Source organism: Ranitomeya variabilis, chromosome 2, assembly GCF_051348905.1.
Source record: "Ranitomeya variabilis isolate aRanVar5 chromosome 2, aRanVar5.hap1, whole genome shotgun sequence".
In the NCBI taxonomy this organism is placed as follows: domain Eukaryota; kingdom Metazoa; phylum Chordata; class Amphibia; order Anura; family Dendrobatidae; genus Ranitomeya; species Ranitomeya variabilis.
In genome coordinates this window covers 625,610,491-625,682,579 of record NC_135233.1, presented here as the reverse complement: position 1 = coordinate 625,682,579, position 72,089 = coordinate 625,610,491, and the positions used below count along the sequence as shown (strand labels likewise).

Here is a 72,089-nt window from a genome sequence, read left to right as displayed (position 1 = left end):
AAAAAAATAAAAAAGGTATAGTCCTGAGAATAAAGCGATGCAAAAATAATTATTTTTTCCATAAAATAGTTTTTATCGTATAAAAGCGCCAAAACATAAAAAAATGATATAAATGAGGTATCGCTGCAATCGTACTGACCCGAAGAATATAACTGCTTTATCAATTTTACTAAACGCGGAACGGTATAAACGCCTCCCCCAAAAGAAATTCATGAATAGCTGGTTTTTGGTCATTCTGCCTCACAAAAATCGGAATAAAAAGCGATCAAAAAATGTGACATGCCCAAAAATGTTACCAATAAAAACGTCAACTCGTCCCGCAAAAAACAAGACCTCACATGACTCTGTGGACCAAAATATGGAAAATTTATAGCTCTCAAAATGTGGTAACGCAAAAAATATTTTTTGCAATAAAAAGCGTCTTTCAGTGTGTGACGGCTGCCAATCATAAAAATCCGCTAAATAACACGCTATAAAAGTAAATCAAACCCCCCTTCATCACCCCCTTAGTTAGGGAAAAATAAAAAAAATGTATTTATTTCCATTTTCCCATTAGGGCTAGGGTTAGGGTTAGGGTTGGGGCTAGGGTTAAGGCTACAGTTAGGGTTGGGGCTAAAGTTAGGGTTAGGGTTGGGGCTAAAGTTAGGGTTAGGGTTTAGATTACATTTACGGTTGGGAATAGGGTTGGGATGAGGGTTAGGGGTGTGTCAGGGTTAGAGGTGTGGTTAGGGTTACTGTTGGGATTAGGGTTAGGGGTGTGTTTGGATTAGGGTTTCAGTTAGAATTGGGGGGTTTCCACTGTTTCGGCACATCAGGGGCTCTCCAAACGCGACATGGCGTCCGATCTCAATTCCAGCCAATTCTGCGTTGAAAAAGTAAAACAGTGCTCCTTCCTTTCCGAGCTCTCCCGTGTGCCCAAACAAGGGTTTACCCCAACATATGGGGTATCAGCGTACTCAGGACAAATAGGACAACAACCTTTGGGGTCCAATTTCTCCTGTTACCCCTGGGAAAATACAAAACGGGGGGCTAAAAAATAATTTTTGTGGGAAAAACAAAGATTTTTTATTTTCACAGCTCTGCGTTATAAACTGTAGTGAAACACTTGGGGGTTCAAAGTTCTTACAACACATCTAGATAAGTTCCTTGGGGGGTCTAGTTTCCAAAATGGGGTCACTTGTGCGGGGCTTCTACTGTTTAGGTACATTAGGGGCTCTGCAAACGCAATGTGACACCTGCAGACCATTTCATCTAAGTCTGCATTCCAAATGGCGCTCCTTCCCTTCCGAGCCCTCCCATGCATCCAAACGGTGGTTCCCCCCACATATGGGGTATCAGCGCACTCAGGACAAATTGGACAACAACTTTTGGGGTCCAATTTCTCCTGTTACCCTCGGGAAAATACAAAACTGGGGGCTGAAAAATAATTTTTGTGGGAAAAAATTTTTGTTTTATTTTTACGGCTCTGCATTATAAACTTCTGTGAAGCCCTTGGTGGGTCAAAGTGCTCATCACACATCTAGATAAGTTCCTTAGGGGGGTCTACTTTCCAACATGTTGTCACTTGTGGGGGGTTTCTACTGTTTAGGTACATTAGGGGCTCTGCAAACGCAATGTGACGCCTGCAGACCATTCCATCTAAGTCTGCATTCCAAATGGCGCTCCTTCCCTTCCGAGCCCTTCCATGCGTCCAAACGGTGGTTCCCCCCACATATGGGGTATCAGCGCACTCAGGACAAATTGGACAACAAATTTTGGGGTCCAATTTCTCCTGCTACCCTCGGGAAAATACAAAACTGGGGGCTAAAAAAATAATTTTTGTGGGAAAAAATTTTTGTTTTATTTTTACGGCTCTGCATTATAAACTTCTGTGAAGCCCTTGGTGGGTCAAAGCGCTCAAAACACATCTAGATAAGTTCCTTAGGGGGTCTACTTTCCAAAATGGTGTCACTTGTGGGGGGTTTCAATGTTTATGCACATCAGGGGCTCCCCAAACGCAACATGGCGTCCCATCTCAATTCCAGTCAATTTTGCATTGAAAAGTCAAATGGCGCTCCTTCGCTTCCGAGCTCTGTCATGCGCCCAAACAGTGGTTTACCCCCACATATGGGGTATCGGCGTACTCAGGACAAATTGTACAACAACTTTTGGGGTCCATTTTCTCCTGTTACCCTTGGTAAAATAAAACAAATTGGAGCTGAAGTAAATTTTTTGTGAAAAAAAGTTAAATGTTCATTTTTATTTAAACATTCCAAAAATTCCTGTGAAGCACCAGAAGGGTTAATAAACTTCTTGAATATGGTTTTGAGCACCTTGAGGGGTGTAGTTTTTAGAATGGTGTCACACTTGGGTATTTTCTATCATATAGACCCCTCAAAATGACTTCAAATGAGATGTGGTCCCTAAAAAAAAATGGTGTTGTAAAAATGAGAGATTGCTGGTCAACTTTTAACCCTTATAACTCCCTAACAAAAAAAAATTTTGGTTCCAAAATTGTGCTGATGTAAAGTAGACATGTGGAAAATGTTACTTATTAAGTATTTTGTGTGACATATCTCTGTGATTTAATTGCATAAAAATTCAAAGTTGGAAAATTGCGAAATTTTCAAAATTTTCGCCAAATTTCCGTTTTTTTCACAAATAAACGCAGGTACTATCACAGAATTTTTACCACTATCATGAAGTACAATATGTCACGAGAAAACATTGTCAGAATCACTGGGATCCGTTGAAGCGTTCCAGAGTTATAACCTCATAAAGGGACAGTGGTCAGAATTGTAAAAATTGGCCCGGTCATTAACGTGCAAACCACCCTTGGGGGTGAAGGGGTTAAAGACTAGAGATATTTCAGATACAGCCCTGGTGTACTGTGTCTTATCTCTCCGGTGCCGTGACATCATCTCTACAGTGGACTCATCAGAGAGTAGGTCGAGACCTGCGACAACAATTCTGGCTGCCCGAAGAGGGACCTGTGTGCTTCATCTGGGACCCGACCGACTCCAGTAATGGACCAGGGGAATTCCCGGGACTAGTGGCATCACACAGCGCTGGGGTGAGAATACTGATTATATTCTGCCTACGTCATTCCACTTGTGGATGGGTTTTCCCCTGCTTCTAGTCGACCGGGACCAGGTAAGATCACGGGCTTTGCCCGGCTCAGGTACCCTTGAACCCAGATGTTAACCCTCATTGTGTGGTTACTGATGACTCCACTGTTAGACTAAAATTATTGACTCTTTGTATGTTGTGCTTGTGGAGTGTTTGTTGTTTGTCTGTTCATATACCTGTGTTATCAATCTTGGAAGCAAGCTAATGCAGTAACCTTCAAGCACAGTAAACCTATAGTTTAAGACTAAGGCAGGAGGACATAGACTACTCTAGGTGAGGAGGAAAGGTCCGTCTGATAAGTTTTCAGCCTGCATGTATAGGACTAACGCAGGATGACATAGCCTACTCTAGGTGAGGAGGAAAGGTCCGTCTGATAAGTTTTCAGCCTGCATGTATAGGACTAACGCAGGATGACATAGCCTACTCTAGGTGAGGAGAAAAGGTCTGTCTGATAAGTTTTCAGCCTGCATGTATCGTAGGAGGACATAGCCTACTCTAGGTGAGGAGGAAAGGTCCGTCTGATAAGTTTTCAGCCTGCACGTATACTAGCAATAGAATTGGGAACTAAGTACAGGGTTCCATAGTGCTAGAGAATTAGTCCAGAGTCCAGTATACTAGCAATAGAATTGGGAACTAAGTACAGGGTTCCATAGTGCTAGAGAATTAGTCCAGAGAATAGTCCAGAAGGGAAGGAATCCCAGAAGCAGGTTAGTGTGCTCTTGAAGGCAGGAGGCTTCCACCCCTCAGGGGAATTAGATTCAGGTAAATGGCATGACTTCATGAAAACCCACACGGTGCAACTGACAGTGGACCTCCGACTTACTATGTTACTAGTAGGTATCAGCCATGGTCTCCCACAGAACAGATGTCTTTGACTGCCTAACTGCCAGACATTAACCAACGACCTATGACTTTTGCCAGACAGTGTGGGGTGATACAGCACACTTACCAGGCAACCAGACAGGACATGCAACAGTTAGTGCATTCAGCCCTGGGGGAAGCACCTTCCACCCGACTGACAGCTGAGACATTTAAAATGTACCCAGGGGGAAATGGTCCCCAAGACGGAGAACCTAACAATGCCAGGTCAGGGTCTGACTTTGTTGAGGCACTAGAAAAAGCCTGTAAGATTAGACAGGAGGAAGTACGGTGCATTTAGAAGACTGTATACAGGACCCGAAGGAGCTCCCCATTGATTATTTCTACAGGTTGCAACAACGGTGGTCTGATATGGGTTATGGTGAAGATGATAGAACTGTGACACGTTTGTTAAGTCATGCATATATGCAAGGGATTGATAAGTATGTGAGAGAGAAGGTGATGGCAAGTAGACCAGATTGGAGATCCTGCCCCCCAGGCGATCTTGCTAAGATTGCGCATGGAGTCAGTTTGGACTCACAGAAGCAAAAGACTAAGGTTCACTTTCAGAGGAGTGGACCCTCACAGAGAGGTGGAGGACGTGGACGACCCACTATGGGTCCTAGATTGTGTTACGGATGTAAGAAACCAGGACATTTTAGGAAAGATTGTCGCACAAACCCATACCCAGATAAGGTTCCCACCCCTGCTACCCCCCAGACCGACGAATAGATAACTGGCAGCCTGCAACTGTGTCCTCTAGTCACTCTACCTCCCACCCCCGACTGTACAGTACAGGTGAGCCTGCCAGGAGGAACTACAGCAGACTTTCAGGTTGACACAGGAGCTGACAACTCAGTTATCACGCTTTCAGACTGTCCATTACCCTTCCGTGACACCACCGACTTTGTCATGGCCACACCTTTCAATGCGCCGACCCAAACCTTGGGACTGACAGAACCCATTCCCCTCTCCATTTGTGGGAAGACCATTCTGACTCAGTTAATGGTAGCCCCCAGGGGACAATGCAATTTGCTAGGTGCTGACGTTTTACGGAAACTACAGGCGGTTATTACTTACCATGATGACGGAACAGTGACTATGACCCCTCAACTTAAACCCAGTACCCTCTGCAAGACTATGGCCCTGGATGCAGCTGCAAGTACTGCAGAAAGTGATCCGTTCACTGCACCTGCCTTGGATCAACTCCCCACTGATCTGTGGGCAAAAGGAAAAACTGATGTGGGAAAACTAAAAGTTCCTCCCATAATAGTCAAATTGAAACCAGGGGCAGCACCACCGCTATTGCGTCAATACCCCTTGAGTGCTGCTCAGGACGCTGCAATAGACGCACAGTTACAAAAATTGCTGGAATCAGGGGTTGTTGTGCCTACACAGTCTGTTTGCAACACTCCCCTGTATCCAGTAAAGAAGAAGGTTAGGCCTGGGGAGCCGGTGAATTATAGAATGGTCCATGACCTCAGAGCAGTCAATGCCGCAACAGAACTGCTTGCTCCTTTGGTTCCTAACCCACACACCTTGTTAGCACATATTCCTGTTAACAGTATTTGTTTTTCAGTGATTGACTTAGCAAATGCCTTTTTCAGTGTTCCATTGCACCCAGATTGTCAGTATCTTTTTGCTTTTACTTTCCGCAACAAGCAGTATACTTGGACTGTCCTACCACAAGGAGCCCAGAATTCCCCTACTATCTTCTCACAGTGCATGGCACAAGTCCTACAAGGCTGGGATGTTAAAGGAGTAGTTCTCATTCAGTATGTTGATGACCTATTGCTGTGTGCTCCTTCTCGTTCTCTGTGTAAAATGGCCAAGATCTCTTTACTCTTTTTTCTCCATGAACAGGGGTGCAAGGTATCCAAACAAAAATTACAGTTTTGCTTAAGTACTGTTAGTTGTGTTTCTAGGACATTGTCTCTCTCCAGGGAAAAAGCACCTCACCCCTGAGCGAAAACAGGCTATCATGGACATGCAGCCCCCGCAGAATGTGCAGGGCCTCCGTGTGTTTCTAGGACTAACTTCCTATTGTCGTCCATGGATTCGTTCTGCCTCCATCTTAATGCAGCCTCTATATGACCGTATGCAACCTGTCCCCTTCTGTCTTACACCAGAGGCACTTGACTGTTTTTACTCTCTGAAATTATGCATTGTTTCTTCTCCAGCTTTGGGCATCCCCAATTATGCCCTTCCTTTTAACCTTTTTCTTCATGAAAATGCAGGACATGCTACGGGTGTGCTGACTCAGCTTCATGGAGATAAACAGAGACCTGTTGCTTATTACAGCGGCCACTTGGGTACAGTGGCAAGAGGAAGTCCCTCTTGTGTTCGGGCCGTGTTGTCTGTCCAGCTGTTGCTATACAAGTCTTCAGAGATTGTTTTGGATCACCCACTGACGGTCCATACCCCACATGATGTACATAGTATCCTTAACCAAGTACAACCTAGCCACCTGTCCATGGCCAGACAGCTGCGACTTCAGTGTGCTATTCTCATGCCTACTAATGTGACTTTGAAAAGGTGCACTGTCCTAAACCCCGCTACTCCTCTCCCAGTTCCTATGGATCCAAATGGGGGAGGGGGAGGTGACATGGAAAAGGACACTCTTTTTCTTTCTAGAATGGATCCACGCAAAGGGTAGCGCACTGGCAGACCAGGCTGCCAAGAAAGCAGCAAGCACTCCTGTAGCCTCTAAAGTACATCACCTGGACACCCCACCATCTCCACTTGTGTCAAAAGACATCTTAGCCCGGTTACAAGAACAGGCAAGGAGGAGAAAGATAGGTGGCAAAAGATAGGGGCTTGCTCTGATACCGTCACTGGGTTATGGGGGAGGGGTGAAAAGGTCTGCCTACCACAGGTACTGTACCCAATGATGGCACAGGTTCTGCACGGGAATGTGCACCACTCGAAGACGGCCATGTGTGACACCCTACAGAAACAATGGATTGCCCCCGGGTTTTCCACCTGCGCAGAAAGGCAGGTACAGAGCTGCATGATATGTGCCACACATAATCAGGGTAGGACAGTGAAAACTCCATCCAAACACACTCCCCGGCCCCTTTACCCATTCCAGAGACTGCAGATTGATTATATTCAGTTGCCTAGGGTAGGGACGTATGAGTATGTGTTGGTCTGCATTGATTTATTTTCAGGTTGGCCAGAAGCCTACCCAGTTGCCAAAGCTACGGCTAAGACAACGGCGAAGAAACTGATGGCTGAGATCATATGCAGGTATGGAGTTCCTGAAGTCATTTAAAGCGATCGGGGTTCCCATTTTACTGGAGAGATCATGTCAGAGGTAATGGCAGCACTGGGGGTAAGTCAAGCATTGCATACTCCATACCATCCACAGAGCAGTGGAAAAGTGGAGAGACTAAATGGAACTCTTAAGCTTAAAATCCAGAAGGCAATGGCAGAGACTGGTAAACCATGGACAGAATGCCTTCCTCTAGCTTTGTTTTCAGTAAGATATACCCCAAACAGGAAGACAGGACTGTCACCGTATGAGATTCTGTTTGGCAGGGGCCTCAATCTTGGATGTTTCTTTCCATAACAGTTGCAGCTCAAGTACCAGGATTTGACTAGCTATGTGCAGGCCTAACATGGACACCTTGCCAAAGTGCATTTAACTGTCTTCAGTTCTCTTCCAGACCCAGACAAGGATCCTGGACACCATCCCTTGGAGCCAGGAGACTGGGTAGTGATAAAGCGGCACGTCCGGAAGAGCCTGGAACCAAGATTTGACGGACCATATCAAGTGCTCCTGACCACAGCTACAGCTGTCAAAATCGAAGGAAAACCTAGTTGGATCCACGCATCACACTGCAAGCGAGTTAAAGAACCTGACAGCCGATAAAGGAAACATAATGTTTTGGTTAGTTTCGATTTCCATGATATTATGCGTAATCGCATGGGACAGTCTGAATTCTCCAACATCCTTGAATAATAAGTTTGTGCAACATCACCGAAAACTGATAGATGACTTGTTGAAAAATTCCCAGCCCTTATCAGACTGTTGGATCTGTACGCACTCACCAACGTCAGCCACAAGTATCCCCTTCCTAGCTATCCCTGTGTCACCTGAGGAACTGTTTGCCTGGACTGATTGTTCTGACACACTCGCCAACAATGCCACAAACAATGTTAAGTTATGGAACACTACAGTGGGTATACCGATTGTAGGATGGGTGGGATACCTGTGGTGGCAAGGTAATCTCTCAGGAAGTAGTACACATCTACAATATTTGGCCTATAAGGGTGGGGCCTAGGTACCTAGGAATAAGACTGGACTAACTGATTTAGGGCAAGTTCCAACTTATGATTTGCAAATTAGTTTTGATGTGACTTCATACTCTACTGATGCTTTCAAACCAATACTGTTAGAAAGAATGATACATAACACGTCATGGAAATTTTCTAGTCTGTTTTACAAGGTTCTAAAGATATTTGCGCTAGTGTTTCAGGTAATATACCTTGTAATGAGTCCTCTGGATATGCGCCAGGAACCCCCACTTGTGGGAATCCTGATGTGGGTTATTGTAGTCCTCTAGGACAGTCTCCACCTTGGTGCATGTTTCAGAATGTGTCTGCATTTATAGACTTAGTTCATAAATTAGTACTGCAACATTCAGCCTTATGGGATTTGCCTGATGGTATGTTCTGGGTTTGTGGAAACAATGCATATAAATGGCTACTAGGGTTGAGCGAAACGGGTCGGCCATTTTCAGAAGTCGCCGACTTTTGGCAAAGTCGGGTTTCATGAAACCCGACCCGACCCCTGTGTGGGGTCGGCCATGAGGTCGGCGATCTTCTGAATCTGGTATCGGAATTCCGATACCGAGTTCCGATATGTTTGCGATATCGGAAATCGGTATCGGAATCCACATTTAAGTGTAAAATAAAGAATTAAAATAAAAAATATTGATATACTCACCTCTCCGTAGGCCCCTGGACATCGCCGCTGGTAACCGGCAGCCTTCTTTGCTTAAAATGAGCGCGTTTACGGCCTTCCATGACGTCACGGCTTCTGATTGGTCGCGTGCCGCTCATGTGACCGCCACGCGACCAATCACAAGCCGTGACGTAATTCTCAGGTCCTAAATTCCTCATTCTAGTACCTGAGAATTACATCACAGCTTGTGATTGGTCGCGTGAGCGGTCACATGGGCGGCCGCGACCAATCAAAGCCGTGACGTCATCTAAGGCCCTTCACGCGCTCATTCTTAAGAAGGAAGGCTGCCGGAAAGAAGCAGGGCGCGTCCGAGGGTGAGTATATACCTAATAGGAATACACTCACCCTCGGCTTCTTTCCGGCAGCCTTCCTTGCTTAAAATGAGCGCGTTTACGGCCTTCCATGACGTCACGGCTTCTGATTGGTCGCGTGCCGCTCATGTGACCGCCACGCGACCAATCACAAGCCGTGACGTAATTCTCAGGTCCTAAATTCCTCATTCTAGGACCTGAGAATTACATCACAGCTTGTGATTGGTCGCGTGAGCGGTCACATGGGCGGCCGGCCGCGACCAATCACAAGCCTTCCTTCTTAAGAATGAGCGCGTGAAGGGCCTTAGATGACGTCACGGCTTGTGATTGGTCGCGGCCGCCCATGTGACCGCTCACGTGACCAATCACAAGCCGTGACGTAATTCTCAGGTCCTAAATTCCTAGAATGAGGAATTTAGGACCTGAGAATTACGTCACGGCTTGTGATTGGTCGCGTGGCGGTCACATGAGCGGCACGCGACCAATCAGAAGCCGTGACGTCATGGAAGGCCCTGAACGCGCTCATTTTAAGCAAAGAAGGCTGCCGGTTACCAGCGGTAAGGTCCAGGCTGCGTCGGAGAGGTGAGTATATCAATATTTTTTATTTTAATTCTTTATTTTACACATTAATATGGATCCCAGGGCCTGAAGGAGAGTTTCCTCTCCTTCAGACCCTGGGAACCATAGTATCCCATTGCACTGCATTGGGTTTCGTGTTTCGGCCGACCCCGACTTTTTTATAGGATCGGCCGATTTCACTCGACCCGACTTTTGAGAAAGTCGGGTTTCGTGAAACCCGACCCGATCCTATAAAAATAAAAGTCGCTCAACCCTAATGGCTACCAGTAGGGGTAACGGGCACCTGCACTCTGAGTCGCTTGACTCCGGCCACCTTTGTAATTCCAAACAAGCAATTAGATACACAGGCAATACCTAAACATACGTTATATAAAAGAGCTGCGGATAATACGCCCCGCCCTTCAGGGAGACCACATACAGTGCAAATGGGTATAGCCAATAAAATTGTCAGTTCTATTTTTATTTACCCTATGATAACACAAATGTGGGATAAATTGGTTAGGGCCACAGACTATCTAGATGACCAAATTTGGGATATATTGGATATACTAAATACCACCATTGCTATCCAAAATCAACTCATTATAGTAACCAATCAGCATACTATAGTACTAGACTATCTAACAGCAGCACAAGGTGGTATGTGTCAGGTTATTGGACCTGCTTGCTGCCATTATATAGATCCAAATAGTACTCTAAAGATGAAGCTAAAGTTAGAAGATGTTCAAAGACTCAGAGACCAATATGACAAAGATAATGACCGCACTAAGGACAGCTGGTGGTCAGATACTTTCTCTTTCCTAAACCCAGCCAATTGGTTTAAGGGGATCGGGGGCTGGGTAGCTGGGGTTTTGCAAAGCCTATTGCATATAGTTGCGATTGTCCTTATTGCATATATAGTGTTCAAAATAGTTTTTAAGTGTATCTCTGTATGTACTGGGAAATTCTGCACTCACACAGCTGATAATGATGATATATACTAACAAATCCTACAGCCATACAAAAAAAAAAAAAAAAAAAAAAAAGGGGTACAGCTTATTCAGAATAGTGAATAAAATGGGGGAATTTGTTAGAGCAGATCCATTTTATCTTGTTTGCCTCCATTTTGTATAAGTGTTATTAGAGGTCAGAAAAACAAGACATAATTCACTATTCTTCATTGTGCTGTTATCGCCGATTCCTAAGAACTAATTGTAGCAGGGAATGTCCTTGGTAAAATAACGAATAATGTACTGTGTAAAAATGTGTTTGCGAAACCGTAGGGAGGCAAGGGAGTAAAACACTCCGACGCTTAGCCAATACATGGAGAATCCGCCTCCAACACAAGAATGCATAAAAAGTGTGTGTAAGCTTATTAAAGACTAGAGATATTTCAGATACAGCCCTGGTGTACTGTGTCTTATCTCTCCGGTGCCATGACGTCATCTCTACAGTGGACTCATCAGAGAGTAGGTCGAGACCTGCGACAACACTTGCACAGTATGCGTCGGTACGTTGGGCCGACGCAGCGCGACGGCCCCGTACCGACGCTAGTGTGAAAGTAGCCTTACCAGCACAGGAGAGCTAGGAGTGACTATAAATCATGGAAGGGAGGTCAGCATAGTAAACCTGTAACCGGCACAGGAGAATAGAGCCATATGGAATCTCAGCAGGACAAAAATGTAGATAAATCACACGTTACATTATTTATGAATGAGTTTATTTTAACATAGAGCAAAAAATATAAATATAGATATAAATATATATAGCACCATGCACAGCCACCCGGGGACATGGGGCAAGCTCTCCGCTCTCTAAGCTGATCATACGGTCCGCGCACCATTCATTAGAGGCGGCTGTTTATAGTAGGAAGATTAAGGTTGGCTTTTATTTCACAAACTAGTTTATGGTCCATTATAGATCCAGTATATACCTGCTGGTCAGCAATAATCCATTATAGATCCAGTATATACCTGCTGGTCAGCTATAATCCATTATAGATCTAGTATATACCTGCTGGTCAGCTATAATCCATTATAGATCTAGTATATACCTGCTGGTCACCAATAATCTATTATAGATCCAGTATATACCTTCTGGTCAGCTATTGTCCATTATAGATCCAGTATATACCTGCTGGTCACCTACAGTCCATTATAGATCCAGCATATACCTGCTGGTCAGCTATAATCCATTATAGATCTAGTATATACCTGCTGGTCACCTATAATCTATTATAGATCCAGTATATACCTGCTGGTCAGCTATAATCCATTATAGATCCAGTATATACCTGCTAGTCAGCTATTGTCCATTATAGATCCAGTATATACCTGCTGGTCACCTACAGTCCATTATAGATCTAGTATATACCCGCTGATCAGCTATAGTCCATTACAGATCCAGTATATACTAGCTGGTCAGCTATAGTCCATTATAGATCTAGTATATACCTGTTGGTCATCTACAGTCCATTATAGATCCAGTATATACCTGCTGGTGACCTACAGTCCATTATAGATCTAGTATATACCTGCTGGTCAGCTATAGTCCATTATACATCTAGTATACAGGTCCTTCTCAAAAAATTAGCATATAGTGTTAAATTTCATTATTTACCATAATGTAATGATTACAATTAAACTTTCATATATTATAGATTCATTATCCACCAACTGAAATTTGTCAGGTCTTTTATTGTTTTAATACTGATGATTTTGGCATACAACTCCTGATAACCCAAAAAACCTGTCTCAATAAATTAGCATATCAAGAAAAGGTTCTCTAAACGACCTATTACCCTAATCTTCTGAATCAACTAATTAACTCTAAACACATGCAAAAGATACCTGAGGCTTTTAAAAACTCCCTGCCTGGTTCATTACTCAAAACCCCCATCATGGGTAAGACTAGCGACCTGACAGATGTCAAGAAGGCCATCATTGACACCCTCAAGCAAGAAGGTAAGACCCAGAAAGAAATTTCTCAACAAATAGGCTGTTCCCAGAGTGCTGTATCAAGGCACCTCAATGGTAAGTCTGTTGGAAGGAAACAATGTGGCAGAAAACGCTGTACAACGAGAAGAGGTGACCGGACCCTGAGGAAGATTGTGGAGAAGGACCGATTCCAGACCTTGGGGAACCTGAGGAAGCAGTGGACTGAGTCTGGTGTGGAAACATCCAGAGCCACCGTGCACAGGCGTGTGCAGGAAATGGGCTACAGGTGCCGCATTCCCCAGGTAAAGCCACTTTTGAACCAGAAACAGCGGCAGAAGCGCCTGACCTGGGCTACAGAGAAGCAGCACTGGACTGTTGCTAAGTGGTCCCAAGTACTTTTTTCTGATGAAAGCAAATTTTGCATGTCATTCGGAAATCAAGGTGCCAGAGTCTGGAGGAAGACTGGGGAGAAGGAAATGCCAAAATGCCTGAAGTCCAGTGTCAAGTACCCACAGTCAGTGATGGTGTGGGGTGCCATGTCAGCTGCTGGTGTTGGTCCACTGTGTTTCATCAAGGGCAGGGTCAATGCAGCTAGCTATCAGGAGATTTTGGAGCACTTCATGCTTCCATCGGCTGAAATGCTTTATGGAGATGAAGATTTCATTTTTCAGCACGACCTGGCACCTGCTCACAGTGCCAAAACCACTGGTAAATGGTTTACTGACCATGGTATTACTGTGCTCAATTGGCCTGCCAACTCTCCTGACCTGAACCCCATAGAGAATCTGTGGGATATTGTGAAGAGAAAGTTGAGAGACGCAAGACCCAACACTCTGGATGAGCTTAAGGCCGCTATTGAAGCATCCTGGGCCTCCATAACATCTCAGCAGTGTCACAGGCTGATTGCCTCCATGCCACGCCGCATTGAAGCAGTCATTTCTGCCAAAGGATTCCCGACCAAGTATTGAGTGCATAACTGAACATTATTATTTGATGGTTTTTTTGTTTGTTATTAAAAAACACTTTTATTTGATTGGACGGGTGAAATATGCTAATTTATTGAGACAGGTTTTTTGGGTTATCAGGAGTTGTAGGCCAAAATCATCAGTATTAAAACAATAAAAGACCTGACAAATTTCAGTTGGTGGATAATGAATCTATAATATATGAAAGTTTAATTGTAATCATTACATTATGGTAAATAATGAAATTTAACACTATATGCTAATTTTTTGAGAAGGACCTGTATACCCGCTGATCAGCTATAGTCCATTACAGATCCAGTATATACCTGCTGGTCAGCTATAGTCCATTATAGATCTAGTATATACCGGTTGGTCACCTACAGTCCATTATAGATCCAGTATATACCTGCTGGTGACCTACAGTCCATTATAGATCTAGTATATACCTGCTGGTCAGCTATGGTCCATTATAGATCTAGTATATACCTGCTGGTCAGCTATAGTCCATTATACATCTAGTATATACCCGCTGATCAGCTATAGTCCATTACAGATCCAGTATATACCTGCTGGTCAGCTATAGTCCATTATAGATCTAGTATATACCTGTTGGTCACCTACAGTCCATTATAGATCGAGTATATACCTGCTGGTGACTTACAGTCCGTTATAGATCTAGTATATACCTGCTAGTCAGCTATGGTCCATTATAGATCTAGTATATACCTGCTGGTCAGCTATAATCCATTATAGATCCAGTATATACCTGTTGCTCAGCTATTGTCCATTACAGATCCAGTATATACCTGCTGCTCAGCTATTGTCCATTACAGATCCAGTATATACCTGCTGCTCAGCTATAATCCATTATAGATCCAGTATATACCTGTTGCTCAGCTATTGTCCATTACAGATCCAGTATATACCTGCTGCTCAGCTATTGTCCATTACAGATCCAGTATATACCTGCTGCTCAGCTATTGTCCATTACAGATCCAGTATATACCCGCTGGTGGGCTACAGACCATTATAGAGCCAGTATATACCCTCTGGTGGGCTACAGACCATTATAGAGCCAGTATATAATGCAGATACTACACCATACCTTATATTCTCTAGTTGGGAGTAGTGGAGCATCATGTACCCGTCAGGGTACTACATTCATTACAGTTTTGTGTATTTCTGCTGTGAGTATATAGTCTATTAATAGCTTTTAAATACATATAGTCCAATGTATTGCGGTCACAAGGTCGGTTCCAGCTGGATGGATTTATAATAAGGTGGATATTAAGGGATCTTGGTGAATCAATGCGGTGAAGAGCCAGGTCCAGCTACTGCTGACGGTGCAGGTGTGCTGTGTACCGGCTATGGACATCTGTATAGACAGTGGTCATTTTGCGCCTGAATGTGCAAAGCTTGGAGGCTGCCCAGGACTGTGATTCACATTGTGCATCATAGGAAGGTAATTAATTGGGGCATGATAGGAGCCCACTCCAAAGGCAGGCCACCCGCTTATCACGGACATTAAAGAAGGTGCAGGTGGAGGATACTGTGGTCAAACACTGGCGGCACAGCTGCTCCTCAGCCCCTATGAACACGTTCATGGATCGGACCTCAGTCCTCTCAGACATGGGGCAGCCAATGCTACGGCACTTGGATCAGAAGATCATCCTCATCAGGGTCGCTTCCTGTCTCCCCGGGGTCATCATTGCCAAACCGAGAGGTGCATAGCTTCCCAAATAAGGGAGGAGGGTTCTGCTGGCGCCGCAACCTGTGGATGACAGTTATTAAATAGCCCCAGGGCCACTACGGAAAAACAGGACAGTGACCATACAGAATATGACACCCTCAATGGATGGATGAAGTCTATATATGTATGGGGATATAGGAGGGGTCTATATATGAGGACACAGGAGGGGTCTATATATGAGGACACAGGAGGGGTCTATATGAGGATATAGGAGGGGTCTATATATATGAGGATATAGGAGGGGTCTATATATGAGGATATAGGAGGGGTCTATATATGAGGACACAGGAGGGGTCTATATATGATATAGGAGGGGTCTATATATGAGGACACAGGAGGGGTCTATATATATGAGGATATAGGAGGGGTCTATACATATGAGGATACATGAAGGGGCTCTATGAGGATATAGGAGGAGTCTATACAGGAGGGGTCTATATATGAGGCTATAGGAGGAGTCTATACAGGAGGGGTCTATATATGGGGATATAGGAGGAGTCTATACAGGAGGGGTCTATATACGAGGATATAGGAGGGGTCTATATATGAGGATACAGGCGGGGTCTATATAAGGATACAGGAGGGGTCTATATATGAGGATATAGGAGGGGTCTATATATGAGGATATAGGAGTGGTCTATATATGAGGATACAGGAGGGGTCTATATATGAGGATACAGGAGGGGACTATATATGAGGATACAGGAGGGGTCTATATATAAGGATAATAGCAGGGGTCTATATATGAGGAGTCTATATATGAGGATATAGGATGGGTCTATATATGAGGATATAGGAGGGGTCTATATATGAGGACACAGGAGGGGTCTATATGAGGATACAGGAGGGGACTATATATGAGGATACAGGAGGGGTCTATATATAAGGATAATAGCAGGGGTCTATATATGAGGAGTCTATATATGAGGATATAGGATGGGTCTATATATGAGGATATAGGAGGGGTCTATATATGAGGACACAGGAGGGGTCTATATATGAATACAGGAGGGGTCTATTTATGAGGCTATAGGAGGGGTCTATATATGATATAGGAGGGGTCTATATATGAGGACACAGGAGGGGTCTATATGAGGATATAGGAGGGGTCTATATAGCAGGGGTCTACATATGAGGATACAGAAGTCTATATAGGAGAGGGGTCTATATATGAGGATACAGGAGGGGTCTATATATGAGGATATAGGAGGGGACTATATATGAGGATTTAGGAGGAGTCATATATAGACCCCTCCTCATATGTAGACTCCTCCTAAATCCTCATATATAGACCCATCCTGTATAGACGCATCCTATCATATATAGACCCCTCCTATATTCTCATATATAGAGGATTTAGGAGGAGTCTATATATGAGGATATAGGAGGGGACTATATAGGAGGATATAGAATCATACAATGATAGAGTTGGAAGGGACCTCCTGGGTCATCTGGTCTAACCCCCTGATCAAAGCAGGATTCACTAAATCACCTGACAGGTGTCTGTCCAGCCTCTGTTTGAAAACTTCCATTGAAGGAGAACTCACCACCTCTCGTGGCCGCCTGTTCCACTCATTGATCACCCTAACTGTCAAAAAGTTTTTTCTAATATCTAAGCTGTGTCTCCTCCCATTCAGTTTCATCCCATTGCTTTTAGTCTTTCCTTGTGCAAATGAGAATAAAGATGGTCCTTTTACAATGTGACAGCCCTTGAGATATTTGTAGACAGCTATTAAGTCTCCTCTCAGTCTTTTCTGGAAGCTAAACATTCCCAGATCCTGTAACTGTTCCTCACAGGACATGGTTTGCAGACCGGTCACCATTCTGGTCGCTCTTCTCTGAACTTGCTCCAGTTTGTTGATGTGTTTTTTAAAATGTGGTGCCCAAAACTGGACACAGTAATCCAGGTGAGATCTGACCAAAGAGTAGAGGGCAATAATGACTTCACGTGATCTAGACTGTATGCTTCTGTTAATACATCCCAGAATTGTATTTGCCCTTTTTGCTGCTGCATCACACTGTTGACTCATGTTCAGTCTGTGATCTATTAGTATACCCAAGTCTTTTTCACATGTGCTGTTGCTTAGCCCTATTCCTCCCATTCTGTATGTTTTTTTTCATTTTTATTGCCCAGATGTAGTACTATGCATTTTTCCTTGTTAAAAACCATTCTGTTAGTTGCTGCCCACTGCTCCAGTTTATTTATATCTTTTTGAATCCTCTCTGTTCTCTAGTATTAGCTATCCCTCCTAGCTTTGTGTCATCAGCAAATTTAATTAGTGTACCCTCAATTTCTTCATCTAAATCATTGATAAAGATGTTAAACAATACAGGGCCCAGGACAGAACCCTGCGGTACCCCACTTGAGACATTCTTCGAACTGGATGTGCAGCCATTTACGACCACTCTTTGGGTCCAATCACAAAGCCAGTTATGTATCCACCTAACAGTTGCCTTGTCCATTCCATACTTAGTCATTTTTTCAATAAGGATTGTGAGAGAAATGCTTTGCTGAAGTCAAGATATATCTACAGCATTTCCCTGATCCACACAGTCAGTGATTCTGTCATAGAAGGAAATTAAGTTAGTCTGACATGACTTATTGGTTACAAACCCATGCCGACTCTGTTAAATCACTTCATTCTTATCCAGGTACATACATACATGTTGTTTAATAATTTTTTCAAAGATCTTTCCTGGTATAGACGTCAGACTCACTGGCCTATAGTTCCCTGGGTCCACCTTCTTCCCCTTTTTGAAGATAGGAACGACATTTGCTCTTCTCAAGTCTTCTGGGACTTCTCCTGTTCTCCAAGAATTTTCAAAGATTATGGAGAGTGGTTCAAAAGTTTCTTCTGCTGCTATATCCTTCAGTACTCTGGGGTGTAATTCATCTGGACCTGGAGACTTGAATTAATTTATGTTACCTAAGTGTTTCCTCACTATCTTTGTTTATAGATATCCTGGATTCTTCTACTCCTTTAATAGGACAGTGAAGATCAGTTGATGTTACATTTCCTTTCTGAGAGAAAACAGATGCTAAATAGGAATTTAAAAGTTCGGCCTTCTCAACATCCTTTCTTACCATTTCATCATTTTCATCCTGTAAAAATCCTATAGCATCTTTGACTTTTCTTTTACTTTTGACATATCCCCAAAATCCTTTTTTACTGCTTTTGACGTCTCTTGCAAGCCTTAATTAATTGTCAGCTTTAGAAAATCTGATTCGTGCCCTGCAGGTGCCAATATGACTCAAGATGGGGCTAACAGAGCAAAATATCATCCAAATAAAGACTCACATGCCTACCGATCAACGGCCTTAGGATGTTGTTAATTAAATTTTGAAAGAACGGCGCAGCATTTGTAAGGGTATGTTTCCACGTTCAGGAAACGCTGCGTGTTTGATGCTGCGTAGAGCAACAGCGTCAAACACGCAGCGTCCAGATGTTACAGCATAGTGGAGGGGATTTCATGAAATCTCGTCTCCACTATGCATTAAGATGCATGCGGCAGTCACGCGGAAACGGACATTCGGCGCGTCATTTCAGAACGCAGTATGTCCTTACAATGCTGAAACAACGCAGGTGACCTGCCAGTGACCTCAGGTGCAGATTTGGTCAGGATTTTACCAGCGTAAAATCCTGACCAAATCCTGATGCAATCCTGAACGTGGACACATACCCTAAGGCCGAAAGGCATAACTAGACACTCAAAATGACCTTCCGGGGTGTTCAAGGCTATCTTCCATTCATCACCTTCTTAATCAGTGATCTTATTAATCTCCCTGAAATCCAGACACAGCCTAAGACCCCCATCTTTTTTTTTTACAAAAAAGAACCCCACAACGACAGGGGACTTGGAGGGTCTTATATGACCTGCAGCAAGACTAGTCTGCAGGTATTCCTTTATAAGGCCTCCCTCTCGGGAATCGTCAGATTAAATAAACGACTCTTAGGGAGAGTAGCACCTGGGACGTACTCAATAGCACAATCGTAATCTCTATGAGGTGGTAGAGCTTGTGACTCCACTTCTGAAAATGCTTTCCAGAATTCCTGAATGGCTTCAGGTAGCTCATTTTTCACAGCAGCAATATGTATATCACAACATTTCCCATAACACTCCTGACCCTAGGATCTTATCGTACTTGACGACCAGTCCAGTACAGGATGGTGCATTTTTAACAAGGGTAACCCCAGGACAACTGGAAAAGGCAATTTATCAAGTAGAAACAAATCTAAAGATTCCTGGTGTTCCATATTCAGTGAGTGGAAACCCGGTGACCTTTTGAGAAACGCACCCATGCTCTAGAGGTGTGTTATCAATCGCCACTACAGGAAAAGGACATGATAAAGGTACAGAATCACTTATACTTGTCTAGAAATTGTTGATCAATCATATTAAGTGCAGAACCACAGTCCACCATCACTTGAAAATCAATCGAATGACCATGACAGGTAGAACTACCAGAAAAATAAACTCCTGCCGGCCGTAAAAATGCAATGCGAAAGTGAGGGTTATTCTGATTGACCTTTTTTTTCCTATTTTCCTTGCTTATGCTTCCTCCACATTGCTTAATAAAATGGTCAACCTTACCACAATAAAGGCATAGCCCCTCAGAGGATCTTCTCTGCCTTTCCTGGGAATGAGAGGACATCGCTCCAAGTTGCATCAACTCCCCACAGTCAACGGGGCTCTCCAGCAAAATTGAAACCTTCTCCTCATTCTAGTAGTATAAAGGAGAATTGAGAGTCAAAACTGGCCAATGTAAATTTACAATCAGTTGAATTTTATTTCCAAAAATCAAATACATAAAGATACCTTTATGTATTTGATTTTTGGAAATAAAATTCAACTGATTGTAAATTTACATTGGCCAGTTTTGACTCTCAATTCTCCTTTATACTACTATTTGTATGAAGAGTCGCCATTTATGTGCTACCTATAACTGACGTCTTATTTTTTCCTTCTCCTCATTCTGTCTACCTCTCAATCTTCTATCCACCCGGTTAGCTAATTGCATAGCAGCCTCAAGCGTAGCAGGTGCAGAATATGCAATGAGCAAATCTTTAACCCTGTCATTCAAACCTGCTAAAAACTGACTCTTGAGTGCTGGATCATTCCAGCTGACCTCTGCAGACCATCGTCTGAACTGGGTACAATATCTCTCAGCGTCGCCAGAACCCTATTTTCAGCCGCCTGAGTTCTGCCTCGGCTGTAGTGACCCGATCAGGATCATATAATACCCCCATAGCAGAGAAAAACGCTTCTACTTACATCAAACAAGGGTCATCCGGACACAATGAAAATGCCCAAACTTGCGGCTCACATTTTTAAACGAAAAAATTCCTGCAGTTTACCAGAAAACCATTCAGGCAAACCCACGTTAGGTTCTTCAGAGAGGATTCCAGGGCAATTACTCATGTGCTGTTGTAAGCTGACAACTTCCAACGCTAACCCTTGCAGACGCTGAGCAAGATCTTGAACGCTGTTCATATTGCAGAAATCCGGGAGGTTTTTTTTTTTTTATACTTCTTTCTGGCTGGACAAACTGTTACGGATCTGCAACACAGGACTAAGGTAGAAGGGGGAAAACTGACCCTGCACTGACTAGGCTGAAACCCTACGATGGAGTGGGCGGGTCCTTGCTAATAGACCCACCGACGATCCTAGGTTAATCTCAAGCGAAGACCTATAGATAAGGGGAAAGGGTTCCCTAAAAGAATAAGGACTGGGTACAAAAAAGGGTCACCTCCTAATAGAAAACACAGAGAAGGCTGTAAAATCCAATAGAAAACAGAAACTAAGGCTAGCAGAACCAGAGGTACCAGCACTGCACAAATAACACACATACAAGACAAAGCAAAGCACCAAGCCAGAACCACAGCTGATTAACAGATGTCCAGCAAGGAGTGGGAGGCAGGTGCTGGTTAATAAAAAGTGATACAAACACCTGACCCAAGACAAACCCAGCACCAGAGGAAAAAGACCAGCAGCCAGAACCACACAAGAAAATGGCGGATAGTCACAAACTAAACAGATTCTAACACTTCACTCTTTTTGGAATTGTTAACGATTGTGCTTTGAGAATCTAATTTTTCAAGATTTCCCATCCTTCCTGGACATTTTTGTCCTTAAAGGGACTCTGTCACCTGAATTTGGAAGGAACAATTTTCAGTCATATGGGCGGGGTTTTCGGGTGTTTGATTCACCCTTTCCTTACCCGCTGGCTGCAATATTGAAGTTCATTCTCTGTCCTCCGTAGTACATGCCTGCACAAGGCAATCTTGCCTTACGCAGGCGTGTACTATGGAGGACAGAGAATGAACTTCAATCCAATATTGCAGCCAGCATGCAGCCAGCGGGTAAGGAAAGGGTGAATCAAACACCCGAAAACCCCGCCCATATGACTGAAAATTGTTCCCTCCAAATTCAGGTGACAGAGTCCCTTTAAGGATATCCAGCCATTGGATCCCTCCGATTCTCTTTCGGAGTCCCTTAAAATCTGCCTTTCTGAAATCTAACCTTGAAGTCTGAGTCTTCACATGTCTTCCTCCTCTAGTTATCCAAAATTCTAAAATAGCATGGTCGCTACCTCCTAGGGTCCCAGCCACCTGTACCTCCTCAACCATTTCATCCCTGTTTATAAGGATTAGATCCAAGGTAGCAGATCCCTGTTTTCTCCCCTACCTTTTGGAAGATAAAGTTGTCAGCAAGAGAGGATAAGAATTTGTTTGACCTGTTAGTTTTGCCTGAGAGAGATTCCCAACAAATGTCTGGATAGTTGAAATCTCCCATGACAACTCTCATATTTTTTGGAGAACTTGGCCATTTGATGCATAAAGAGTTCATCCATATCTTCAGCTTGCACAAGCGGCCTGTAGTAAATGCCTACAATGGTGTCCTTTCCGTTGTTCTCTCCTTGTATTATTACCCAGTTTCCACAGAACTCCCAGTCTCTGAAGCCTGGATCTCTGTGCAGATTTACGCTTTTCTAACATACAATGCGATACCTCCTCCTTGTTTATCAAGTCTGTTTCTTGCAAATAAGTTGTATCCTTCTAGCCTTGTATTCCCATCATGTGTATCGTGCCACCAAGTTTCAGTGATTCCAATTACATCATATATCTTCTCCTGTGTTAGTAGTTCCAATTCTCGTTTGTTGCCCATGCTTTGTGCATTCGTATAGAAACATTTTAGTTTGTGATTGGTTTCTCTTTCTCTAATATTTTTATTATTTAGATTTTTTTGTCTTTGTTCTTCCCTTCCACTTCTAATAGCAGAGTTCTCAATAGTATTTGTCAGGTGTATGGCTTTTTCTGGCCTTTTGCTTCCCTTCCCACATTGTTCTAGTTTAAAGCTCTCCTGATGAGTGTAGCAAGACGATTTCCAAATACATGTAGGGGGTCTATATAAAAGGGGACTATATAGGAGGAGTCTATATAGGAGGATATAGGAGGGGACTATATATGAGGAGATAGGAGGGGTCTATATATGAGTAGATAGGAGGGGTCTATATATGAGGAAATAGGAGGGGACTATAGAGGAGTCTATATGAGGATATAGGAGGGGACTATATAGGAGTCTATATGATGATATAGGAGAGGTCTATATAGGAGGGGTCTATTTAGGAGGAGTCTATATCTGAGGATATAGGAGGGGTCTATATGAGGATATAGGAGGGGACTATATATGAGGATATAGGACGGGTCTATTTAGGAGTCTATATATGAGGAGTCTATATGAGGATATAGGAGGGGTCTATATAGGAGGATATAGGAGGGGACTATATAGGAGGATATAGGAGGGGTCTATATAGGAGGAATCTATCTATAGTGTGTAAAGATACATGAGGGGCCTATAGGTCTATGCTGTTTGCCTGTGCTGGCCAGATATATGTAGACATTTCCCATCATGCACCTGGACTGTAGATGCTCCACTTGAACCTGCAGGTTTTCATTCATTTCTGTCTGTTCATCGAGTGATCGCTGCAATTTTCGTATCTGATTCTGCGTCTCGTCCAACTGTAAGGAAAAGAAAACAAAAATCTTCAGTCCACTGCGTCCGTCAATCCAGCAAGTGAGAACGCATGAAAGCCCTGACAACCAATCGGCAGTGTGGTGAAATATGTGTATATATATCTATATGTGTGTAGTGGCATATGTCTAGGGTTATACGTGTGCCTAGTGATAATGTAACATCTGCCCTGAAGGCAAGTCGCACCTAGGTGTTAACAGGTACTTCCTTGGGATTAGTAGACATTGTGTCTCCCTATCTCACCAGGAGGTCTAGCTAGGGCCGAGAAGAAAGGGAACCTTTGGCACCTTCTAGGACTTGGAGGGGGGATGCTAATTGCGGCCGGAGGGCATCTATTCCTGAGAACCTTTTCACAAGTATCGCAAGAGAAAATAATGTATTCATTGGGGGTGCGGCCGTGGCCCAATCAAACAGGCAGCAGTTATGATATTGACCTGAGGGGCCAGTCTAGAAACCTGACGTCCAGACCAAAGTTATAAATTTAGGCTGCAGACAGAGAATTGTGTTCACATGTGAGGGCAGCCTGAGAAGCTGGTGTGATCCAATCTACATTCGTCCTACCCTCAGGGAGCAGAAAGCAACTACCAGTTAGATAATTTCTGTAAGTTTCTCCTGTTTATTTTATACTGTTTTGCATAAGTTGTATGTCTTTTTATTATCATATTTTTATACCTTTTTCTTATTGTAAGCATTGAACATTTTGTTATTAAAGTATAAGACTTTAACAAGTTGAACCTTGAATGTTCTAAAAGAATCCATAGCCTAAGGTGTGTGAGCCTTATGAGTGATAGGCATATTTTTATTAGTATTATTATTATTTCTGGGACTCATCGCCCGTGTATTCGATGAGTGGTGGCAGCATGTATGAGCGGGTGTGTGGCCTGGGTCGGTGTGTGATTTATGCTCCCATTACAGCATAGGACAGAGGTTGAATGCTGGACTGAGAGAGGGGAGATAGATTAACCCTTGCAGGCACAACCCCAAGTCACGTGTGAGAGCGGGCACGTGACGAATTAGTGACACCACAGAGAAGGGATCCGTGACAATTGGTGGCAGCGGTGGGAAATAATTATTTCTATTAGAGCATTAGTGCATGGTTTAAGCAATTATTCCCTGTACTAAAGAATTGATATCCATGAGCAAAGAAGTTCTGACCGACCTCTGTGAGCAGAGAGGAATAGAGACAGCCGACAGATCCAGGGAGCTGCTGATACGTGCTTTGGTCGAGCAGGACAAAGAGCAAAGTGCTGGAACATCTGGGTAAGGAGAGAGCCCACCACAGAGAGACCCAGCAATGCCAGCTCTTACACCGGAGATGCCTGATGGAAGTGTCAGCAATGCCAGTGCTGAGGAACCTATGGACTGTACTTTGCAAATGGACTTACAACGGCTGGGAACAAGTGATCCCAAACTGCGCATGCAGCTGATTCTACAGTACCGACAGGCTGCTGCTGCAGAACGCCGGGAGAGAGCTTTTCAGCTTCAGATGGCTCAAATAGAGCGGGGTATCAGTCCTCAGATAACCCCCTCCCAGGACATAAATCTAAGGAGACCATGTCTAGAAAACTTCCCTGTGATGGAGAAGGATACGGACTTAGATACTTTCCTGCGGGGATTTGAAAAAAACTTGCAGGCAGTACCATCTACCCCGTGAGCAGTGGGCACAGTATCTAACCCCAGGGTTGAGAGGCAAAGCCCTGGAAGTTTTTGCTGGCCTCCCACCAGAGCTAGATGCGAACTATGAGGCCATAAAAGAGGCCCTGATCCGGAAATACAACCTGACACCAGAAGTGTATCGGAGAAAGTTCCGGAACCTACAACGTGGATCAACTGACAGCTATGTGGATGTTGTGAGCACCTTGAGGACCACGTTCCACCAATGGATTAGGGGACTTTCGGGTAACAGTTTTGAGGACTTAACGGATCTTATGGTCAAGGATGAGTTTCTTCACATGTGCCCCACGGAAGTACGACAATTTGTGTGTGATCGGGAGCCACAAACTGCGGATCAGGCTGCAAGGATTGCGGACTGCTATGTGGCTAACAGGATGCCCGAGGTGCGGAAGCCATCGGGATTCAGCTGGAGGGGAGGTAAGCCAAATGGGGACCCTTCTCCCTCTGCCGGCTGATCACCAGTGCTGTCCAAGCCCACCTTCTATGGGGCCCCGGAGAATAGACATTCTCTAGGTGATGCACGCCGGTGCTTCTCCTGCAACAAAGTGGGACATGTTAGCGCTGTCTGCCCTGATAGGGAGAAACGCCCAACTACCACCACAAAGCCGTATGTGCTCCCGTCTGTCCTCTTTGTAGCCGACTCTGATGCGAGGGCGAATGAGAACTGTCAATCTGTCACTGTTGGCAATAAAGTCACCATTGGTCTCAGAGACACTGGGGCAGAGGTGACCCTGGTGCGTCCAGCCATGATAACCCCTGCCGATATCATACCAGGAAAGACTGTCTATAACCGGGATTGGAGGGGTCAGCCCTGCCGTGCCCATGGCCCGTGTGTACCTGGACTGGGGAGCAGGGAAGGGACTGAGAGAAGTGGGAGTATCAGAGGCGATTCCCACCAATGTGTTGCTAGGCACGGACCTGGGGAGGATGGTGTCCCACTATGTTCCTCCCTTGCAAGTAAATGATGCAGAGAAGGTGGAAGAAAGTGACCCACCTGAGATCCCGTGCGAGGAGGGAAAATGTCCCAATGCACAGGACTGTAATTATGTGGCGGCTGTGACCCGGAGTCAGGAGGCGGCTCAGACTCAGGCCCAGAGATTCGAGGATGAGTCTCAGACAGAACTGCCAGGACAGGAGGCCCATACTGTGGTCCCGGAGCCTCCATACATGGCAGACCCACCAAGGTCCCCGATAACAGACACTGAAAACTCCGCTGCAGACCAGGGCCTGGCAGTCACACTAGGCCAGGGCCTGCAGGCTGACCGTCAGAGCTTCCAGGAGGCCCTGCAGACAGATGTCAGTCTGGAGGAGCTCAGAGGTCTTGCAGATCGACCCCCTGCTGCTTCTGACAAAGAGAGAGTATACTGGGACCAGGGCGGACTGTATACAGAGACTATTCCCACGGATACTACAGAATCTTGGGACTATGAACGGCGGCTGATCGTCCCTTATCCATTTAGGGAACAATTATTGAGAATTGCCCATGAAATTCCTTTGGCCGGGCACCTTGGAGTACAAAAGACTAAAGTTTGCCTGACACATAACTTCTATTGGCCCAAGATGGGGACAGATATTGCCAATTACTGCCGATCGTGTGTAGTTTGTCAGAGAGTTGGAAAGTCTGGGAATATACAGAAAGCTCCATTGATACCACTGCCTGTGATCGATGAACCTTTCCAGGGAGTGGCTGTGGATATCATAGGGCAACTTGCAATCCCTAGCAGCTCTGGCAAAAAGTACATCCTCACAGTAGTGGACTATGCTACACGATACCCGGAAGCTGTGGCACTATCCTCCATCCGAGCAGACAAAGTGGCGGATGCTTTACTGACTGTTCTCTCGTGTGGGTTTCCCCAGGGAAATGTTGACCGATCAGGGAATTCAGTTCATGTCTGATCTGATGGAAAGCCTCTGTGAAAGAATACAAGTACAGCATTTTGTGGCCAGCGCCTATCATCCCCAAACCAACGGACTCGGTGAGCGGTTTAAGGGAACATTAAAGCAAATGCTCAAAATGCTGGTGGAGACTGAAGGGAGAGACTGGGAGCGGTACCTCCCCCATCTGTTTGCCTACAGAGAGAGGTACCCCAGGCATCTACTGGATTCTCCCCCTTTGAACTGGTTTATGGGAGGAGGGTCAGGGGGCCACTTGATTTGATTAAGGACTGTTGGGAGGACGACCCCAGAACTACTGGAGTCTCAGTGGTCGAATATGTACTGCGGCTCAGAGAGAGAATGCAAAAACTGAGCAACCTGGCCCATGAGAACGTGACCCAGGCCCAAATCAACCAGGTCTGGTACGACCATAATGCCAGACTGAGGGCCTACGAGGAAGGGCAGAAGGTTTGGGTGTTGGTCCCTATGTTACAGAATAAATTGCAGGCCGCATGGGAGGGACCATATACTGTACATAAGCGGCTGAATGATGTTAATTATGTGGTGACACTAGATGAGCATGCAAAGCGTCAGAAAGTGTTTCATTTCAATATGTTGAAGGCACATCATGCCAGGGAGGCCTGTGTCTTACCTGTCTGTAGCCTGCCTGAAGAGGTGGAGGCTGATCTGTTACTGGATGTGGGGGCTGGGACTCAGTACATGGAGTCCCTGGAGTCAGCAGTTTAACCCTCAGCTATCCCACAGTCAGAGGTCTGAGCTGATGGGGGCGCTCAGCGAGTTCACCGAAGTCTTCACAGGGGAGCCTGGGAGGACACACTTAGCAGTTCACCATGTGGACACTGGTACTAATACCCCAGTACGGCAGTCTGCATACCGTGTCAGCAGAGGTGAAGGCACACATGAGGGAACAGGTAGAGGAGATGCTGAAACTCAAGGTGATACAAAAATCCCAGAGTGCCTGGGCCTCGCCTGTGGTTCTTGTCCCTAAAAAGTACCGTACTACCCGGTTCTGTGTAGACTACAGGAAATTAAATGTACTGACTACATGTGAGGTCTACCCCATGCCGAGGATAGATGAGCTGTTAGAGCAGCTAGCTAAAGCAGCGTACCTTACCATCATGGACCTGAGTAGGGGATACTGGCAGATATCCGACCAGAGAAGCTCAGGAGATGTCTGCCTTTATAACGCCATTCGGGCTGTTCGAGTTTCTGGTGATGCCCTTTGGTATGAAGAATGCCCCTGCGACCTTTCAGAGGTTGGTCAATCACTTATTGGAAGGATGTGATGGTTTTGCTGTCGCTTATCTTGATGATATAGCCATCTTTAGTGATTCTTGGGAGGAACACCTCGTACATCTTTCTCAGGTGTTGCAAAAGCTTAAAACTGCAGGTCTTACTGTTAAGCCAGGGAAATGTCAGGTAGCCATGCGGGAAGTACAATACCTGGGACACCAGGTTGGGGGAGGACTGCTAAAACCTGAGCCAGGGAAAGTAGAAGCCATTACAGCCTGGGGCACCTCGCGAACCAAGAAGCAGGTACTGTCCTTCCTGGGTACGGCTGGCTACTACAGGAGGTTTGTACCAAACTACAGTGCTTTGGCCAAACCGTTAACCGATCTGACCAGGAAGAGACTTCCTAAAATTGTCTCCTGGAGTCCTCTGTGAGGAATCATTTTCTGCCCTGAAGTCGGCAGTGGTTAGTTCACCCGTCCTGCAGGCCCCAGATTTCACTCGCCGGTTTGTAGTGCACACAGATGCCAGCATCTATGCGCTAGGTGCAGTTCTCAGCCAGGTGAACCAACAAGGAGAGGAACACCCAATTCTTTACCTAAGCAGGAAACTCCTGCCCAGAGAAGTGGCTTATGCCACCATTGAAAAAGAATGTTTGGCAATTGTGTGGGCTCTGCAGAAGCTGCAACCATACCTCTATGGGCGCAACTTCACCGTGATCACAGATCATAACTGTGATGAGGGAACAGCCGGCATCTTGGACGGGCATACTAGCAGAGATTGGCGTGACTCCATTTTGTCTCCTGGTCACAGGTCTGCAGAGAGGAGTGCTCCTGGCCCCCACCTTTTCTAATGAATAAAGTTCCTTTTAGTATGGTAATGGGCTGAGTACCATGTAGCAGGCAGTTGGCATTTCAAAGCCTGAGTGAGGAAGCCACACCAGCAGGGGACATAGAGGTGCCTGAGGGGCTTAATTAAAGCACGCATGTCAAGTGGCCACAGGATGCACATCTATTATGGTATTATGGCTGTCCAGTCGAACCGTCCCCAACATGGAATCGTGAATTATGGACGCATTGTCCGAGGTACCGGCTCATAAAAAATATCCCCCTCGCCCTAAAGAAATTGCGCATCTGAAAGTGCGACTCCCGGGCCCGTGGGAGCTCTGAAACCCGAGATATAGTGATCAGCCTCCCACAGCAACCAAATGGGTCCAGGTTTGATCCCTGTACGACCGGCAGAACAAACCACATGCGCTGCTACTGCCCGTGTACTGATCCGATCATCCTGAGAGAAGTTATCCCATTTATTAAATATTGGAATAAATCTTGCAGGGAGGCAGAGGGGTGGAGATTGCTAAGCCCACCCAGCTAGAGGGGGAGGGACACAGCAGGGTTAAGAGCTGGGACACTTGGAGAGTGGGTCAGAACAGAGGAAGATTACTAAGGAACTAAGGAACAGGGCATATACCAGCCACAGTCCCTGTGCGACCGGCAGAACAAACCTCATGCACTGGTACCGCCCGTGTGCTTATCCGATCATTCTGAGAGTAGGTAAACACTACATCACCAGCCTGTACATAGTGTAAGGGGGTGTGGTCTCATGTCACTATATCAGTGATGTCATCACCGGGGCGGAGCTGATATCCTCTTACACTATGTATAGGCTGGTGATGTAGTATAAGGGGTGTGGTCTCATGTCACTATATCAGTGATGTCATCACCGGGGGCGGGGCTGACATCCTCTTACACTATGTACAGGCTGGTGATGTAGTATAAGGGGTGTGGTCTCATGTCACTATATCATATTATTTCCATGCATTTGTTAGCACCCTGCTTCATCGTGTCATTTATATTTTGATGGTTGTGCGCCTGATACCTTTATCAATGTCACTATATCAGTGATGTCATCACCGGGGGCGGGGCTGACGTCCTCTTACACTATGTACAGGCTGGTGATCTAGTATAAGGGGTGTGGTCTCATGTTACTATCAGTGATGTCATCACCGGGGGTGGGGCTGCAGCTTTGAGGGTGGAGTTTAGTAACTTTGACCCTTTATTTCAGGGTCTCACCTGGTCCTCCGCCTGACCAAGCTCCTTTTTCAGTTCCTCCACTCGGAGCCGCAGTTTCTTCACCTCACCCTCCAGCTGTTCTCCGCGGCGGCTGGAATGAGCGAGTTCAGCTGATTTCTCGTGGTGCTGCTTCTTCAGCTTGGCATGATTATGTCGCAGGTCGGACAATTCCTGGGATTCAGAATGAAAGTTAAAACAGGGCGGCAGTAGGAAGCCCGCTGATGACCGTGATGAACGTTGAGCTCTCCAGGTGAGGTGGTATGAGGGGCGGGATGGGGCGGAGCACTCCCATGAGGGAAGGGTTTGTGGGTGGAGATTCCCCATGTGGGCAAGACATGTGTAGGCGGAGCGCTCCCGTGTGCGCTGGAGCTCCCCAGGACGCCACACACATCACCCTCACCTTGCTCTTCTCCAGGAGCTCTGCCTGTACGGTCTTCAGGTCAGTGTCCAGGGCACTGGCCGCCTGTCTCCTCTTACGGGTCAGGATCTCTTCCAGGTCCTGGATCTGCAGCCGCAGCTTCTTGTTGTCCCTTTCCAGGCCGATCTTCTCTGTCTCTAGCCTCTCGCGCCGGCCCCACTCCTCGGCATTCTCTGCCTGCAGCCCCTCCATCTACACAGAGCACAGAGAGCTGCACATGAAGCCGCTGGCTCTGCACACAGTGCTGACAGTTGTGGTCTTACTCTGCCCGTACCTCTGCCCGCAGCTCTGCCAGCTTCTTGTCCATGCTGCAGCGGACCCCGAGCTCATCCTGCAAATCTTCAGAAATCCGACCCAACTCGTCCTGGTGCCGCTCTCTGAGGAGGGTGAGCTGCAAACAGGGGTCACTTCTAGAGAGGAAAAAGTTGACTCGCAGCACTCCAGCCACCGTTCTGCCAGTGACCACCAGGCAGGAGAGCTGAAACCTAGTCCCTCCTCCAAGCAGTCTCGGCTCCTCTTATTAGCCCGGCGGGAATGGACATCATCACTGCAGGGTGACACACACACAACGCCGTGTCTACTGGGCTAAGGGAAGAGCTGAGACTGCCGGGAGGTGGGACCCGGTCGCAGGCCTCTTGCCCAGCATTCTTGGGTAGAGTTGAGCGAATTTGTTCGGATTTGGTCACCGAATCTGAATTTGCCATATTTGTACCCTATTCGTGCCGAATGTGTTTGTTGATCAGTTTGGAACATATAAGGTAATTTCTACTCTATTCTAATGACGTTCAGCTGTGTTTGACGAATATTGCAAAAACAATATTCCCTGCCGATAGGATTCGGAACCGTATCCAAAGAAATTCACTCAACTCTAGTCATGGTCAATGGCCAGAGTCCTGCTAATCACTATAGCAATCCTCCCCAGGTCAGTCCCTATGGTCCACATATATAGCCCCTCCTCTATCATCTATTGACTCCGCCCCTCTCCCAAATTACTCTGCCCACATCACAATATACTTATATAGCCCCTCCCACAATCAGATGACCCCGGAGGCACCTCCCAACTCTAACATTCTAGGATTCTATGAAGTGCTGTGGTCAGGGTCATCGTGTCCAACCTCCTGCTCAATGCAGAATTTACTAAACCATCTTCCCACCAGCGTCCTGACTGGATTGTGGAGGGGTTCACAATTTATAAAGACTCCACCCACATCAGAACCATACACCGATATAGCACCTCCCCAATCTGATGACTCCGCCCACACCCCACTATGTATTTATATAGCCCCTCCCCCCGGCACTGGGCAGTTTCTTACCTGAGTGACGGCCTCCTGCCTGGACTTGCTCAGCTCCTCGCATTTCTCCCTGCAATGGCTGACCTCTGCCTCCATCCTCTCGATGGTCTTACGCAGCAACATCTTGTCTCTATATTAATGTCACAGGAGACACTGGGGTCATTAGTCAGAGCAAACCACACAAATCAGTCACTGACATCTAAAGAGTGTTCTGAGCATGACCACCATCCGCCCAGCGGGAGTCCCGATCCTGACTGTGGTGAAATATGTATATATATATATTGTGGCATAGCGACTGGTCATGTGATTAATGGACGGTATGTATCGCAGAGGTGGGTGGCACTGTGATGGAAGCCTGGGTATGTTTTGCTCAAGCAGATCTACTGCTGAGGGATTTGTTTACATTGGGAAGGCTTCCAGGTGATTGGAGAGATGGGTGGGTTCAGTCACCTACAAACCCACCCAAAGAGGCGTGTCTGAACACGTAAGATGGTTTTGTGTGTAAGGACCTGTGGTGATGTCACACTCACCTGACTGGCCATGTGACAGGTACCTGGGTGTGGTTACACCTATGTAAAGGAGGTGTGTGTAGCACATGGTGTGAGTGTGTGGGAGTCTGTCAGGGTGGACACACTTCGATGTGTCCTGGCTGGACACTGCAGAGTAGCCTGTGTGTTGGACGGTTCCACGTGGGGACAGACGTCCTGAACAACACACAGAGACCATATTTAGGCTGGAGAGCCTACGTGCTGGACATAGCACAGTCTGTGTGCCCACAGACCTGAGAGAGCGGAGCTCTATTATGGACATTGAGGAATCATCTGTCTGACGCAAGACTGTTTACCTGTTGTTCTTGTTGCAATGTGGTTTATGGAGCAATAAACCCTGTGAACTTTTAAGGAAACGTGTCTCCTGAGTGTCACCCGTCGCACCTGAGCGAGTACAACCCCTACAGTTGGTGTTTCGAATGCGGGCAACAATCCAAGGAGCACATGTTGCAGCGCTGGCTGGTCTGAGCAAGAAGAGTGGACGGTCTTGACAACCGTGAGTAATACTGACCGGGGTCAGTGAGAACTGCTGTTTATGGGATACCTCTGAGGAGAACAGGGATCCGGGAACCTGTGTGGCTGGCAGGTAACAGACAGGAGTCTGTGTTATTCTGACCAAGGTCAGTGAGAACTGTTGTTTGTGGGATACCTTTGAGGAGAAGAGGGTTCCAGGAACCTGTGCGGCAATGACAGGTAACGGATGGAGATCCGTGATGTACTGACCGGGGTCAGAGTGAAAAAAGAGAGAGACATTGTGTTTGGGCACCTCTGATGCCTAGGGGTGTCCAGGAACCCGTGAAGGTTGCCACCGGGTAACGGTCTGAAAACCGTGTATTATGCTGATCGGGATCAGTGAGAAACTGTGTTTGGGCTGTAAAACCGGGTGTGTAACAGACAGAAGTCTGTGCTGTGCTGACCGGGGTCAATGAGTTTTTTTTTTTATATAAAGCACGTGTGCAGGTGCTTGCTGTGGACCGGCGAGTCCATGCATTTCTTTTTTTCTTCTCTGATCAACTTGCTGTGGCTCGGCGGGGCCACGAAGACTGAAGGCGTCTGGCGGTAACTCGGCGGGGTTACGAAGTTTGCTGTGGATTGGCGGGTCCACGAAGTCTGCGGTGCAGAGCCTTGTGAAGTGTAGCTGCAGTTGCAGAAAAAAGAGAAAAAAAAACAAAAAACAATTGCTGGACTAGGTGGTGCAGACTCAAAGGGCCAGTGCCGACCTAAAGAGACATATACTGTGGAACTGTTAGGGCTTGAGAGTACTGTGGGGAAGTCCACAGAGTGTACCCCAGAGTGGGGTGGTGTCCCTAAAGGGGGTGGAGTCCCAAAAACAGAGCGGTGACCCAAATAATTATGATTGGCCAAAAAGGGGCCGGGCATCCCAAAAAAGGGGCGGCGTCCCAAAAGGGGGTAGTTGCCCAAAAGGGGGTGGAGTCCCTAAAGAGGGTGGTGGCCCTAAAGGAGAAAATAGCCCACAAGGGGGTGGTGGCCCTAAAAGGGGCGGAGTCCAAAAAGGGGATGGTGACCCAAAAAGGGGTGGAGCTTTCAAAAGGGGAACAGCAATGTTTGTGTTTTACGTATTCCGAGTGCGGCATAGACTTCTCGTTTGATGACAGGCCGCAGGTGTGTACTGTTATGTTACACCGTGAAGGAGTATCTGGACTGCTGGACTCAAAGAGTCAGGTGACTCTGACAGGAACTCCTCTCGTCTTCTGTCTAACCGACAAAAAGGTCAATGTTCGCTGCATTCATGGGGTCACTGTTGACTATGCTGTGGACAGAGTGATCATTGATATGTCCAAAAATGTAAAGTGCCAAGATGGCGGTATAACACCAGACTTGTTCTACCCCTTTAAGAGGGGCCGGGACTTTGTGATCTTTGAAGACGTATGGGAAGTTGACGCAGTGTGGGGTTGTTCAGAGGAGAGACAGAATGGTCATATTGAAGCCCCACTACAGCAGCAGGCTGTGGGGATTCCTGTTAATGGGATGTGTAAAGAGGAAGTAGCGCCACCTAATGTCAATAGTCCAGAGTTACGGGTGACCGGAAGAAAGTGTGGGTCTGACACCTGTTTAAGTGGGGACTTGTTGTTCCAGGATGACAGGGTGAGAGGGGGTAACTCCTATTCAGACTTTGACTCAAACGCAAGGGGAAAAGAGTGCAGTAAGGGGAAGCCGAGTAAAAATGACACATCTTCATCTCGTCGTGGGGGCCGCGGAAAGACGGGGTCACGTGCAGATCACGTTATCGTCCCTGATGAGGGGGTCACTTTATCTCTGTCAAACCCTAGCACTGAGGTAGTTAGTGACGGGCTGGGGTTAGAACAAACCTGTAGTAGACCCATATCTGCAATGCCCGGGAAGAGTGAAATGGCTCAGTATGATGAAGTACCTGATGCTGAAGAAACAGGTGGAACTCTGAAGAGGCAGAGTGTGGGTGGGCAAGAGACCCCATCTGAAAATCTAATTAAAGAGGTGATGGTGCGACATGTGCTGGCCAAAAGACAGCAGGACCATGAGACAGAGCTGCTTAAAGAAATAGTTGAGCGAGAAAGGGTCCTGAGAGAGGTGATTGAGCACAAAGTGGGTGAGCTGGAGAAGGAAGTCTCTGAGCTCAGAGGTCACCTGTCATCATGTCAAACCATAAACCATAACCATAAGGCCGTATTAAAAGATATGGAGGTGCTCAGAGAGGCCCAAGAGAAGAATCAGCAGGAGCTTCTCCAGAGAGAGGATGAGCGTCGCTGCTTGGTAGAAGAGCAAGATAAAGTTCTCCAAGAGCTCAAGACAAAGGAGACTAATCAACAGCTCCAGAAATCCACGGATGACCGGGAAATCGAACTGTTGCGCTCTCCCAATCTGATCGCTATGAAGGAGAGTGAGCTGGAGAGGCTGACCAAAGAAGGGGCCTCCATGGAGGAAGAAATCCAGCAAGGGAAGTGCCACGCAGGTGGCCGAACAAAGGATGAGGAGGTCCAACGATATGACCAAGGTGAGACTTTGATCTTCAAGTGCGTAATAGACGTACCCAAAGACATGCAAGAAGCGTGTGCCAGTGAGGAGGTGCATGAAGCGTTTAAAAAGGCGGTTGAAGCGTGTAGGGTGCACTGGGCATCTGAGACTCATCAACTGGTCATACTGTCGACTAGGGAAGTCACGGTGAAGCGGGTGGCTGTCCTGAGAGAGATGCATCTACAATGCCACCGCACAAAACAAATGATCATGTTGAAGAATAAGGAAGCCGCTCGACGTCTGGAGCTAGCAAGAGAAGCTCAAAGTCGGTTGGGTATTGTAGAAGATGTCGTGCAAGTGCCCAGAGGTCTGGTGAGGAAAGTCATCGGAAGATTTGGCAAGGTGATGCAAGAGATGGTGAATAGGTCCGGTGTTATGAGAGTGAGCATTCCGGCTGATGATGAAGCCCAGGTCGTGGGTGAAGATGGGATGGTTCCATTCCTTGTCATCGGATCCATGGAGAGCCTTGAGAATATCCAAATGCTCCTGGGGTATCGTGTGGCATACCTGAAACAGATAGAGCAGCTAAGACGTGAGAGGGAGCAGATCAATATAGAGCTGCAGGGATTGGCAAACAGATTGTCACCACCTTCAACTCGCGGTCTAGAGAGACGAAGAGGTTCTCTAAAGACTGGAAGTCCTCAAGCTGAAGCTAACATAGGGTATAGAGATAAATTGAAGAGCTGCTCTCTGAAGAAAGACAATAGGAGAGATCAACAACAGAGAGGGAACCGAAGGTGGCCAGATGGAAGAGCTAGAAATAGTGACTCCTCAGTTAGTTCAGGGCTCAGTGACCTAAGCGGGAGATCCTGTAGCAGAGGAAATGACAAGGGGTCATCTTTATCAAAGGGGGTGACGGAAATGGTTGACGAATGCTGACAAAAGGGTTCAGTAACAGGCCCTGACTTTGACAGACGGTTTGACTGTCAGGGACGACAGAGAAGGATCTCTGGTCGGGTAATAGAAAGTGCCAAGCCCCACGGCTTTAGGCAGAGGGGGGGAATATGTGGCATAGCGACTGGTCATGTGATTAATGGACGGTATGTATCGCAGAGGTGGGTGGCGCTGCGATGGAAGCCTGGGTATGTTTTGCTCAAGCAGATCTACTGCTGAGGGATTTGTTTACATTGGGAAGGCTTCCAGGTGATTGGAGAGATGGGTGGGTTCAGTCACCTACAAACCCACCCAAAGAGGCGTGTCTGAACACGTAAGATGGGTTTTGTGTGTAAGGACCTGTGGTGATGTCACACTCACCTGACTGGCCATGTGACAGGTACCTGGGTGTGGTTACACCTATGTAAAGGAGGTGTGTGTAGCACATGGTGTGAGTGTGTGGGAGTCTGTCAGGGTGGACACACTTCCATGTGTCCTGGCTAGACACTGCAGAGTGGCCTGTGTGTTGGATGGTTCCACGTGGGGATAGACGTCCTAAACAACACACAGAGACCATATTTAGGCTGGAGAGCCTACGTGCTGGACATAGCACAGTCTGTGTGCCCACAGACCTGAGAGAGCGGAGCTCTATTATGGACATTGAGGAATCATCTGTCTGACGTAAGACTGTTTACCTGTTGTTCCTGTTGCAATGTGGTTTATGGAGCAATAAACCCCGTGAACTTTTAAGGAAACCTGTCTCCTGAGTGTCACCCGTCGCACCTGAGCGAGTACAACCCCTACAATATATATATATACATCCGCTTACATCCGCTGCACATACATCCACCCATGCCGCACATACAGCCACTGCATATACATCTGCTGCACATACATCCACCCATGCCGCACATACAGCCACTGCACATACATCCGCCGCACACACATCCACCCATGCCGCACATACATCGCCCGCACATACATCCGCTGCACATACATCCACCAATGCCGCATTCACATCCTTACATACATCTGCTGCACATACATCCACCCATGCCGCACATACATCCGCCGCACACACATCCACCAATGCCGCATACACATCCTTACATACATCCGCTGCACATACATCCACCCATGCCGCACATACATCCGCCGCACACACATCCACCAATGCCGCATACACATCCTTACATACATCCGCTGCATACATCCACCCATGCCGCACATACATCCACTGCACACACATCCACCCATGCCGCACATACATCGCCCGCACATACATCCGCCGCACATACATCCGCCGTCCACACATCCTTACATACATCCGCCGCACACATCCACCCATGCCGCATACACATCCTTACATACATCCGCTGCACATACATCCACCCATGCCGCACATACAGCCACTGCACATACATCCGCCGTACACACATCCACCCATGCCGCACATACATCCGCCGCACACATCCTTACATTCGCTGCACATACATCCACCCATGCCGCACATACAGCCACTGCACATACATCCGCCGCACACACATCCACCCATGCCGCACATACATCCACTGCACATACATCTGCTCCCACCGCACACATCCGCCGTAACTGCACACATCCAACGCCCATACACCCCCACTTCCCAGTCACTCACTCTCTCTCCTTCAGCAGAACCTTCTGACTCTCGTCCAGTCTCAGCCTCAGAGCTGTGATCCGTGGAGCCTCGTCTTCGGTGGGGTCTCTGCTCTCCCAGTGCCGGGGTCTGGGGCTGCGAGGGGTGCCTTCTTTGTGTTGCTCACAGTCCTCTTGCCGCAGGTCTACCTCCATCTCCTAGGGGTTACAGACGACTTGATGAGATGCCTCCATGTTGATCTCCTGTGGTTGCTGCCGTCTACGGATGCATCGGACATAGCCGCCATGAGGAGGCGACCACAGGAGAAGCGTACACATTCCCCCAGTCCATGCACTATCTTAGGGGTCTCACCTTGATTTTTAGGGGTTTCTCTGTGTCCACATCCCGCACCGGTTCCTCCGGCTCCTGCTCCTTGCCGCGCAGTCTCTCCACCTCTCTGCGGAGCTGCTCCATCTCGCTGACTGCTTCCTGCCGCTCTCGTTTCATTGCACTGAGCTCTTTGCTGAGGACCTCCAGCCGGTTGCGGAGCTGCCCCCCGTCCTCCCTGGCCTTGTTCCTCTCTGCTCTGACTTTGCTCCACTTCTCCCTCCAGTTGGCGGTGCAGTCTGACCACCAGCGCATGGTCTTCTCCATCTGAGCTGCTCGTGCCCTGGCCTCCTCCAGCTCTCGCTGACGGAGCTCCTCACGACTCTCCCAGTCTCCGGAAGAAGGGGGAACGACACTCTGGGGGACGGGCGATGGAGGGAGGCTCTTTGGTGAAGAGTTCGAGGAGTCTGGATGTCGCATGCGTTCAGGCTGAGAACTTCCCAAACTGCAGAGGAGCCCGGAGCTTTGTAACAGCAGAGGCGAGTCTGCAGGCTTGGGACTCAGACCACCGCTGTGGCTCATGGTGCCCAGGGGAGACACGGGACCCCCTCAGACAGCGGAAAGGCCCTGAATAGACAGTCCTAAAGATCCCAGCAGCGCCACATCCTCTGTGTACAGGCGGGAGAACTGTCATCAGCCGACAGTCGTCCGGAGGGGTAGAAGGCCCAGATATCCTGTAACCAGTCACAGAAAATAGCACTTACATGAAGAAGCCGGACCGGGGTGGAGAGGGGGGGGGGGGGGAGAAGAGGGGGCCACCGGAGCGAAGAGGAAGGTGACTGGAGCGAAGTGGGGGGCTGACCGGAGACGGGGGGCGACCAGGAAGGTGGCCGGAGCGAAGAGGGGGCGACTGGGGTGACCGGGTGGAGAAGAGGGGGTGAAGAGGAAGGCGACCGGAGCAAAGAGGGGGCGAAGAGGAGGGCTGACCGAAGACGAGGGGCAACAGGGGTGGAGAGGGGGGCAACCGGGGAGGGGGGAGAAAAGGAAGGCGACCGGAGCAAAGAGGGGGGCGATTGGGGTGGAGAGGGGGCTGACTGGAGGGGGAGTCCAGGGCAGAGAGGGGGGCAACCGGGGCGAAGAAGAAAACGACGGAGCGAAGAGGGGGGCTGACTGGAGACGGGGGGCGCAGAGGAAGGCGACCGGAGCGAAGAGGGGGGCAACTGAAGCGGAGAGGGGGCTGACTGGAGAAAGGGGTGACCGGGGTGGAGGGGGGAGTCCAGGGCAGAGAGGGGGGAGAAGAGGGGGGCGACCGGGGCGAAGAGAAAGACAACCGAAGTGGAGAGAGGGGTGACTGGGCCAGGGAAGGGGGCAACCGGGGCGAAGAGCCTAATACCGGGTGCACGGTGCGGGGAGGAGCGTAATACCGGGTGCACGGTGCGGGGAGGAGCGTAATACCGGGTGCGCGGTGCGGGTTGGTTCCGGCTCTTCTGCTCTTTCTCACCGGCAGGAGTCAGAGATTCCAGACAGAGAGCAGCAGAAAAGTTTCCAACTTCCCGTGAGTTGTAGAGACTCCGCCCACGTGAGCGTCTTATACTCCGCCCCCTCAGTTATAAGTCTCCGCTTGCTTTCCTCAGGTTCACAGCTCCCGGATGTTCCGCCATTTCTGGGGTTTCCCGGTGCGTAGGTTTAGAAACTGATCAGTGCGTGTTTTGGATCTTCCGGGTTGACTCTCCCAGTCCGGGGCGTCTCTCCCAGTCCGGGGCTCCGAGTTGGCTCTCCCATTCCGGGGCGGCTCTCCCAGTCCGGGGCTCCGGGGTGGCTCTCCCATTCCGGGGCGGATCTCCCATTCCGGGGCTGCTCGTCCAGGGCTCAGGGTCGGCTCTCCCAGTCCGGGTCGGCTCTCCCAGTCCGGGTCGGCTCTCCCAGTCCGGGTCGGCTCTCCCAGTCCGGGTCGGCTCTCCCAGTCCGGGTCGGCTCTCCCAGTCCGGGTCGGCTCTCCCAGTCCGGGGCTCTGGGGTGGCTCTCCCAGTCTAGGTCGGCTCTCCCAGTCTGGGTCGGCTCTCCCATTCCTGGGCAACTCTTCCAGTTCGGGGCTCCGGGGTGGCTCTCCCATTCCGGGGACGGCTCTCCCAGTCCGGGGCTCCGGGGTGGCTCTCCCGTTCCGGGTCAGCTCTCCCATTCCGGGTCGGCTCTCACAGTTTGGGTCGGCTCTCCCAGTTTGAGGCTGCTCTCCGATTCCGGGGTGGCTCTCCCAGGCTTCGGGGCTGCTCTCCCAGTCCAGGGCTCCGGGGTGGCTCTCCCATTCCGGGGTGGCTCTCCCATTCCGGGGTGGCTCTCCCATTCCGGGGTGGCTCTCCCATTCCGGGGCGGCTCTCCCAGGCTTCGGGGCTGCTCTCCCAGTCCAGGGCTCCGGGTCGGCTCTCCCAGTCCAGGGCTCCGGGTCGGCTCTCCCAGTCCGGGTCGGCTCTCCCAGTCCGGGGCTTGGGGGCGGCTCTCCCATTCCGGGGTGGCTCTCCCAGTCCCAGGCTTCGGGGCTGCTCTCCCAGTCCAGGGCTCCGGGGCGGTTCTCCCAGTCCGGGGCAGCTCTCCCAGTCTGGGGCTCCGGGGTGGCTCTCCCAATCCGGGTTGGCTCTCCCATTCCGGGTCGGCTTTCCCAGTCCGGGTCAGCTCTCCCATTCCGGGGCTCCAGGGCGGCTCTCCCAGTTCGGGGCAGCTCTCCTGTACCGGGGCTTCTGGGCGGCTCTCCCATTCTGGGTCGGCTCTCCCAGCTCTGGACTTTAGGGTGGCTCTCCCAGTTCGGGGCGGCTCTCCAGTACTGGGGCTTCTGGACGGCTCTCCCGATTCCGGGGTGTCTCCGATTCCCGGACATCTCTCCCAGTCCGGGGTGGCTCTCCCAGGCTTCAGGGCGGCTCTCCAAGGCAAGGGCTCTGGGTCGGCTCTCCCATTCCGGGTCGGCTCTCCCAGTTTGGGGCTGCTCTCCGATTCCGGGGTGTCTCTCCGATTCTGGGGCATCTCTCCCAGTCCGGGGTGGCTCTCCCAGTCCCAGGCTTCGGGTCGGCTCTCCCAGTCCGGGTCGGCTCTCCCAGTCCGGGGCTCGGGGGTGCCTCTCCCAGTCCGGGTCGGCTCTCCCAGTCCGGGGCTCGGGGGTGCCTCTCACATTCCGGGGCCGCTCTCTCAGTCCGGGGTGGCTCTCCCAGGCTTCGGGGCTGCTCTCCCAGTCCAAGGTTCCGGGTCGGCTCTCCCAGTCCGGGGCTCGGGGGTGCTTCTCCCAGTCCGGGGTGGCTCTCCCAGTCCGGGGTGGCTCTCCCAGTCCGGGGTGGCTCTCCCAGTCCGGGGCGGCTCTTATTCCAGGTCGGCTCTCCCAGTCCGGGGCTCCGGGTCGGCTCTCCCATTCCGGGTCGGCTCACCCATTCCGGGTCGGCTTTCCCTGTCCGGGTCGGCTCTCCCAGTTTGGGGCTGCTCTCCGATTCCGGGGTGTCTCCGATTCCGGGGCATCTCTCCCAGTCCGGGGCGGCTCTCCAAGGCAAGGGCGACTCTCCCACTCCCAGGCAGCTTTCCCAGTCTGGGACTCCAAGGTGGCTCTCCCATTCCGGGGCTCCAGGGCGGCTCTCCTGTACCGGGGCTTCTGGGCGGCTCTCCCATTCCGGGGCGGCTCTCCCAGCTTGGGGCTTTGGGGTGGCTCTCCCAGTTCGGGGCGTCTCTCCAGTACCGGGGCTTCTGGACGGCTCTCCCGGGCTCCGGGGCGGTTCTCCCAGTTCGGGGCGGCTCTCCCAGGCTCTGGGATAGCTGTCCCTGGTGGCTCTCCAAGTCCCGGGCTCCTCCCAGGTATTGTGGATTTGGACGGTGGTCCGCTGGATGAGTGGCGGCTGCTGTGCCTCCTGCTGCTGGACCAGAGGTCGAAACGTCCATCTGATGGTGTCTAGATCAGGGCTCAGCAACCAGAGGATTGGAGTGACTGCAGCCCCCAAAATGTTTTGTGTACTGTCCTTGTGGTCCCAGCACTGTGCTTCGGGGACAGCAGAGGGCGCTCTAACCCCACTATTATAGAACAATGATTTCTATTCTATATAAAAAACTTATTTGTCAACCGTCAAAGCATCAAGACTAAGGATGAGGTAACTTACATGGCGCTGGGCCGTCCCCCTGGTATCATAGTGCTGGGCCGTCCCCCTGGTGTCACGGTGCTGGGCCGTCCCCCTGGTGTCACGGTGCTGGACCGTCCCCCTGGTGTCACGGTGCTGGGCTGTCCTCCTGGTGTCACGGTGCTGGGCTGTCCTCCTGGTGTCACGGTGCTGGGCCGTCCCCCTGGTGTCACGGTGCTGGGCCGTCCCCCTGGTGTCACGGTGCTGGGCCGTCCCCCTGGTGTCACGGTGCTGGGCCGTCCCCCTGGTGTCACGGTGCTGGGCCGTCCCCCTGGTGTCACGGTGCTGGGCCGTCCCCCTGGTGTCACGGTGCTGGGCCGTCCCCCTGGTGTCACGGTGCTGGGCCGTCCCCCTGGTGTCACGGTGCTGGGCCGTCCCCCTGGTGTCACGGTGCTGGGCCGTCCCCCTGGTGTCACGGTGCTGGGCCGTCCCCCTGGTGTCACGGTGCTGGGCCGTCCCCCTGGTGTCACGGTGCTGGGCCGTCCCCCTGGTGTCACGGTGCTGGGCCGTCCCCCTGGTGTCACGGTGCTGGGCCGTCCCCCTGGTGTCGCGGTGCTGGGCCGTCCCCCTGGTGTCGCGGTGCTGGGCCGTCCCCCTGGTGTCGCGGTGCTGGGCCGTCCCCCTGGTGTCGCGGTGCTGGGCCGTCCCCCTGGTGTCGCGGTGCTGGGCCGTCCCCCTGGTGTCGCGGTGCTGGGCCGTCCCCCTGGTGTCGCGGTGCTGGGCCGTCCCCCTGGTGTCGCGGTGCTGGGCCGTCCCCCTGGTGTCGCGGCGCTGGGCCGTCCCCCTGGTGTCGCGGCGCTGGGCCGTCCCCCTGGTGTCGCGGCGCTGGGCCGTCCCCCTGGTGTCGCGGCGCTGGGCCGTCCCCCTGGTGTCGCGGCGCTGGGCCGTCCCCCTGGTGTCGCGGCGCTGGGCCGTCCCCTTGGTGTCGCGGTACTCTGATGTGATCGTTTCTCGGCGAGTAATGGGCAGCGCTCGATGTAAAACTCTATTCCCCACCCCACATCTTTGGGCCGGTGTTGTGTAGCCAATAAGCATGCAGAGATTGCCTGTGAGTCACTGTAAGGCCGTAGCCATCTTGGTTGTGACATCACCAGAGGTCATGAAAGGACAGGTGCAGGCTCGGCACACTGACGCCATTGCACAGCTCTGTGACACTCCGTATTGGAGGGAGAGAGTGCTTATCCATGTCTGTGTGCGCAGTGTAACAAATCGGAGGCCTGTAGTGATTATACTTGTGCTGAGCCATCATACTAACAGCCCTGATCAGGGCTAATCGTCTGTATCACATACAATCTGAATGTAGCCTAGGGAGGTAGAGAGTCACAGGAGCTGGGACAGTGACACAGGCATCCTGGATTCGGCTGTAGAAGGTCTTTGCGATTAGCTCAAGCACCTTCTTGATTTTTGCATCTGTTATGGAGCGATATCATTCTCCCTCTAGGACCCAGCAGTTACCTCCACTGTCTTCTGCTAATTACACACCTGTGCTGAAGGTTTAAATACATTCTATTGCTGCAGCATGGTGCATGTGTTAGCTCTCACTTGTCTCTGTCTAGTTGGATGTACGAACAGTCCTTCCCAGAGGACTCTTGGAGGATTGCTGGTGTGACATCTCAGTTGTCTTCTCAAGCTAAGTGTTTTCTCCCCATGCACCTTCCCTCTCTGGCTTTAGTTGTAGTGGGCACGCCATCCCCGATCACTAAACTAGTAGCAAAGCCACAAAAGTTTACTACTAGATTAGTGGTAGGACTCCCAAGCGTGAGGACCTTTGACATTAGGTTCTGTGCTTGCATAGCTTGGCCAAAATATCAACCAATACCTCACATTTATATGTATTTTGTGCACTTTATTTTTCAGGGTGCAACCGAGCCCAGCAGGTTGGGTCTTGTATACAGGGGTGTTCACACTGGGATGCATTGAGAGATTGCTCGCTAACCCACCTAATCGAATAGTATGGGCGTGACTAATAGGCTGCGAACCAGACACTATGCATTATCTGCATGTGAACACCGTCCTATACAGGCCTCTATTGTGCAACCACATACTAAGCAGTGACCCCGTCCATTAATTGGTAGGCTGAGAGTGGCTGTCTATTTAGTATTTTGCACCTATGTTGCTAACTTCTTTGCTACTGGCTGCATCCTGTAGTTCATTTGTTCAGAGACCTGGGCAGGTAAGCGGTGCTGCCCCTGTTTCTGCTGTATTTTTTAATTTTCGGAGTATTTTCAGTCCTCTTTTGTGGCTTTGCTACTAGTTTCCTGCTCAGCGATAGGTGCAGAACCTATATAGGGATGTTTAGGGCAGACAGGGTGATTTTAGATCTGCCTAGGGGTCTCCACTTCCCTAGTGTTTGGACTGCCCTCTACCTCTCCCCGTTGTGCACTTATCCTTCACACAGCGTGACATTAACACCAGCCATACACTTTTGTAAAGGAGGAAAAAATACTTTTTTTTGGGGGGGGGGGGGGGTATTTATTTTTTCGGGATGATGGATCCCGTTTCTGTGCTGGCAGAGCAGCTGCAGAGGTTGTCAATGAAGGTGACTGTCCTTAGTTCTGAGGTTCAGCAGCAGCGGCTGCAGACTCCTACTGTGGGGGACTCTGCGGGTATGCGGTCCAGCTTGAACCCAAAATTGCCCTCCCGGACAGGTTTTCTGGGGATAGGGACAGTTTTTTTTTTGTATTAACAGAAGCTTGTAAACTGTATTTTAAACTTCATCCTTACTCCTCTGGAGATGAGGAGCAATGAGTGGGAATTGTGATTTCACTGTTGCGGAGGGACCTCAGTTCTGGTCTTTTTCTCTGCCACAGGATTTTATCTGTAGTCCATAGAAGGGCTTTTCTGGGCTTTTTAGCCCTGATCTATGATTATCCTGACGTATTTCCTTGGTTGAATCCAGGCTCCGTCGCCTTCAGCAAGGGCATCGTTCAGTGGAGACTTATAGCGCTGAATTCCGCAGGTGGGCAACTGATACCAAATATAATGACCCGACTCTCAAGACAATTTTGTCAAGGTGTGAAGGAAACCCAGTTCCTCCCACGTCACCAATCCGTGACGTCACTACACAGGCACAGCTCTCTGGCGCCCCCTTTGTCTCTCAGGTCAGTAAGAGAACTGCACCTAGAGCAAATGACCGCCGGTGAGACTGCCCTGTTACCCGTCTGGGTATTCTAAGATTCGCAATCAGAGTAAAAGGATCAGCCCAAAATTAATTTATGATTTAATTGCCTTAAGGTCTCACTAGGTAATTACAAAAATATACAGTTAAAATATATCAAGAGTTACAGTCAGAGTAAAATATAACAATAATAATACGAGGCTTAAAGGTATAAAGCTGGAGGTCAATTTACCAGGTTGAAGGTCGCTTGTGGAAGCCGCGGGGCTCAGCGTTCCGCAGGTCCAAGACTTAGTTGCCTGGCGGCCCCCAGAAAGCGTGTGCTTGCTCCCCTCTGGCTGGCATACCCTCTCCCTTAGTTCCTTAGTCATCTTCCTCTGTTCTGACCCACTCTCCAAGGGTCCCAGCTCTTAACCCTGTTGTATCCCTCTCCCCCTGTACCTGTGCGGGCTAAGAATCTCCACCCCTCGGCTTCCCTGCAAGATCTGTATCCAATATCTAAGAGATGGATTACCTGCTCTCAGAATGATCGGATAAGCACACGGGCGGTACCAGTGCATGAGGTTTGTTCTGCCGGTCGCACAGGGACCAAACCCGGATCTATTCGGTCTCTGTGGGAGGCTGATCTCCATATCTCAGGTTCCAGAACTCCCACGGACCCGGGAGTTACACTGTCAGATGCGCAATTTCTTTAGGGCGAGGGGGATATTTTTTGAGCCTGTACCTCGGAGGATGCGTCCATAATTTATGATTCCATGTTGCAGACGGTTCGACTGGAAGGCCACAATAGACGTGTATCCTGTGTCCACTTGACATGTGTGCTTTAATTGAGCCCTCAGGCACCTCCTTGTCCCCTGCTGGTGTGGCTTCCTCATTGAGCTTTGAAGTACCTTCTGCCTGCTACACTGAGCTTAATTCCATTACCATGCTAAAAGGAACTTTATTCATGAGAAAAGGTGGGGGCCAGGAGTGCTCATTTCTGCAGACCTGTGACCAGGAGACAAAATGGAGTCACGCCAATCTCTTAGTATGCCTGTATCCAGGATGGCGGCTGCTCCCTCATCACACCTCCCTGCTTTAGAGGGCGCTAGGGGGCATCACATTCCTGTGTTCCCCATGCGCCCTTCCGCACCTTCTTGCCGGAACAACCCATCAGCATTACCATGGTCGCTGCCTCTTCGGTGGCGAATGGTGAAGTGATACTGCTGGAGGGCGAGGCTCCAGCGTAGCAACATCTCATTCATCCCAGAGACCGAGTAACCAGCTGAGGGGGTTGTGGTCTGTTTCCACTGTGAAGTGGCATCATACAAGTATGGCTGCAGACGTTGCAGGGCCCATACAATTGCCAGACATTCCTTCTCCATCGTGGAATAGGCCACTTCCCTCCGCAGGAGCTTCTGGCTCAGGTACAAAACGGGATGTTCATGTCCCGTAGTGTCGACCTGGCTCAGCACAGCACCGAGGCCAAAGTCGCTGGCGTCAGTCTGTACTACGAACGGCCGTGTGAAGTCGGCTGCCTGTAGTATGGGAGAGCTAGAAAGGGCAGTTTTGAGCACCTGGAAGGCTGTCTCGCAGGCGACTGTCAAGTCGACTGCAACGAGCAGCTTCTTGGTGAGGTCCGTCAGGGGCTTGGCCAGGGTGCTATAGTGTGGAACAAACCTATAGTACCCGGCAGTCCCCAAGAAGGACATCACCTGCTTCGTGGTCCTGGGGGAGGGCCAGGAGGTGATGGCATCCACCTTCCCGGGCTCTGGCTTCAGAGCTCCCCCACCTACCCGGTGTCCCAGGTAGTGGACCTCACTCATACCCAGCTGGCACTTTTCCGGCTTAATGGTCAACCCTGCTCTCTGGATCCGCCCTAACACCTGCGCCAGGTGCTGTAGGTGATCCTCCCAGGTGGGATTAAAGATGGCAATGTCATCCAGGTACGCGGTCGCATACCCCTCCAGTCCCTTGAGCAGCGTGTTGACCATCCGCTGAAAAGTGGCAGGGGCATTCTTCATGCCGAAGGGCATCACCGTGGACTCGTACAGTCCAAATGGGGTGATAAAGGCAGAGCGTTCCCGTGCCTTAGGGGTCAGGGGAATCTGCCAATATCCCCTGCTCAGATCCATGATGGTCAGGTACTTGGCCCCGGCCAGCTGATCGAGCAGGTCATCAATGCGCGGCATTGGGTACGCATCGGTGACCGTCATAGCGTAGAGCCCCCGGTAGTCCACGCAGAACCGCGTAGTTCGGTCCTTTTTAGGGGCGAGGACTACAGGCGAAGCCCACGTGCTGTTGGACGCTTCGATCACCCCCATCTTCAGCATCTCATCTATCTCTTGGCGCATGTGCTGCTGCACCTCAAGAGAGACCCGATATGCTGAACGCCGGATCGGGGGGTGATTGCCGGTGTCCACCCCATGGGACGGCTGCCTCAGTCCTTCTGGGCAGGTTGCTGAACAGCCCCCGAAAGGTGTGTAGGGTGACCCCCAGCTGGGAACGTTGGTCCTCCGAGAGCTGGTGGCCAACCCCCACATCCTCGATGGATTCACCCGCCTTGGCTTGGGTGAGCAGATCCAGGAGGGTTTCTACCTCACCTTCCTCAGGGAGGTTGCACACTGGGTGGGCACAAGCTTCCCGCTCATGATGTGCCTTCATCATGTTCATGTGGAAGGCCTTCCACGGGCGTGGTCCAGGGTGACCAGATAGGTGACGGCGTTGAGCTGCTGGTGCACGAGATATGGACCCTCCCAGGCCGCCTGAAGCTTGTTTTGTGGGACGGGGATCAGTACCCACACTTTTTGACCCACCTGGTAGGTCCTCTCACAAGCATTGTGGTCGTACCACCGCTTCTGGTCAGCTTGGGCCTGGGCCATATTGTCATGCACCAGCCGTGTCAAGGCCGTCATTCTGTCCCGGAAGCGCACAACATACTCAATGGCCGACACTCCAGGGGTGGCCAAATCTCCTTCCCACGCTTCCTTCACCAGGGCAAGGGGCCCCCGTACACGTCGCCCATACAGGAGCTCAAAGGGGGAGAACCCTGTTGAGGCCTGTGGAACCTCCCGGAAGGCAAATAGAAGGTGTGGGAGATACCGCTCCCAGTCTCAACCGTGGGAGTCGACCAACATCTTAAGCATCTGCTTTAAGGTGCCATTGAACCGCTCACAGGCCATTGGTCTGTGGGTGATACGGGTTGGCTACCAGATGTTGCACCTGTATCTGCTTACAGAGAGACTCCATCAGCTGTGACATGAACTGGGTCCCTCAGTCGGTGAGCATTTCCTGGGGGAACCCCACTCTGGAGAAGATCTCCAGTAAGGCAGTGGCCACTTTGTCAGCCCGAATGGATGACAAAGCTACCGCCTCCGGGTACCGAGTGGCATAGTCCACTACTGTTAATATGAATCTTTTTCTGGAGCGGCTGGGAGTGGACAGAGGTCCAATGAGATCCACAGCCACCCTCAAGAAAGGCTCTTCAATGATGGGCAGAGTTACCAGTGGGGCTTTGGGGCGCTGCCCCGCCTTCCCCACCCTCTGACAGGTGTCACACGAATGGCAGTAGGCAATTATCTCAGTCCTCATTCCAGGCCAGTAGAAATGCTGCGCTAGCCTGGCCCTGGTTTTAGCGATCCCTAGGTGTCCGGCCATGGGAAACTCGTGTGCTATCTGCAACAATTCTGCCCTGAACGGATAGGGTACCACTAACTGTCGGTCCCTGAGCCACGCCTCCGGTGAACCCTGCTGGATCGTTACCTGGTACAGCCATCCCTGCTCCCAGACCACCCGCTCGCGGTCTGACTCCCCGGGAGGCTTTGCCGCCTGCTCCTTAAGGCTAGCGTCAGCTTCCAACGCTGCCTGAAATCCCTGACTCGTGGCAAGAATGGATGACACTGCCACATCCGCTGTCAGCTCCCCGGGATCTGTCTCCTGGCCGCTGTCTGACTCGGCAGCCACTTGGTCAGAGAGGGGGAAGCCGTCGGACCTCTGCGAGGCTCCTTGGGCTCCGGCGCTCCCACTCCTGGTGACAGCGGCCACGACTGCTGTGCCCACGGGTAGCGCCTGCTTCCCCCCGGCTCCTGACCAAGTCGCCGGGTCAGGCAGACTTCCCTGCACTCCTGACATCCCGGGTGTGGGGAACTCCTGCCCTGGGGTTTTACCTGGTGGCTCCTCTCCCGGAACGCCCCCTCCCCCCATGGCCTGTTCCTCTTCCTTCAGGGGCCCTAGACTCAGCAGGCTGGATTCACTTAGGGGCCCTACACTGCCCATAGCAGCCCCTCCCTCCACCTTTAAGCTCTCCCCTACAGTCTCCTCACCTGTCCTCCCTGTGAGTGTGGTGTCAGTGCATGGATTACCCTCAGGTTTCACTCCCTCCTCCACTGTTGGAGGCACATTCAACGCATCAACATTCACAGTAGTCATGACATTCTTGGGGAGCCGAACTTGGGGGTTCAGTGGCTACATACTGAGACACTAGCCGCCCCAAATCGGTCCCAAGTAATACATTGGCAGGAATATTTGATGTTACTCCCACCTCCCGCATTCCCCTCCCGGCGCCCCAGTCCAAAAACACCTTGGCAAAAGGCAGCGCCGGTTCCACTCCTCCAATTCCGGAGATGGAAAGGGTTATCCCCGGCACCAAGTCTTGAGGGGACACCACCTCAGGACGTACCAAGGTTCGTTAAGCGCCTGTGTCCCGCAGTCCCATGACCGCTGAGCGGCCGATGGTGACGGGTTGGTAATTGTCCAGGGACCTCCCACCACCCCCTCCAACACATAAAACAGTGGACGGTTTCAAGGACAGGGATGGGGCCTTAAGACGCTGGGGACATACAGCCTTGAAGTGTCCCAGCTGGTTGCAGTGATGACAACGTCTGGGTTCTGCGCCTGGCCTGGAGAGGGCAGCAGTGGGGTACACCCCTTGCACGCTGGGGAAACGGGCAGGATTGGGTTTACCCCCTCTCCAGGTGCTGGCAGGCTTCTAAGGCTCAGGCGCCCTGTTATTGGCATACTCGTCTGCCAGGGCGGCTGTAGCAGAAGCCTCCTTCGGTTTCCGGTCACGGAGGAACTGCTGGAGGTCCTCTGGGCAGTTCCACAAGAACTGCTCCGTGACGAACAGTTCCTGGACCTCCTGGCGGGTGGTGAGCGCTAGACCCGAGGTCCAGTGCTCTGCAGCTCTCAGCAACGCCCGCATGTGGTCGGTCTAGGTGTCCTTTGGGCCCCGCTGCAGGCTCTGGAACTTCTTGCGGTAGGACTCCTGGGTGAGGTTGTAGTGCTGGATCAGGGCCCACTTGATGCTGCTGTAGTCCTGCTGTAGGCCAGATGGTGTTGAAGGCAGGTCCTTTCAAAGGCCAGCAAGAAGGAATCCAGGTCTCCAACCTTCTCAAGCAGAGGGAAGTCCTCGGCCCGGACTTTGGAAGCCCTGGACTCTGGTGGTGCTGGGGCGTCCAGTGGGAACCCGTGTTGACCCATCTCCAGTCGGTGCTGGCGCTCCACTGCTCTATCTGCCGCTGCTTTCTCCGCTGCCTGCTCTGCAGCTTTCTCTGCCCGCTCCGCTGCTTCATGGCGTTCTGCACGCTCGGCCTCCGCTGCTTTCTCTGCAGCTGCCATGAGTCTCATATAGGCTGTGGTGAAATATGTGTATATATATATCTATATGTGTGTAGTGACATATGTCTAGGGTTATATGTGTGCATAGCGATAATGTAACATCTGTCCTGAAGGCAAGTCGCACCTAGGTGTTAATAGGTACTTCCTTGGGATGAGTAGAAATTCTGTCTCCATATCTCACCAGGGGGTCTAGCTAGGGCCGAGAAGAAAAGCAACATTTGGCACCTTCTAGGTCATGGAGGGGAGACGCTAATTGTGGCCTTTAAGGAATCTATCCCTGAGAACCTTTTCACAAGAGAGAATAATATATTCATTGGGGGCGTGACCGTGGCCCAAACAGGCAGCAGTTATAATATTGGCCTGAGGGGCTGGTCTAGAAACCTGACCTCAGACCAAAGTTATAAATTTAGGCTGCAGACAGAGAATTGTGTTCACATGTGAGGGCAGCCTGAGCAGCTGTTGTGATCCAATCTACATTCGTCCTAACCTCAGGGAGAAGAAGCAACTACCAGTTAGATAATTTCTGTAAGTTTCTCCTGTTTATTTTGATACTGTTTTGCATAAATTGTATGTCTTTTTATTATCATATTTTTATACCTTTTTCTTATTGTAAGCACTGACCCTTTTGTTATTAAAATATAAAACTTTAACAAGTTGAACCTTGAATGTTCTAAAGAATCCATAGCCTAAAGGTGTGTGAGCCTTATGAGTGATAGACATATTTTTATTAGTATTATTATTAGTCCGGGACTCATCGCCCGTGTATTCGATGAGTGGTGGCAGCGCGTATGAGCGGGTGTGTGGCCTGGGTCGGTGTGTGATTTATGCTCCCACTACAGCATAGGACAGAGGTTGAATGCTGGACTGAGTGAGAGGAGATAGATTAACCCTTGCAGGCACAACCCCAAGTCACATGTGAGAGCAGGCACGTGACGAATAAGTGACACCACGGAGTAGGGATCCGTGACAATTGGTGGCAAGCGGTGGGATAGTATTATTTCTATTAGAGCATTAGTGCATGGTTTAAGCAATTATTCCCTGTACTAAAGAATTGGTATCCTTGCGAGGAGTGCACCAGTTCTTCAAGGTTCAACTCAGTGCTTATTTAGACATATTTGCAAAGTTTCCCCTCCCCGTTTTTCTTTTTTATCTTTTTATTTGGCAAAGGCTGTTCATTGATATGGCAGCCCAGTACAAGAAGCAGAGCAAAGAAGCTCTGACCGACCTCTGTGAGCAGAGGGGAATAGAGACAGTTGACAGATCCAGGGAGCTGCTGACACGCGCCTTGGTCGAGCAGGACATAGAGCAAAGTGCTGGAACATCTGGGCAAGGAGAGAGCCCACCTCAGAGAGACCCAGCAATGCCAGCTCTTGCACCGTTGATGCCTGATGGAAATGTCAGCAATGCCAGTGCTGAGGAGCCTATGGACTGTACTTTACAAATGGACTTACAACGGCTGGGAACAAGTGATCCCAATCTGCGCATGCAGCTGATTCTACAGTACCGACAGGCTGAGAGAGAGGCTGCAGAACGCCAGGCTGCTGCTGCAGAATGCCGTGAGGAGAGAGCTTTCCAGCTTCAGATGGCTCAAATAGAGCGGGGTATCAGTCCTCAGATAACCCCCTCCCAGGACATAAATCTAAGGAGACCACGTCTAGAAAACTTTCCTGTGATGGAGAAGGATACGGACAGATACTTTCCTGCGGGGATTTGATAAAACCTATCTAACCCCAGGGTTGAGAGGCAAAGCCCTGGAAGTTATGCTGGCCTCCCACCAGAGCTAGATGCGAACTATGAGGCCATAAGAGGCCCTGATCAGGAAATAAAACCTGACACCAGAATTGTATCGTAGGAAGTTCCGGAACCTACAACGTGGATCAACGGACAGCTATGCGGATGTTGTGAGCACCTTGAGGACCACGTTCCACCAATGGATTAGGGGACTTTCTGTTAACAGTTTTGAGGACTTAACGAATCTTATGGTCAAGGATCAATTTCTTCACATGTGCCCCACGGATGTACGACAATTTGTGTGTGATCGGGAGCCACAAACTGCGGATCAGGCTGCAAGGATTGCAGACTGCTATGTGGCTAACAGGATGCCTGAGGTGCGGAAGCCATCGGGATTCAGCTGGAGGGGAGGTAAGCCAAACGGGGACCCTTCTCTCTCTTCCGGCCGATCACCAGTGCTGTCCAAGCCCACCTTCTATGGGGCCCCGGGGAATAGACATTCTCTAGGCGATGCACGCCGGTGCTTCTCCTGCAACAAAGTGGGACATATTAGCGCTGTCTGCCCTGATAGGGAGAAACGCCCATCTCCCACCACAAAGCCGTCTGTGTCCCCACCGTCTGTCCTCTTTGTAGCCGGCTCTGATGCGAGGGCGAATGAGAACTGCCAATCTGTCACTGTTGGCAATAAAGTCACCATTGGTCTCAGAGACACGGGAAGAGGTGACCCTGGTGCGTCCAGCCATGATAACCCCTGCCGATATCATACCAGGAAAGACTATGTCTATAACCGGGATTGGAGGGGTCAGCCCTGCCGTGCCCATGGCCCGTGTGTACCTGGACTGGGGAGCAGGGAAAGGACTGAGAGAAGTGGGAGTATCAGAGGCGATTCCCACCAATGTGTTGCTAGGCGTGGACCTGGGGAGGATGGTGTCCCACTATGTTCCTCCCTTGCAAGTAAATGCTACAGAGAAGGTGGAAGAAAGAGACCCACCTGAGATCCCGTGTGAGGAGGGAAAATGTCCTAATGCACAGGACTGTAATTATGTCGCAGCTGTGACCCGGAGTCAAGCTGCGGCTCAGACTCACGTCCAGAGATTAGAGGATGAGTCTCAGACAGAACTGCCAGGACAGGAGGCCCATACTGTAGTCCCGGAGCCTCCATACATGGCAGACCCACCAAGGTCCCTGATAACAGACACTGAAAACTCAGCTGCAGACCAGGGCCTGGCAGTCACACTAGGCCAGGGCAACCCACCTGAGATCCCGTGTGAGGAGGGAAAATGTCCCAATGCACAGGACTGTAATTATGTGGCAGCTGTGACCCGGAGTCAGGCTGTGGCTCAGACTCAGGTCCAGAGATTAGAGGATGAGTCTCAGACAGAACTGCCAGGACAGGAGGCCCATACTGTAGTCCCGGAGCCTCCATACATGGCAGACCCACCAAGGTCCCTGATAACAGACACTGAAAACTCAGCTGCAGACCAGGGCCTGGCAGTCACACTAGGCCAGGGCCTGCAGGCTGACCGTCAGAGCTTCCAGGAGGCCCTGCAGACAGATGTCAGTCTGGAGGAGCTCAGAGGTCTTGCAGATCGACCCCCTGCTGCTTCTGACAAAGAGAGTATACTGGGACCAGGGCAGGCTGTATACAGAGACTATCCCCACGGATACTACAGAATCTTGGGACTATGAAAGGCGGCTGATCGTCCCTTATCCATTTAGGGAACAATTATTGAGGATTGACCATGAAATTCCTTTGGCTGGACACCTTGGAATACAAAAGACTAAAGCTCGCCTGACACATAACTTCTATTGGCCCAAGATGGGGACAGATATTGCCAATTACTGCCGATCATGTGTAGTTTGTCAGAGAGTTGGAAAGTCCGGGAATATACAGAAAGCTCCATTGATACCACTGCCTGTGATCGATGAACCTTTCCAGGGAGTGGCTGTGGATATCATAGGGCCACTTGCAATCCCTAGCAGCTCTTGCAAAAGGTACATTCTCACAGTGGTGGACTATGCTACACGATACCCGGAAGCTGTGGCACTATCCTCCATCCAAGCAAAGTGGGGGATGCTTTAATGACTGTGTTCTCTCGTGTGGGTTTCCCCAGGGAAATGTTGACCGATCAGGGAACCCAGTTCATGTCTGATCTGATGGAAAGCCTCTGTGAAAGAATACAAGTACAGCATTTTGTGGCCAGCGCCTATCATCCCCAAACCAACGGACTCTGCGAGCGTTTTAATGGAACATTAAAGCAAATGCTCAAAATGCTGGTGGAGACAGAAGGGAGAGACTGGGAGCGGTACCTCCCCCATCTGTTGTTTGCCTACAGAGAGGTAACCCAGGTGTCTACTGGATTCTCCCCCTTTGAACTGGTGTATGGGAGGAGGGTCAGGGGGCCACTTGATTTTATTAAGGACTGTTGGGAGGACGACCCCAGAACTACTGGAGTCTCAGTGGTCGAATATGTACTGCGGCTCAGAGAGAGAGTGCAAAAACTGAGCAACCTGGCCCATGAGAACGTGACCCAGGCCCAAATCAACCAGAAGGTCTGGTACAACCGTAATGCCAGACTGAGGGCCTACGAGGAAGGGCAGAAGGTTTGGGTGTTGGTCCTTATGTTACAGAATATATTGCAGGCCGCATGGGAGGGACCATACACTGTACATAAGCGGCTGAATGATGTTAATTATGTGGTGACTCTAGATGAGCATGCAAAGCGTCAGAAAGTGTTTCATGTAAATATGTTGAAGGCACATCATGCCAGGAAGGCCTATGTCTTACCTGTCTGTAGCCTGCCTGAAGAGGGGGAGGCTGATCTGTAACTGGATGTGGGGGCCGGAACTCAGTACGTGGAGTCCCTGGAGTCAGCAGAGTTTAACCCTGAGCTATCCCACAGTCAAGAGGTCTGAGCTGATGGGGGAGCTCAGCGAGTTCACCAAAGTCTTCACAGGGGAGCCTGGAAGGACACACTTAGCAGCTCACCATGTGGACACTGGTACTAATCCCCCAGTACAGCAGTCTGCATCCCGTATGTCAGCAGAGGTGAAGGCACACATGAGGGAACAGGTAGAGGAGATGCTGAAACTCAAGGTGATACAAAACTCCCAGAGTGCCTGGGCCTCGCCTGTGGTTCTTGTCCCAAAAAAGGACCGTACTACCCGGTTCTGTGTAGACTACAGGAAATTAACCCCTTCCCGACATTTGACGTACTATCCCGTCGAGGTGGGGTGGGCCCGTATGACCGCCGACGGGATAGTACGTCATCACCGATCAGCGGCGCTCACGGGGGGAGCGCGGCCGATCGCGGCCGGGTGTCAGCTGCATATCGCAGCTGACATCCGGCACTATGTGCCAGGAGCGGTCACGGACCGCCCCCGGCACATTAACCCCCGGCACACCGCGATCAAACATGATCGCAGTGTACCGGCGGTATAGGGAAGCATCGCGCAGGGAGGGGGCTCCCTGCGTGCTTCCCTGAGACCCCCGGAGCAACGCGATGCGATCGCGTTGCTGCGAGGGTCTCCTACCTCCTTCCTGGCTGCAGGTCCCGGATCCAAGATGGCCGCGGCATCCGGGTCCTGCAGGGAAGGAGGTGGCTTACCGAGTGTCTGCTCAGAGCAGACACTTGGTAAGCCTGCAGCCCTGCACAGCAGATCGTCGATCTGGCAGAGTGCTGTGCACACTGCCAGATCAATGATCTGTGATGTCCCCCCCTGGGACAAAGTAAAAAAGTAAAAAAAAAATTTTTCCACATGTGTAAAAAAAAAAAAAAAAAAATTCCTAAATAAATAATAAAAAAAAAATATATATTATTCCCATAAATACATTTCTTTATCTAAATAAAAAAAACAAAACAATAAAAGTACACATATTTAGTATTGCCGCGTCCGTAACGACCCAACCTATAAAACTGCCCCACTAGTTAACCCCTTCAGTAAACACCGTAAGAAAAAAAAAAACGAGGCAAAAAACCGCTTTATTACCATACCGCCGAACAAAAAGTGGAATAACACGCGATCAAAAAGACTGATATAAATATCCATGGTACCGCTGAAAACGTCATCTTGTCCCGCAAAAAACAAGCCGCCATACAGCATCATCAGCAAAAAAATAAAAAAGTTATAGTCCTGAGAATAAAGCGATACCAAAATAATTATTTTTTCTATATTTTAGTTTTTATCGTATAAAAGCGCCAAAACATAAAAAAATGATATAAATGAGATATCGCTGTAATCGTACTGACCCGAAGAATAAAACTGCTTTATCAATTTTACCAAACGCGGAACGGTATAAACGCCTCCCCCAAAAGAAATTCATGAATAGCTGGTTTTTGGTCATTCTGCCTCACAAAAATCGGAATAAAAAGCGATCAAAAACGGTCACGTGTCCGAAAATGTTACCAATAAAAACGTCAACTCGTCCCGCAAAAAACAAGACCTCACATGACTCTGTGGAGCAAAATGTGGAAAAATTATAGGTCTCAAAATGTGGAGACGCAAAAACTTTTTTGCTATAAAAAGCGTCGCTGGTTTCACACTTGCGTTTTTGTCTGCAGCGTTTTTTGCACAAAAAAACGCATGCGTTTTTTCCCTATATTTAACATTGAAAACGCATGCGGTTTTTTTGTACGCGTTTGGTCGCGTTTTCAAACGCATGCGTTTTTTTTCTGCATGCGTTCATTTTCAGAAATACAACCTGCAGTATTTTCTTGCGTTTTTAAGCACATGCGTTTGTTTGCGTTAAAAACGCATGCATTTTTTCGAAAAAAAAACAGAAAACACACTGAAAAGCCACCCACCACCATCAAGGTGATAAAGAGATCCAAACCCTAACCCTAACTCTACCCCTAACCTCACCCCTAACCGTTTAATGAACATTTTCTGACAGTCATAGTGCCACGTATTTCAGTGCCACGTATTTCAGTGCCACGTATTTCAGTGCCACGTATTTCAGTGCCACGTGTTTCAGTGCCACGTATTTCAGTGCCACGTATCACATATTTCAGTGCCACGTATCACGTATTTCAGTGCCACGTATCACGTATTTCAGTGCCACATATTTTAGTACCACGTATTTCAGTGCCACGTATTTCAGTGCCACGTATTTCAGTGCCACGTATTTCAGTGCCACGTATTTCAGTGCCACGTATTTCAGTGCCACGTATTTCAGTGCCACGTATCACGTATTTCAGTGCCACGTATTTCAGTGCCACGTATTTCAGTGCCACGTATTTCAGTGCCACGTATTTCAGTGCCACGTATCACATATTTCAGTGCCACGTATTTCAGTGCCACGTATTTCAGTGCCACGTATTTCAGTGCCACGTATCACGTATTTCAGTGCCACGTGTTTCAGTGCCACGTATTTAAGTGCCACGTATCACGTATTTCAGTGCCACGTATTTCAGTGCCACGTATTTCAGTGCCACGTATTTCAGTGCCACGTATTTCAGTGCCACGTATTTCAGTGCCACGTATTTCAGTGCCACGTATCACGTATTTCAGTGCCACGTATTTCAGTGCCACGTATTTCAGTGCCACGTATTTCAGTGCCACGTATCACATATTTCAGTGCCACGTATTTCAGTGCCACGTATTTCAGTGCCACGTATTTCAGTGCCACGTATCACGTATTTCAGTGCCACGTGTTTCAGTGCCACGTATTTAAGTGCCACGTATCACGTATTTCAGTGCCACGTATTTCAGTGCCACGTATTTCAGTGCCACGTATTTCAGTGCCACGTATTTCAGTGCCACGTATTTCAGTCACGTTTAGGGTTAGGGGTAGGGTTAGGGTTAGGGCTAGGGTTGGAGGTAAAGTTAGGGTTGGGGCTAAAGTTAGGGTTGGGGCTAAAGTTAGGGTTAGGGTTTGGATTACATTTACGTTTGGATTAGGGTTGGGATTAGAATTATGGGTGTGTTAGGGCTAGGGGTGTGGTTAGGGTTACCGTTGGGATTAGGGTTAGGGGTGTGTTTGGGTTAGGGTTTCAGGTAGAATTGGGGAGTTTCCACTGTCCAGGCACATCAGGGGCTCTCCAAGCGCGACATGGCGTCCAATCTCAATTCCAGCCAATTCTGCGTTGAAAAAGTAAAACAGTGCTCCTTCCCTTCCGAGCTCTCCCGTGCGCCCAAAAAGGGGTTTACCCCAACATATGTGTTATCAGCGTACTCGGGACAAATTGAACAACAACTTCTGGGGTCCAAGTTCTCTTGTTATCCTTAGGAAAATAAAAATTTGGGGGGCTAAAAATCATTTTTGTGGGAAAAAAAAGATGTTTTATTTTCACGGCTCTGCGTTATAAACTGTAGTGAAACACTTGGGGGTTCAAAGTTCTCACAACACATCTAGATAAGTTCCTTGGGAGGTCTAGTTTCCAATATGGGGTCACTTGTGGGGGGTTTGTACTGTTTGGGTACATCAGGGGCTCTGCAAATGCAACGTGACGCCTGCAGACCAATCCATTTAAGGCTGCATTCCAAATGGCGCTCCTTCCCTTCCGAGCTCTGTCATGCACCCAAACAGAGGTTCCCCCCCACATATGGGGTATCAGCGTACTCAGGACAAATTGGACAACAACTTTTGGGGTCTAATTTATCCTGTTACCCTTGTGAAAATACAAAACTGGGGGCTAAAAAATCATTTTTGTGAAAAAAAAAAAAGAATTTTTATTTTCACGGCTTTGCGCTATAAACTTTAGTGAAACACTTGGGGGTTCAAAGTTCTCAAAACACATCTAGATAACTTCCTTGGGAGGTCTAGTTTCCAATATGGGGTCACTTGTGGGGGGTTTGTACTGTTTGGGCACATTAGGGGCTCTGCAAATGCAACGTGGCGGCTGCTGACCAATCCATTTAAGTCTGCATTCCAAATGGCGCTCCTTCCCTTCCGAGCTCTGTCATGCGCCCAAACAGTGGTTCCCCCCCACATATGGGGTATCAGCGTACTCAGGACAAATTGGAAAACAAATTTTGGGGTCCAATTTATTCTGTTACCCTTGTAAAAATACAAAGCTGGGTGCTAAAAAATCATTTTTGAGAAAAAAAATAAAAATTATTTTCACGGCTCTGCGTTATAATCTGTAGTGAAACACTTGGTGGGTCAAAGTGCTCACCACACATCTAGATAAGTTCCTTAGGGGGTCTACTTTCCAAAATGGTGTCACTTGTAGGGAGTTTCAATGTTTAGGCACATCAGGGGCTCTCCAAACGCAACATGGCGTCCCATCTCAATTCCAGTCAATTTTGCATTGAAAAGTCAAATGGCGCTCCTTCCCTTCCAAGCTCTGCCATGCGCCCAAACAATGGTTTACACCCACATATGGGGTATCAGCGTACTCAGGACAAATTGCACAACATTTTTTGGGGTCCAATTTCTTCTCTTACCCTTGGGAAAATAAAAAATTGGGGGCGAAAAGATCATTTTTGTGAAAAAATATGATTTTTTATTTTTACGGCTCTGCATTATAAACTTCTGTGAAGCACTTGGTGGGTCAAAGTGCTCACCACACATCAAGATAAGTTCCTTAGGGGGTCTACTTTCCAAAATGGTGTCACTTGTAGGGGGTTTCAGTGTTTAGGCACATCAGGGGCTCTCCAAACGCAACATGGCGTCCCATCTCAATTCCAGTCAATTTTGCATTGAAAAGTCAAATGGCGCTCCTTTCCTTCCGAGCTCTGCCATACGCCCAAACAGTGGTTTACCCTCACATATGGGGTATCAGCGTACTCAGGACAAATTGTACAACAACTTTGGGGGTCCATTTTCTCCTGTTACCCTTGGTAAAATAAAACAAATTGGAGCTGAAATAAATTGGGTGTGAAAAAAAGTTAAATGCTCACTTTTATTTAAACATTCAAAAAATTCCTGTGAAACACCTGAAGGGTTAATAAACTTCTTGAATGTGGTTTTGAGCACCTTGAGGGGTGCAGTTTTTAGAATGGTGTCACACTTGAGTATTTTCTATCATATAGACCCCTCAAAATGACTTCAAATGAGATGTGGTCCCTAAAAAAAAATGGTGTTGTAAAAATGAGAAATTGCTGGTCAACTTTTAACCCTTATAACTCCGTCACAAAAAAAAATTTTGGTTCCAAAATTGTACTGATGTAAAGTAGACATGTGGGAAATGTTACTTATTAAGTATTTTGCGTGACATATGTCTGTGATTTAAGGGCATAAAAATTCAAAGTTGGAAAATTGCGAAATTTTCAAAATTTTCGCCAAATATTCGTTTTTTTCACAAATAAATGCAAGTTATATCGAATAAATTTTACCACTAACATGAAGTACAATATGTCACGAGAAAACAATGTCAGAATCGCCAAGATCCGTCAAAGCGTTCCAGAGTTATAGCCTCATAAAGGGACAGTGGTCAGAATTGTAAAAATTGGCCCGGTCATTAACGTGCAAACCACCCTTGGGGGTGAAGGGGTTAAATGTACTGTCTCGCCAAGACGGGGCAGAACCAGATACGTGCTCGGGAGCTGACCTGTAAGTCAACCCCCATGCACGTTTATAAGGAGGGAGGTGTGGTGAAATATGTGTGTATGTATGTATGTATGTATATATATATATATCTAGTATTAAGCAAACAATTTTCAAGGTACGTGAACGGCACCAAGCTGTAATGTGCAATTTTTAATGGAAACACTGGATCCTATATGGGCTCATAGAGCAAGCATTTCTGCTACAATCAACGGTGGTGCTCAACATGGAAAAAATGAGCAATATCCAAGAAGAATAAAAAGAAAATGTGGCACTCACCCAAGCAGAATGTTCAATTAGTTTCCTTTATTCGTCATACGGTAAAAAAACACATACCGATTGGAGAGGCGGCTGGGAACGGGCAAAGGTGCGGGGGGTGAAGGAGAGGACGACGGCCGTTTCGCGCCGATGCGCTTCCACGGGTCCAGGTGCACAAATAAAAACGTCATATCCTTTATAGGAAACCTCTTGACGTTAACCAAACAGGTGTGGTGAGTTAAAAACATAACGATGTGTGTGCAACAACATTATTAATAAGCACAAAAGATCAATATAATCACATTTTAAACCATATATAATGAAATAAAGGGCATCACTCATCCCTATTATAGGAAAATAGACATATCTAATTTGTCGTTAAGACCGATAGGTCCCTGCGCATTTGTTTCCATTATCCATCTCCCTTCCCGTTGTAACAACGTTATATTGCGGTCACCTCCCTGTATGGGGCTTTTTACTACCTCTAAACCTGCGAACCGCAGTACATTTGGGTCGGCATTGTGATGGTCGCGCATATGTTTGATAAAACGAGGACACCCTTTACCAGATAACACTGAATTATAGTGTTCCTTAAATCTGGTAACCATCGGCCGTATGGTTTTGCCGATGTAATAATATGAACAAGGGCAGAGAATCAGGTAAACTACGTATTGAGTTTTACATGTAATTAGATGTCGAACTGTGTGTGTAATGGGGCCCATACGAATAGGATTTTCCAACAATCTGAGATGACAGAATTTACAACTTCCACATTTGTGGTTCCCCGTTGGTAATGCTTTTGAGAGCCAATTATTTACCGTCGGGGGGAGTCTATTCTTAACTAATAAGTCACCCAAATTTCTCGTGCGCTTGTAACCAAATCTCGGTCGACCTATTGTCGCTGCTTTCAGTTCTCTATCATTTTGTAGTATGTGCCAGTTTTTATTTATGGCCGCATGAATTTCCCTATCCACTGGACTATGTGTGAAGGTGAAGGTGAACCTATTTTGCTCGTGTTCGTTCTGGGGGTTTGGTACTCTACGTTTGCGGGGTCTCAGCAATTCCTTTTGTGTAAGTTGCTCCACTTTATGTTCCGCCGCTTCTAGAATACTGGATGGATATTGTCTATTAGAAAATTCAGTTTTTAATTCTGCTATTTGTTGTTTAAACGTTGTATCGTTGTTATTGATTTTTCTATACCGCACCATCTGGCTGTAAGGTAAGCCATTTTTAGTGTGGTGCGGATGGGCGCTAGAATAATGCAGTAAACTATTTGTTGCAGTGGGTTTTTTATGAACTTGCGTTTTTAATGTTCCATCCAGTACTTCCAATTTTACATCTAAATATTCTAGTGTTTGTCCCCCAAAACAAGCCGAAAATTGCATATTCACATCGTTCACCCTATTTAGATAAGCAACGAACAAATCAAAATCATTTTGAGTGCCATCCCAGACGATAAAAATGTCGTCCGCGAATCTTAAATATGAGCGGACGTACTTCAAAAAGGGGTTCATGGTGGAGGTGATGTATTTCTCCTCAAACATCGCTAGGAATAAGTTCGCAAAAACGCAAGCGATGGGCGTACCCATCGCAGTTCCAGTGCGTTGAAGGAACCATTTTTCTCCAAATTTAAATGCATTATGATGCAAGATGAAGTGCAAACTTTCCACGATGAACGCGATGAAATCTTGGTCCTTGTTGGTGTTAAGCAAGATGGTTTCGACCGCTTCTATGCCTTTATCCTGCGGTATTCGTGTATAAAGGCTGACGACATCGATTGAGGTCAATGCATATGAAGGTTGCCAATCAATAGATTGTATAGCAGTGAGAAAATCTCCTGAGTCCTTTACGAATGAAGGGATTTTGTGCAGCAGGGGTTTCAGCAACCAATCGAGGAATTGAGACAGTGGTTCTGTTAATGACCCGATGCCCGATATTATCGGGCGTCCGGGAGGGTGAGTAGCATTCTTATGCACCTTTGGCAAGCTATACCAATAAGGTATGCTCGGATGAGTAGGGAATAATTTTTCAGCCTTATTTTTAGACAAGGTGCCTTTTGATACATACTTATTCAGTAAACATCTCAATTTTTCTTTGAATTTTACCATTGGATTATGATCCAAGGAAATGTATGTGTTTTTATCTTTTAGTTGGGACATGGCTTCGTCAATATAGTAATTCTTATCAAGGAGAACCAAATTACCCCCCTTGTCCGCTTTCCTTATGATGACATCCTCCCACTGCTGCATTTCCCATATTGCCCTTTCCTCTTTATTGGATAAATTCTTTCTAGGTTTACGATATAAAATAGCTTCAACGTCCTTAATAACCAAATCTTGAAATAAATCAATTGCATTGCCCGGAGAAATAGGGGGCATAAACGTAGATTTGACACCTCCCTTAAAGGGTTCAGTCTTGATGCAAGTACTGCTGGTAATTATAGGGGCACTGGTTTCGTGTGATGATTCACTAAGATTAGCTAACAACCAGGCATTGTTGGAAAATCCTATTCGTATGGGCCCCATTACACACACAGTTCGACATCTAATTACATGTAAAACTCAATACGTAGTTTACCTGATTCTCTGCCCTTGTTCATATTATTACATCGGCAAAACCATACGGCCGATGGTTACCAGATTTAAGGAACACTATAATTCAGTGTTATCTGGTAAAGGGTGTCCTCGTTTTATCAAACATATGCGCGACCATCACAATGCCGACCCAAATGTACTGCGGTTCGCAGGTTTAGAGGTAGTAAAAAGCCCCATACAGGGAGGTGACCGCAATATAACGTTGTTACAACGGGAAGGGAGATGGATAATGGAAACAAATGCGCAGGGACCTATCGGTCTTAACGACAAATTAGATATGTCTATTTTCCTATAATAGGGATGAGTGATGCCCTTTATTTCATTATATATGGTTTAAAATGTGATTATATTGATCTTTTGTGCTTATTAATAATGTTGTTGCACACACATCGTTATGTTTTTAACTCACCACACCTGTTTGGTTAACGTCAAGAGGTTTCCTATAAAGGATATGACGTTTTTATTTGTGCACCTGGACCCGTGGAAGCGCATCGGCGCGAAACGGCCGTCGTCCTCTCCTTCACCCCCCGCACCTTTGCCCGTTCCCAGCCGCCTGTCCAATCGGTATGTGTTTTTTTACCGTATGACGAATAAAGGAAACTAATTGAACATTCTGCTTGGGTGAGTGCCACATTTTCTTTTTATTTTTCTCATATATATAGATCTATATGTGTGTAGTGACATATGTCTAGGGTTATATGTGTGCACAGTGATAATGTAACATCTGTCCTGAAGGCAAGTCGCACCTAGTTGTTAATAGGTACTTCCTTGGGACGAGTAGAGATTCTGTCTCCATATCTCACCAGGGGGTCTAGCTAGGGCCGAGAAGAAAAGCAACATTTGGCACCTTGGAGGGGAGACTAATTGTGGCCTGAGGGAATCTATCACTGAGAACCTTGCCACAAGAGAGAATAATATATTCATTGGGGGCACGGCCGTGGCCCAATCAAACAGGCAGCAGGTATGATATTGGCCTGAGAGGCTGGTCTAGAAACCTGACCTCAGACCAAAGTTATAAATTTAGGCTGCAGAAAGAATTGTGTTCACATGTGAGGGCAGCCTGAGAAGCTGTTGTGATCCAATCTACATTCGTCCTACCCTCAGGGAGCAGTAGCAACTACCAGTTAGATAATTTCTGTAAGTTTCTCCTGTTTATTTTGATACTGTTTTGCATAAGTTGTATGTCTTTTTATTATCATATTTTTATACCTTTTCTTATTGTAAGCACTGACCCTTTTGTTATTAAAGTATAAAACTTTAACAAGTTGAACCTTGAATGTTCTAACGAATCCATAGCCTAAAGGTGTGTGAGCCTTATGAGTGATAGACATATTTTTATTAGTATTATTATTAGTCCGGGACTCATCGCTTGTGTATTCGATGAGTGGTGGCAGCGCGTATGAGCGGGTGTGTGGCCTGGGTCGGTGTGTGATTTATGCTCCCACTACAGCATAGGACAGAGGTTGAATGCTGGACTGAGTGAGAGGAGATAGACTAACCCTTGCAGGCACAACCCCAAGTCACGTGTGAGAGCAGGCACGTGACAAATAACTGACACCACGGAGAAGGGATCCATGACATAGGTGTCTTCATTACCCGCCTCGAGATGTGCCACTGCCGCTGCAACAAGGGCCTCAAGGTGGTGGGTAGTCCCTTGCCGGACTAAGCACTGGTGGCTGGCTCCTTGGGGAGTCCGGGCTGAGCTCCCCCTCGCTTTGAACGGTACCGTCCACCACCACCTCCTCATAGACCATAGCACTGGCCTGCGCCCTCACTGCACTCCTGGTGCCATCCGCCATCTTTGGAACCTCTGGCTACTGACACAGCTGTAACCCTGACCTTGCACACAACTTATTATATCTACACTCTGACCGTCTAGTGCTGGGCTGACCTTAAAGGGAACCTGTCACCTGAATTTGGCGGGACCAGTTTTGGGTCATATGGGCGGGGTTTTTGGGTGTTTGATTCACCCTTTCCTTACCTGCTGGCTGCATGCTGGCTGCAATATTGGATTGAAGTTCATTCTCTGTCGTCCGGAGTACACGCCTGCGCAAGGCAATATTGCCTTGTGCAGGCATGTACTCCGGAGGACAGAGAATGAACTTCAATCCAATATTGCAGCCAGCATGCAGCCAGCGGGTAAGGAAAGGCTGAATCAAACACCCGAAAACCCCGCCCATATGACCCAAAACTGGTCCCGCCAAATTCAGGTGACAGGTTCCCTTTAAGACCCCAGCAGTGAAAGTTACCGCTGGTAGTCTTTAGTGTCTGGGAGTAGGGGGTCCTATGCACACTATTACTCTCATCCCACACACTGCCACCAATGTGAAGGAAACCCAGTTCCTCCCACGTCACCAATCCGTGACGTCACTACACAGGCACAGCTCTCCGGCACCCCCTTTGTCTCTCAGGTCAGTAAGAGAACTGCACCTAGCGCAAATGACCGCCGGTGAGACTGCCCTGTTACCCGTCTGGGTATTCTAAGATTCGCAATCAGAGTAAAAGGATCAACCCAAAATTAATTTGATTTAATTGCCTTAAGGTCTCACTAGGTAATTACAAAAATATGCAGTTAAAATATATCAAGAGTTAGTCAGTAAAATATAACAATAATAATACGAGGCTTAACCCCTTAACGACCGCCGATACGCCTTTTAACGGCGGCCGCTAAGGGTACTTAAACCACAGCGCCGTTAATTAACGGCGCTGTGGAAAAAGTGAATAGCGCCCCCCAGAGTCGGATTTTCTCTGGGGTCTCGGTTGCCGAGGGTAGCCGAGACCCCAGAGAACATGATTCGGGGTTTTTTTACCGACCCCCGAGTTGCGATCGCCGGTAATTAACCGTTTACCGGCGGTCGCAACAAAAAAAAAAACGCGATGTGCCGTTTAATTTCTCTGTCCTCCGATGTGATCGCACATTGGAGGACAGAGAAATAGGGTCCCCGATGGCCCCCAATAGCCCCCCGATACTTACCTACCTCCCCCGGTGCTCCTCGTGGGTCCCCATGGGCGCCGCCATCTTTTTTCCGGGAAAAAATGGCGGGCGCACGCGCAGTACGCCCGCCGCCCGGCACCCGGAAGATCTTTGGGGTCTCGGCTGCCGGGGGTAGCCGAGACCCCAAAGAACATGATCGGGGTCGGTTTGCACCGACCCCTGTTTTGCGATCGCCGGTAATTAACAGTTTACCGGCGACCGCAAAAAAAAAAAAGCGATCTGTATTTCTCTGTCCTCTGATGTGATCACACATCAGAGGACAGAGAAATAGGGGGATTCGGGGACCCTAACATACTCACCCGGTGTCCCTGGGTCCTCTTCTGTCTTCTCCTGCCAGCCGGCTTTTTCCTTATGGCGGGCGCATGCGCAGTGCGCCCGCCATCTGCCGGCCAGCAGGAGAAGACGAGTTGGGGCTAAAATTAGGGTTAGAGTTAGGGTTAGGGTTAGGGTTAGAGTTAGGGTTAGGGTTAGGGCTAGAGTTAGGGTTAGGGCTAGGGTTGGGGCTAAATTTAGGGCTAGGGTTAGGGTTAGGCTACTTTCACACTAGCGTTTTTTGGCTTCCGTCGCAATGCGTCGGAGAAAAAACGCATCCTGCAAAAGTGCTTGCAGGATGCGTTTTTTCTCCATTGGCTTGCATTAGCGACGGATTGCCACATGTCGCATCCGTCGTGCGACGGATGCGTCGTGCTTTGGCGGACCGTCGGCACAAAAAAAGCTACATGTAACTTTTTTGTTCGACGTGTCCGCCATTTCCGACCGCGCATGCGCGGCCGGAACTCCGCCCCCGCCTCCCCTCACAATGGGGCAGCGGATGCGTTGAAAAAACAGCATCCGCTGCACCCGTTGTGCGGCGCTTACAACGCTAGCGTCGGTACGTCGGCCCGGCACACTGCGATGGGCCGACTACGACGCTAGTGTGAAAGTAGCCTTAGGCTTCTATCACACTTGCGTCGGTGCGGGGCGGTCGCAATGCGTCGGCCCGACGTACCGACGCACGTTGTGAAAATTGTGCACAACGTGGGCAGCGGATGCAGTTTTTCAACGCATCCGCTGCCCAGTCTATGTCCTGGGGAGGAGGGGGCAGAGTTACGGCCACGCATGCGCGGAAATGGCGGACGCGACGTACAAAAAAAAGGTTACATTGAACTTTTTTTGTGACGACGGGGCTAAAGTTATGGTTAGGGTTGGGGCTAAAGTTAGGGTTAGGGTTGGGGCTAAAGTTAGGGTTAGAGTTGGGATTAGGGTTTGGATTAGGGTTGGGATTAGGGTTACGTTTGGGATTAGGGTTAGGGGTGTGTTGGATTTAGGGTTTTGATTAGGGTTATGGTTAGGGTTGAGATTAAGGCTGTTTTGGGGTGAGGGTTGTGATTATCGTTAGGGTTGTGATTAGGATTATGGATCGGGTTAAGATTAGGGTTAGGGGTGTGTTGGAGTTAGGGTTGGAGTTATAATTTGGGGGTTTCCACTGTTTAGGTACATCAGGGGTGTCTCCAAACACGACAGCCAATTTTGCGCTAAAAAAGTCAAATGGTGCTCCCTCCCTTCTGAGCTCTGCCGTGCGCCCAAACAGTGGTTTACCCCCACATATGGGGCATCAGCGTACTCGGGATAAATTGGACAACAACTTTTGGGGTCCAATTTCTCCTGTTACCCTTGTGAAAATAAAAACTTGGGGGCTAAAAATCTTTTTTGTGGAAAAAAAAATATTTTTTTATTTTCACTACTCTGCATTATAAACTTCTGTGAAGCACTTGAGCATTCAAAGTTCTCACCACATATCTAGATTAGTTCCTTAGGGGGTCTAGTTTCCAAAATTTGGTCACTTGTGGGGGGTTTCTACTGTTTAGGTACATCAGGGGCTCTGCAAACGCAACATAACACCCACAGACAATTCTATCAAAGTCTGAATTCCAAAATGGCGCTCCTTCTCTTCCGAGCTCTGCCGTGCGCCCAAACAGTGGTTTACCCCCACATATTGGGTACCAGCATACTCAGAACAAATTGGACAACAACTTTTGGGGTCCAATTTCTCTTGTTACCCTTGTGAAAATAAAAATTTGGGGGCTAAAAAAATCTTTTTTGTGGGAAAAAAAAAATATTTTTTATTTTCACGACTCTGCATTATAAACTTCTGTGAAGCACTTGGGCATTCAAAGTTCTCACTACACATCTAGATAAGTTCCATGGGGGGTCTAGTTTCCAAAATGGGGTCACTTTTGGGGGGTTTCTACTGTTTAGGCACATCAGGGGCTCTCCAAACGCGACATGGCGTCCGATCTCAATTCCAGTCAATTTTGCATTGAAAAGTCAAATGGCGCTCCTTTGCTTCCGAGCTCAGCCATGCACCCAAACAGTGGTTTACCCCCACATACGGGGTGTCGGCGTACTCAAGACAAATTGTACAACAACTTCTGGTGTCCATTTTCTCCTGTTACCCTTGGTAAAATAAAAATTTGTAGGCAAAAAGATCATTTTTGTAGAAAAAATGCGATTTTTTATTTTTTTATTTTCACGGCTCTACGTTATAAACTTCTGTGAAGCACCTGGGGGTTTAAATTGCTCACCACACATCTAGATAAGTTCCTTAAGGGGTCTAGTTTTCAAAATGGTGTCAATTGTGGGGGGTCTCCACTGTTTAGGCACATCAGCGGCTCTCCAAACATGACATGGCGTCCGATCTCAATTCCAGCCAATTCTACATTGAAAAAGTAAAACGACACTCCTTCTCTTCCAAGCTCTGCGGTGCGCCCAAACAGTGGTTTACCCCCACATATAGGGTATTGACGTACTCAGGAGAAATTGCACAACAACTTTTGTGGTCTAATTTCTCCTGTTACCCTTGTGAAAATAAAAATTTGGGGGCAAAAAGATCATTTTTGTAGAAAAAATGCGATTTTTTTATTTTCACGGCTTTACGTTATAAACTTCTGTGAAGCACTTGGGGGTTTAAAGTGCTCACCGAATATCTAGATAAGTTCCTTAAGGGGTCTAGTTTCCAAAATGGTATCACTTGTGGGGGGTTTCCACTGTTTAGGCACATCAGGGGCTCTCCAAACGCGACATGGCATCCGATCTCAATTCCAGCCAATTCTGCATTGAAAAAGTCAAACGGTGCTCCTTCACTTCCAAGCTCTGCGGTGCGCCCAGACAGTGGTTTACCCCCACATATGGGGTATTGACGTACTCAGGAGAAATTGCACAACAACTTTTGTGGTCTAATTTCTCCTGTTACCCTTGAGAAAATAAGAATTTGTGGGCGAAAAAATCATTTTTGTGAAAACAAATGCGATTTTTTATTTTCACGGCTCTACGTTATAAACTTCTGTGAAGCACTTGGGGGTTCAAAGTGCTCACCACACATCTAGATAAGTTCCTTAAGGGGTCTAGTTTCCAAAATGGTATCACTTGTGGGGGGTTTCCACTGTTTAGGCACATTAGGGGCTCCCGAAACGCGACATGGCATCTGATCTCAATTTCAGCCAATTCTGCATTGAAACAGTCAAACGGTGCTCCTTCACTTCCAAGCTCTGCGGTGCGCCCAAACAGTGGTTTACCTCCACATATGGGGTATCGGCGTACTCAGGAAAAATTGCACAACAAAATTTGTGGTTAAATTTCTGTTTTTACACTTGTGAAAATTAAAAAAAATGGTTCTGAAGTAAAATGTTTGCAAAAAAAAGTTAAATGTTCATTTTTTTCTTCCACATTGTTTCAGTTCCTGTGAAGTACGTAAAGGGTTAATAAACTTCTTGAATGTGGTTTTGAGCAGCTTGAGGGGTGCAGTTTTTAGAATGGTGTCACACTTGGTTATTTTCTATCATATAGACCCCTCAAAATGACTTCAAATGAGATGTGGTCCCTAAAAAAAAATGGTGTTGTAAAAATGAGAAATTGCTGGTCAACTTTTAACCCTTATAACTCCCTAACAAAAAAAAAAAATTGTTTCCAAAATTGTGCTAATGTAAAGTAGACATGTGGGAAATGTTATTTATTAACTATTTTTTGTGACATATCTCTCTGATTTAAGGGCATAAAAATACAAAGTTTGAAAATTTTAAAAATTTTCGCCATATTTCCATTTTTTTCATAAATAATCGCAAGTAATATCGAAGAAATGTTATCACTAACTTGAAGTACAATATGTCACGAAAAAACAATCTCAGAATCAGTGGGATCCGATAAAGCGTTCCAGAGTTATAACCTCTTAAAGTGACACTGGTCAGAATTGTAAAAATTGGCTCGGTCATTAAGTACCAAATTGGCTCTGTCACTAAGGGGTTAAAGGTATAAAGCTGGAGGTCAATTTACCAGATTGAAGGTCGCTTGTGGAAGCCGGGGGGCTCAGCGTTCCACAGGTCCAAGACTTAGTTGCCGGGCAGCCCCCAGAAAGTGTGTGCTTGCTCCCCTCTGGCTGGCATACCCTCTCCCTTAGTTCCTTAGTCATCTTCCTCTGTTCTGACCCACTCTCCAAGGGTCCCAGCTCTTAGCCCTGTTGTGTCCCTCCCCCTGTACCTGGGCGGGCTAAGAATCTCCATCCCTCAGCTTCCCTGCAAGATCTGTATCCAATATCTAAGAGATGGATTACCTGCTCTCAGAATGATCGGATAAGCACACGGGCGGTACCAGCGCATGAGGTTTGTTCTGCCGATCGCACAGGGACCAAACCCGGATCCATTCGGTCTCTGTGGGAGGCTGACCTCCATATCTCAGGTTCCAGAACTC

At 48.5% G+C, this 72,089-nt stretch overlaps 1 protein-coding gene across 6 annotated transcripts; it reads right to left on the bottom strand.

Annotated features, from left to right (window-relative positions):
• Nucleotides 1–14,533: 14,533 nt before the first annotated feature.
• Nucleotides 14,534–40,104, bottom strand: CCDC102A (coiled-coil domain containing 102A). 6 transcript variants are annotated; one of them, XR_013221734.1, is made up of 10 exons: nt 39,902–40,104; nt 38,492–39,180; nt 38,162–38,337; nt 32,093–32,201; nt 31,054–31,170; nt 30,762–30,971; nt 30,362–30,532; nt 23,373–23,476; nt 14,752–15,476; nt 14,534–14,551 (listed from the first exon to the last, which is right to left on the bottom strand). XR_013221734.1 is itself a non-coding variant. In XM_077289016.1 (9 exons), the coding sequence occupies exons 2-9, from the start codon at nt 39,026–39,028 to the stop codon at nt 15,350–15,352; spliced, it is 1,551 nt and encodes a 516-aa protein (XP_077145131.1). In that variant the 5' UTR covers nt 39,029–39,180; nt 39,871–40,104; the 3' UTR covers nt 14,606–15,349. The 6 variants fall into 6 exon arrangements, 3 of the variants coding, with proteins under 3 accessions (XP_077145131.1, XP_077145130.1, XP_077145132.1); XR_013221733.1 differs by lacking the exon at nt 14,534–14,551 and adding an exon at nt 14,569–14,671; XR_013221732.1 differs by lacking the exon at nt 14,534–14,551 and adding an exon at nt 14,573–14,591 and having other exon boundaries at nt 14,672–15,476.
• Nucleotides 40,105–72,089: the final 31,985 nt, after the last annotated feature.

What these genes read in the sequence shown, in the direction of transcription:
- CCDC102A (XM_077289016.1), bottom strand. Translation starts at nt 39,028, where the DNA reads ATGAGCCACAGCGGTGGTCTGAGTCCCAAGCCTGCAGACTCGCCTCTG. An exon ending in GTTCTGCTGAAGGAGAGAGA is followed by an intron (nt 32,202 to 38,161) that starts GTGAGTGACTGG and finishes ACATTAATATAG; the next exon opens with AGACAAGATGTTGCTGCGTA. An exon ending in TGGCAGAGCTGCGGGCAGAG is followed by an intron (nt 30,972 to 31,053) that starts GTACGGGCAGAG and finishes TGCTCTGTGTAG; the next exon opens with ATGGAGGGGCTGCAGGCAGA.